The 66,123-nt window shown below is 37.5% G+C and overlaps 3 protein-coding genes across 20 annotated transcripts; 1 reads left to right on the top strand and 2 right to left on the bottom strand.

Annotated features, from left to right (window-relative positions):
• Positions 1 to 5,443: 5,443 nt before the first annotated feature.
• vps26bl (vacuolar protein sorting 26 homolog B, like) lies at positions 5,444 to 12,704 on the bottom strand. The gene is made up of 6 exons (XM_060895776.1): positions 12,266 to 12,704; positions 10,355 to 10,511; positions 10,016 to 10,180; positions 8,330 to 8,505; positions 7,789 to 7,931; positions 5,444 to 7,357 (listed from the first exon to the last, which is right to left on the bottom strand). Exons 1-6 carry the CDS (start codon positions 12,486 to 12,488, stop codon positions 7,220 to 7,222), a joined length of 1,002 nt encoding a protein of 333 aa, XP_060751759.1. The 5' UTR covers positions 12,489 to 12,704; the 3' UTR covers positions 5,444 to 7,219.
• A 3,047-nt stretch (positions 12,705 to 15,751) lies between these two features.
• Positions 15,752 to 19,644, top strand: ccdc83 (coiled-coil domain containing 83). Its single transcript, XM_060896139.1, has 9 exons — positions 15,752 to 15,821; positions 15,966 to 16,134; positions 16,485 to 16,643; positions 16,731 to 16,822; positions 16,902 to 16,970; positions 17,152 to 17,273; positions 17,748 to 17,797; positions 18,719 to 18,849; positions 19,468 to 19,644. Exons 1-9 carry the CDS (start codon positions 15,789 to 15,791, stop codon positions 19,642 to 19,644), a joined length of 1,002 nt encoding a protein of 333 aa, XP_060752122.1. The 5' UTR covers positions 15,752 to 15,788.
• A 1,973-nt stretch (positions 19,645 to 21,617) lies between these two features.
• picalma (phosphatidylinositol binding clathrin assembly protein a) lies at positions 21,618 to 54,777 on the bottom strand. 18 transcript variants are annotated; one of them, XM_060896602.1, is made up of 23 exons: positions 54,091 to 54,777; positions 40,655 to 40,797; positions 40,264 to 40,339; positions 39,486 to 39,588; positions 39,220 to 39,313; positions 39,012 to 39,123; positions 38,191 to 38,297; positions 37,903 to 37,944; positions 36,804 to 36,889; positions 36,097 to 36,220; positions 35,677 to 35,813; positions 33,031 to 33,128; positions 31,951 to 32,100; positions 30,823 to 30,906; positions 30,370 to 30,450; positions 29,767 to 29,874; positions 28,989 to 29,117; positions 28,492 to 28,522; positions 28,297 to 28,396; positions 28,078 to 28,101; positions 26,864 to 26,923; positions 25,079 to 25,183; positions 23,063 to 24,497 (listed from the first exon to the last, which is right to left on the bottom strand). In XM_060896602.1, exons 1-23 carry the CDS (start codon positions 54,218 to 54,220, stop codon positions 24,405 to 24,407), a joined length of 2,217 nt encoding a protein of 738 aa, XP_060752585.1. In that variant the 5' UTR covers positions 54,221 to 54,777; the 3' UTR covers positions 23,063 to 24,404. The 18 variants fall into 18 exon arrangements, with proteins under 18 accessions (XP_060752567.1, XP_060752571.1, XP_060752574.1 ...); XM_060896584.1 differs by lacking the exons at positions 23,063 to 24,497; positions 30,823 to 30,906; positions 31,951 to 32,100 and adding an exon at positions 21,618 to 23,046 and having other exon boundaries at positions 35,677 to 35,867; positions 54,091 to 54,770; XM_060896588.1 differs by lacking the exons at positions 23,063 to 24,497; positions 30,823 to 30,906; positions 31,951 to 32,100 and adding an exon at positions 21,618 to 23,046 and having other exon boundaries at positions 28,989 to 29,084; positions 35,677 to 35,867; positions 54,091 to 54,770.
• Positions 54,778 to 66,123: the final 11,346 nt, after the last annotated feature.

Genomic DNA, 66,123 nt, shown 5'->3' with positions numbered 1-66,123 from the left:
TTGCCAATTTTAATTTAAGCTGGCATAAATCTCATCATTCAAAAAAAGATGCTTATCTTCATTATTTGATCAACACCAATAAATATAATGCATGTGATTTTGTTTCTGACAAATGTTTTCGAAAGTAATAACCTAATAGGTCAAAAAGGTCCATAATTACCTACCAGCAGACAATAAATACAGTCATAAACCTCTGGGTGCATAGTTGAGTATATCAAGCAGAGCAACTAATATAAAGTGACCAGGCATAAAGAGTCTTCACACATTCACACACATCAAAACATCTCCTCTCTTCTGCCACACATCTAACACACACATACAGCATGCATATTTATGGAGCCTCTCTCTCATAGTCTTGACTGGTCTTAATATGAACTCCTTGCTTTAAATTTACAGTCACAGTCACACAGATACACACCTACATGGATAACTGAAACAACAGAATCAGCAAATATTTGCTGTTATCAAATGTCTCAATGTGGATTATCACCAGTGGTTGAAAGAAAAATACACAGAATGGTATGAAGATGGTGAGACCAGGGCTGATTTCTTCCTAAAACAGACTTTAGACTCATGTAAGCCTATCAGACTGAAATGCCACCTCAACCTGATCTCCAAATGGCTTTATGGTTTCTTTAGGTTCTTTGTATTTTTTGTTTCTTTGAATGAAAGGGCTTCATCATATTTGTTATTCAAAGGAGATAACATACATCCTGCCTTCGTTACATACGGAAACAATTGGGAGAAATCAGCCAGCCTCCTCAAGGACAAACTGTGATGACCTGATTTTGCTAAATAGGGACAGACCCCTCACCCCCCCACCCATCACACTCACACACACACTTGCACACGTGCACGCACGCAAACGCACACTACAAAACAGTCAAAACAGTGTCTGAATGTCAGAGAGGCCGCTGTTGCTATAACAACCTGACAGCAACAATGAAGACTGCACTTGAGGTGGTTTCTTTGGTTAGAATTGAAAAGCCAGTCTCCACACACTAACAGCTTTGTATAAAGAGTTAGTGACATCATCATTACACAATTCTTGGCCCAGAAGCTTTTACTTCTAAGTGATACATGTCATGCTTATATAGACTGTGCTAGTATTCTTTTACCCGAAGAATATCTTAACACTCGGTTTATGTCTATTATATAGACATATTTAGTGTACATATTGGGCTCAATTAAAATAAATGATTGCTTTTACACTTAGCATAATCTGACTTTTATACATTTGAAGAAGTTTTAGATGAACAAACTAAACTGCGGTATATAAAACGCACCAATAAACTGAACCTTTCATGCAGCATTACTGGATGTTAAAGTCAGCCTTTCATTCAGCATTATCCAGCTCTCTCTTGGTTATGATCAATACTGAGAGCAGCTGCTCTTCTTGCTTCTTCAGCCTTCAGTCTGAAAAACAGATTCGTCAGCAGCACTCACGTTCTATCAATACTGCTCTCCCTCTGCTGAAATGAAGACATCATATAGCTTCATACCTTTCAAAACATGCTGTTACAGCCATCCAACCTGGAGAGGATATGACATATGGAATATGATTTACACTGTACAGTATTACAGATCAATAGAGAGAAATAACTGCATTCACCCATTCAAAGGTAATGGTGTAAATGTTAGCAATAACAGCAACAAAATGGGAGGAATACACACTTGATGTGATCTCAGTCCATTACACGGCACCATACTGTAATGAATCTGTCTGTGTTTTGGCCTGTTTCTGTCTGCTGTCTTACCCTGCTGCTAATTGTTTGCTCCGCCCACTCGTTTGTTACCATGGACACTCATTGAACTCATTCATTCCCTCTTGTTTGTTGTCATAGTTACTTATTGTCTCTGCTTTGTCATTGGTTCCTGTCTGATATATATTCTCTGTTTGTTCACTTCCCTGTTGCTAGTCGTTGTATGTGTTTCTGTTTCCTGTTAGTCTGGTGTTCTGCCTAGTCTTGCTTGCCTGTCTGTTTTCCTGTTTCTTGTTTTGATTATTAAATGTTTGACTGCATTTGGATCCTCACTCGCCTTTACCTCATCGTGACACATACACACATTTACAGACTCATTCAATTTACACTGAGGACAAGTTGGCTTAAACAACCCACTTACTACCATGTCTTTTGGAGGTGAGCAGAAACTAGATGAAACTTGTGCAGGGTTAATCCTAGAGTAATACTGGAGACCCTGGAGTTGTAAGGTGGGAATGTCACCTGTAGAAAAGTAATAATAACAATACATTTTATGTACAGCTTATCCTACACAAGAACCTGGACCTTCTCACAAGGCACTGGGCAGGGGACACCCTGGATATGGTTGGGATATTAAACCATCATGGGCATGTGCTCACACTCTCTCTCTCTCACACACACATACATACACACACACACACACACACACACACACACACCATAGACAATTTAGAAATACCAATCACCCTACAGGAGAAAAAGCCTCAAGCACAGGGAGAAAGTGTAAACTCTACACTTCGGGCAGAAGTGGTAATTAGTAATGAGGTCCGGACAACTGAGTCACTGGCTATTTTCAAGCAGCGGTTGAAGACCTACTTATTCAGGAAACACTTCAACTAGCACTTCTTTCCTTATCTTTTGCATTTAAAAAAAAAAAAACTGACACTTTTTCATTGTAACTTGAACAAATGTTTTAAACTCATGGTATCTTAAGTATGTAACTTAGTGAGCCAGCATTAATGTATCCAATGTTAGAGATTTAAGCACTTATGTACGTCGCTCTGGATAAGGGCGTCTGCCAAATGATGTAAATGTAAATTAAACACACATATACAGTATTATTATTACATATTATTTATAATGGTTTTACTACTAATACCACCAATAATAATAATAGATAATTGTGGCTATTATATAGTACTATAGAGCAACATATATAATTGTTGTGTATGAAAAACAATTAGTCTAAGCTAATACACTGCAGTAAATGCCTGAGGAAATCGCAGAAGCCACAGACATCCTGTTCCACACAGAATAGTGCTTCTACCCTCTAGTGATTATCATGACAAACTGCAGTATAGTGAACATGTACCCCTGCTTCTGCAAGGCTGAAATCTGCATTTTACAACTTATTTTGAAAATATAAAAAGAATTTCCATGCATTGTTGTAAAATAATAGATTTGATGTATTCAATTTATGTTATGAAAGAAATAGACATAAATATAAAATATATTTGTACTACCACCATCTTGCCCTCACTTTATTTTCAGCTGGTAGAAAATCTATTCCTGAGGCTCTTGAGCTATTGTACAATATTCAGAATGTGTGTATGAAATGCTTGTGGGTCTAATTAAATAAAAGACAAACTGGTGCCCTCATTGGGTGTCCAAAATTCTTTCAATATTTTTGATTGATCATTGCAATTTGTGACTATAAAACAGAGTAATGGCTGACAAGCACTGTATAACATCATTATAATGTATTCATTGATGGAGATTTCAAAGTACATTGCATTGCTCTGGATAAGAGTGTCTGCCAAACACCATAAACGTAAATGTAAACTAGATATGTAAAGTTCGTCACAACAAACTTTAATATTGGCTTGACGAAGCAAGTATTTTGAACAGGCCAGCGCTTTTTGGAGGTGAGTGGACATAAGGGCTGGTGATACTTTTGGAGGCAAGTGGACCATTGGAGTGCCAATACTTTTGAAACTAGTGTATACCCTCAATCCACTTCTCCTCGATGCATCGAATGTTTTGTAATATGTGTATGTGACGTCATCTGAATACCTTTGAGGAAGTTCCCCTCATTGTGCTGAGTATTTTGTTATGCCGCATGTCAATGTTGTGGAAATTTTTTGATTTTTGGCGGAGCTGCACGTCATGTGGTGTCGAGTGACATCACCAGAATACCCGTGCGGGAGCCAATACTTTTGGAGTGGTTTTGGAGCGAGGATTTAAACATTTCGGTTGTTTAAAAGGCCTTTCGGTTTTCCCCATATCGGATAATCGAAAATCCCAAAAGTTCCGAAAGACTTTAATGGCGGAATTTTTAGAGTTCCTCTCAGCTCTTACACACGTCTAAAGGAGACTCTTAATAGATGTAACTATCCACTCCACTCTATCAATCCAAGGATTCTAAAAGTATTGGCACCCGACAATACATTTACAGTACCATACCATACCTCTATCTATCTATCGACATTAAGAATTGTATGTGTTGTACTATGTAGTCTAATATTAAGTATAAACACAAAATGACTGCAGTATCACATGAAATGTCCAAAACCTCGCTAGCCTCTCAGCTCCAAAAGTATTGGCACCCCAATGGGTATTCTGGTCACGTGCAGCCCCGTGACATATCAAATCACACAGCACAATGAGAGGAACTGCCTCACGGGTATTCTGATGACGTCACATGCAGTCATGTGCAGACCCCGTCACAAAGTATGCGGAATCAAAAAATTACCGCAACATAGACATGTGACATATCAAAATGCTCATTATAATGAGGGGAACTGCATCACGCGTATTCTCGTGATGTCACACAAAGCCCTGCCCCCAAACAAAATAAGCAAAATCAAAAAAATTGACATAACATTGACATGTGACATATCAAAACACTCAGGGCAACAAGGGCGTCACTGGGAATTGGGTGATGTCACGTGCACGACAACCCCCGATACAAATGGAATTGCAACTTCCCAAACATACAAGTTTGACATATCAAAATGCTCAATGCATTAAGGAGAAGTGGATTCCGGGTATTCTGTGAATATCCGCGAAAAGTATCACAAAAACGAAGAACTTTTACAAATCTAGTTAAACATCATTCTCTGGTCAAGCTAAGCAAAACATTCATCACATTTGAAAATGACACAAAGAAAAAGACAAAAAAAAGTCCAATATAGGGTTTATACTGTGAATCTGGCAACCTTGCCAGTGTGACTATCTGAAAGTCATGCAGCTCTCTGTGGCTGAGACTGAGTGAGAGACTGAGTGAGAGACTGAGAGAGAGAGAGAGAGAGAGAGAGAGAGAGAGAATATGACCCCAGCCTTCCTTACAGCCCCAAAGGTAGGACAGCACACATAGCTGCTTACGTGAGACACAACGCGAGAGAGAGCAAGAGATGCTAATGTGAAAGAATGGTAAAAACTGTACTCTTTTAAAGAGGAAATTACTTTTTTGTTAGTGGAAGTGTGGGCTTGATTAAGTGTACATATAATATCAGAGGTATTCCTGATGACTAGCCTGCTGTATAATGCAGACTGTTGAATTTACTGTTGGATATACTGCCATATCAAGTCAAGACCTTTATACTAAACAACAGGATATGCTGTATTATGACAGTGCATCTCACACACACACCAGTACTGCAGGTCTCCAGGATTAGAGCTGAGAAACCCTAGATGAAAGAAACCCTAGATGAGAAGAAACATTTCACAAATGAAAACAGTGAAAACTTCAGAGGGCTCTTTTAATCAATGGAAATCTGAGTAAAAACACATTTCATTTACAGAACACGAAATACAAGCAGTGACAGCAGCTTATGTACTGCACAGTAAAAGATCTTTAAAATTCCCTTTGCGCCAATTCTGCGAGTACCTTCAAAGTTTGTCATAAGCGATTTCTAAAGACATAATTTCCAAAACATATATATACTTTTATATCTGTAAATAAGTTTTGTACATACATAAATTTACTATAGAACTGTGAAATGCTGTTTAATTTATCTTAGAATGATAAAGGGTTAGGAAGTTAGAACCACAACTAAGCAAATCAAATCAAGATCTTTTTTGTTTTTCACCTATCATTCTCCAAAAACAATAATAATCATCTGAAGCTGGTAGACAGCTGCCATACCAGATCATAGCTTCCACAAAACCTTAAGCAAGCATTGCTTTCGATGGGATCTGGAAACTTTGGTTGAAACTTTTTTTTGCAAAAAAAATACACTGATGTCACTTCCTTTAAGGCAACACCACTCATACTTTTCAACATGCACACTTGTACACTGCCAATTAATTTTAGAAATGATCTAATACTCAACACGAAGATCCCTTTCCGGCCGTCGCATCCCTGCTGTTTCTAAATGCTTGCAAAGTGTCACAATAAAATAAGGAATGATTAAAAAGGTTGATTTTAACAGTTAAAGTTCTACACTGGAAAGACGTCCAAACTATTTTTAAAACTGTCCTCAAATGCAGATGCTAATCTATTGAGCACACTAACACTTGAATAACTTTTTCGTTTAAAAAAGCTCATTAAGTTATACTTGTTATAGTCAAATATTTCTGTAAGAGTTAGTCAACAGTTACAAGTTTGTTAAGTATAGAGATATCTTATTTCCAGTACTGCAGAAAGTGAAAATCAATATAACATTAAAACAAAACAGAAACATTAGGCACAAAAAAAAATTCAAGAAAGCCTCACAAATTCTGGCATTAAATTTACAGCACGATATGAAAGACTGAATGAAAGATGAGGCATGTCTACAAAACTGGCTCTAACAATGGATCGTCCTCGAAATATTAAGATTAATATTAAGATCGTCCTCGAAATATCATGAGCGTCTCAGGTGAATTTCAACATTGAACTTGCAGCCACAAGATGTCAGCACTCCGTTATAAAAGTCACTATTAAATTCAGTTTGGTCCGTTCATAGCTACCTTAACTCAGAAAGGAGCAAATAACTGACATCTTGTCGACTGTGCGCCATAAAATTCAACTCCGAAATGAAACACAGGACCTTATAGGACAAAAATGGTAAAAGATATTGTGTCTTGGGCAGTTTAAACAGTAGGGGTCAAGATAAAACAAAATGAAAACCAAATGTAAAATAAAAGACACTAAAATTTGGGACCAAATGAAGTGGAATCAAATTGAAATGAATGATGAAAAATGTTGAATCGATAATATATTGGCAAATGAGACTCTATAACTGTGAATAGACATTGAATAGACATCTTTCCCTGTTTACATCGCTTCTTAAAATGGTATTTTCAAGCTTCTTTTTTTTAAATCACAGAATGGAATGGAAAAGACCATCATGCTTTAGCTGCATCCCCACATGTATACATTCAAAACAGGCGTGTTCGAAAACACACACACACACAAAAACACTCATTCACGCACTCTCACACACACACTCTCATTCACGTACTCACTTGCACACACTCACTCACTCACAACCCTACAGTTTTACACTGGTAGATGAGACATGTTTTGCAGGTTATTCGTTTTCGTCCTCCTTGGCCTGGGCGATGGCCTTCTCTGCACTAGCTGAGCCTTCAAAGCGCTGTGAGGCGATGGCAGCTTGATGGGACATGCTCTTCCTCACAATGTCTCCCTTCCTCCATAACGTTATCTCCTTCACAACCAAGACACGATACAAGAAGTTTAAACAACAGTTTCATACATCAGTGGACAGTCAAACCACGTGCAAAAAAGGTAAATGAATAATTAATACTTAACTAGCTTGGAGTAAACTTGTTTCATGTGACCGTTTCATTTACACCACAACTAATGACCAATGAAAGGAATTTTTATCAAACTGCAATTATGTGGCACGTCACATACATAAGATGTAGCACTTTACATTGAGGAGATGGGATAGTTCTTTATATTCAGTATCCAAAAGTTAATAAAGTAAGTCCAAGTCATACTTGGTTTGTAAAACAATACTGTGATACTGTTAAATGCTTTGGCATTTATCAACCTTAATATTGGAAGCCACCTCGATCCAAAACCTCAAGTGCAAAATCTGGACTGGGATTTAATCCCAAACTTAAAAGCACCTACCTGTTGTTTAAAGTAACGTCTCTCCTCTTCGTCAATGAGCACGAGATTGAGGTAATAGCGAACAGAGAACTTTTTGTTGATGTCTCTCATCGTGGGAGTCATTTCATAGCCAGCCAAGAAAAGTCGGATTGGGATAGATTCACCTGAAGATAAAAAAAGGTAAGAGGGAGAGAAACAGATCGCTCTTAGAGCCTGCAGTAGACAAGACGAATAGGACAAACCGAGGACAAGGTTGTAAATTAAGAGAGCGCTGTAGGGCTTTACACACAATATAAACACTTCAGAAATTATGCTATAAAACACAGTAAGCTATAAAATAAGTATACATATACACTGCTACTAAATCTACTGATTCATAAACACAACAAATTATGTACTGTAGATGTAACAAGACAATATACAGCACTTTGTTTTATTTTAATTTGCAATTATTTTCTGTCGGTCATCTCACACCCTGAAATAGTAGATTATAAATATTATAACTGGCAATCTCGAAACACGCTGGAAACTATAACTTTATTAAAGGCAAAATATGATGTACCTCTGACTGGTGCTCCATCCATGATTTCATACTTCGCAATGGTGTCATTTTCATGGTAAACATTGGGCCCAGTTCCTGTTGTCTCCCTCTTAATGATGTCGATCTCCATATGCTTGATTTTAATACGCACCAATAGGAAATAGATTTTTCCAACTATCACATCCTTCAGATGATACCTTAAAGACAAGTGGGGATGTGCTAAATAACTCAGAACATGTGTAATTACTTACAAAATGTTCTTTATTTGTAACATAAATGAGAAGCACCACATTGGAGTGGAGAAATCTGATACCGAGATCTGTGATAACCTGGAATCGAATAATACAGCAGAGCTGCCAACATTGCTCACATAATTCATGAAACTCATTGGTTTTGATATTCAACTGTAATCACCAGAATGTTTTGGGATTTCTAAGCAAACATCTGAGTGTAGAATCTTACATTATACCAGGGCAGGTAAACATACAGCACGATAATTATTCTAATCTGAGTTATCAATAAAATAAATTAGGAATCTGTGTTGTTTATTAAAATTATTTTATCAATTTGAAAAATCACTAGAATCTCTTACTCTCCTAGAGGGCAAGGTATAGCAATAAACCTAGCCTCACAAACTTAATTGTCTCTCTACCCAAAAATATCTCATTTCTGTCTCTCCAGAAGGGTTTTTTTCCTCTGAAGCTTTTTCGGAAAACTTCTTCCATTTGGTAAAATTACAAGCACTGGATGCTCCTTTTAAAGTACTGCCAGTAAAGACAGTGAATATTTTTTTTTTGCTTTGGCTGAATGCGTGCTGTAACAATGTCACACAATATGTATCTACACAAATCTGTGGAAAAACTGCAAGCTCCTCTGTAGATTGTTAAGTTTGCTTTATTTTGCATTAATAACAATTAATATAGATTTTTTTAATATATAAATGATATTGCAAACTGTTTTGATTCATCCCCAGACATTTTTTATTTTTGTATTATGTACCACATGTAAGTAGATTAATAGAATATGACAAATCCATTAAGTGTGTTTCAGTTCCAGATTATAGGACTCAGGGAAAGGAGGGAATACTTATGTAAGGTATTGTTTATATTTGGTTGGGGCTTTTAATAATTAATTCAAGTGTGATTTTGTGTGGTTTTTTTTTTGGTTATGTTTAATCTGGTTCAGAACAATCCTTTCAAATAAATGGCACAGATCTTTAAGAGGATATGTTGGTGTGTTATTGGTCAGTAAAGTGGCTCACTTGTTATTGTTATTGAATGAAGTGGCCCTAAAATAAGTTTAACCAAATGTTTTACAAATGTTACAAACCCTCTGTCCACAGTCTGTTTGTATAGTATAGATATTTACTGTTGGTAAACTGACTTTTTTTTTTGTCTGAGTAGCAGTTTAAAGACAGATTAATTAACACATTAAGTAATTTGTCTATCTGTGTATTTTCCCTTTCTGTAATTTGGCTTTAAACACTTTAGCTAAACTATAGATGTTGGGAAGGTACTGTGGAACATCTAAATGACTGGCAGACTCTAGCTTTAATTAGAGGAATATTCAAGGACATCTATGTGATCCCTAAGCTGTGAGATACATGTTTTGTAGGAGATTATATTGCAGAGACGTTTCCCAGTATTTTATATATATAGTCTACAGCCCCTTTGTCTGATCCGATTATTAACAAATTTAGAAACTAACTTTGATTTGTTGTACTCAAACTCAATGTGTAGGCAATCCTCAATCCCGACTTCCATCTTAATAGAGGAGTTCAGTTCTGGATATGTGCTGAGTGTGTGCACAACAATGTCCATCTCTTTGCTGAGGTCGTTTAGCCTTCTGCTGACAGTCGCTCGTAGAAAATAGCTTGGAAATGAAAAAAGAAATAATAACAACAATAATTCAGCTTAAGTATATGAGACGTTAAAAAGCTAGATTAAAGCAAAACTACAGAAACAAGATTGTAACTTCAACATGACTCATCCTTTATGAAGCTGGTAATTATATATTATAGACAATTTCTGTACTAGTTCAGCATACCGGAGTTTGACGTTCTGGCCCGTGTATGATTCATATGGTTTCTCCACATGTGTGAACTCAAAGTCAAATGTCTGAGACTGGCTCATCTCACCCGGCCGAGCCAGGTCCTTCACCAGGGATACAAATTCATGATGGTTCCCTCTGTCATAGTATAATTCTAAAAACACAAAATAAGGAGTAAGAGAAAAAGAGAAAACGTGTAATTAGTGAATTGTGTATGTGTTGTCATTTTAAAGCTTGTAATAGAGACAAGCTTCTCCTAAGTGATTACTGATTAGTGTATACACCGAGAGCTTTTTATTTATTTATTTATTTTTACAAAGAATACTGGGATAAGACTAAATCTACCTCCTAACAGGTCAATTATGGAAAAATGTTTATCTGTGTTATTAAAATGCAGACATATTTAGTACTGAAAGCCTGTTGTAAGCCTGTGAAAGTACTCAGAACTAACAACCAAGTTACTTTAAAAAAAGTAATAAAGTGTGCATAGGCTACGTGTTATATTTACTTACGAGCTTAAAAAGTTATGGAGTGACCTCTAGTAATTCTGATCTGCCAGAATTCAAACTTTACCCAAATTTACACTACATGAACAACATGAAAATAATACTACAAATATGTATTGCATTAGCCAATAAATGTAAATATTCAATCATTAAATGTGCCGTTGTCTGTAGCAATAGGCTTGATCCAACCCTTGACTTTTCTTTAGGAATTTCCCAGTAAATGTTCCTCTTTTAAACATTTTACTGACACTTTAATACCTATTAGTGGTAAATTAAGATACTCTGTGTACCTTAAATCTTTCCATAGACACAGAAACTCACTGACCATTTTATGAGGATACCTAACTGACACCTTTGACAAATCCAACCCTATTTTTCTCCAACTAGCAATAAAAAAATAATCATAAGACCATGGCTGACTGGATATTATTTGGGTAGAGTGCTATGCTGGTATATAATATAAATGAAATGAAGCAGCTGTGTCAGGATTTTTGCAACACCGTAGACACTTACAGCCACTTTAATGTACAGTGTACCGTTTTAGTAAACAGTTGAACACACTCATCTTTCTCCATATGCAGTGTGTCAGTTTCTGTTTGGAAGAAGTTGCCGGCTGGATATATAAATCTAAACTCGGCAGACATATTGTGGTGTTTTGTAATCTGAGGAACACTGCTGTCTGATCCAATCCTACCAGCATTGAGAAAGCTACCACCCCTCTGTTAGAAGTGATCCTATGGTGTTCCTTTGACACTAATGGATGTTCTACAGTGTGTATCTGAATACATTGTACTTATTTAAAGGTTTAGAGACATAAATGACCAATGAATGTAACTACAGCTCTGTTTACATCATCAAAACATGACTGGTGCAGATCTTTATCAGTCACTACCAGTAACCTGTAGTGTCCTTCAGTAATATATGGAAAAGAAAACGCAGAATAAACAGGATATCTCGAGCCTCCACAGTTTCCGTTTCAGTATTAAACACTTTATAACAGTAAACACTGCACTATGTAACGTTTTCACTTATTAGCCGAAAAGCCGTTACTCTGACGTTGACGCGTCATCACGTGACCCAGGCCAAAGGCCGAGTGATCCTCGCGCGCTCTTTCTTTTCCCCCCGGATGTCACATGTCACGAGACAGCAGCAGGCATCTTAACAACAATTTACATACAATAAATTCAATAAACCTCCATCTTTAATCCACCTGCAAACACATCAGACCCGATATAACTCATGTACCTGGGAAGTGATCCCTGCCTGCGACATCATTAAGCCACATTTAGTGAAACTGGATGGTTTTTCTCACTATAACGTTTTCTCAGCCCTGTTTAAACACCGCATTGCTGTTAGATTAGGACTGGGTTTATAAAGGACAAATGCATGTAGTGTTACTCACCGATCTGCCCGATAAACTCGATTTTAATGCCCTGGTGTTCGAGCCTTTTCCCAGGGTTTTTAAGCGTGATGTTGACTTTGCCAGAAACCGTCTCGCCGTCGTAAAATAAGAAGTATTTATCTTTTTTGCCATCTTCCGTCTTGTGTTCTACCTTTTTCCGCGTCTCGGCGTCATTCAAAACTATGTCGATTTCAGCACTTTGACCAAAACCGAAAAAGCTCATTCCGGCACCGTGTGGATTGAAATTGTTTTATATTTAACACCTGATCTAAATCACCATCTAGACAGCGCGTCCAAATGACTGACCGCCTTCTCGGACTAGTTCAGATCATGAAGATTTCTAACAAACTATTTTTATTTATTTTAATGAACGCAGTTATATGATCATACGACCAGCACTATCATCAACTCCGCACCGGATTTTTCTGCTACAAACACAGTGAATTGAGATACATTAGGAAACAGACAATAAGCTCAACCGGAAGTTGTTATTTTCTGAAGAAAAGTCTTTATTGATTAAGTCTATCGAGGATTCTCGGATTATATAAAATACGCTGCCGCAGATTTATATTACGAATATAATTCAAACTGTTGAAATATCAGGATCGTTATTTAAGTGTGTAAAATATTATGTTGGACTTTTATCGTAGACATACACATTTTTTATTCCTGAACTTTTCACTCGTAGGTTACATATTTATTTAAAAATAACAATTATAATATGTAATTGATGATAGTTACTGTATAATTATTATGATAATAATATTAAAATGAAGAATAACGAACAATAATAACAGTAATAATAATAATAATAATAATAATAATAATAATAATAATAATGATAACAATAATAAATATTATTAGTAATAATAATAATAATAATAATAATAATAATAGTTATAATAATAATAATAATAAACCTTTCATTCTGGCCAGCTTGACATTATTTATAGCCATTATTGATACATTGATGTTTTGACATTGATGTAAACATTGCTGTTGGTATATGACGTTACTTATATTTCATAATTATTAATCATAATTAAATGGATCACAAACTGATTTGTTAGCTGACTGTTGCAAGTCTATACATTCAAAAAGTATTAAACGGGGTTGATATTATCAAGGATATAAATTTGGGGGCTTCTCGTTGCTTAAATGTACATTTCTTTTATATGTTTTTGACAAAGACGTGAGAAAGACATTTCAAGCCTTTTCAGACATTATATTCTTATACATTTCAATATTTATGCTTATAAAAGAAGTTATTTCACAAAATGTATTTTTCTCAACTAAATAGATTAGAATATTCTAATATGATATCCTGTATCTTAATTTCTTGTTAATATCTTATCCACCTGGCAAACCAGACAATGGGCTCTGTACATTATGGGCCTAACTATTTTTACACATAATTTTCAGAGTAAATCTATTATTTAAGGAGGGTTTAGTGTTTTTGCACCTGGTTCTGTGACTCTAGGATACGTAGTACTAGTAGTTTATTTAGTAGTATGTAATGCTTATTTTATATGATCAATAAGTGTTAAAAGTTTAAGCTGCTTGTTCAAGCCATAGACATAGACATAGACATAGACAGGGCTATCAAGTGTCACGCATTGAGAGTGACAATCACGCATTTCGGTTTTTTTCTCACGCTCTCCCGCCACACATCGTATTTCTCTTTTTGACTATTTATCTTATTTTTACTATTTATCATATATTTAATATGCCGCAGCGCCCAAAATGTATCAGTCCGCACCGCTGTCTCTATGGGACCGGGCAGGAATCAAGCGCGTCTCCCCTGGAGTTCTTAGTCGAGCCTGACACTGATCAGCCAATCAAAAAAAGATGCTACACAATAGCCAATCAGAAAATAGCACTATCCGAGTAAGATTTAACGCAACAACCAATGGAAAAAAATTCATATTCATTAGAGAGGGTATTTTCGATGGTCGGTTTTTTCAACACGAAACAGCTTGTCTCTGGACGGGACATTGTCCTCATTCATAACCCTAAAAATGGCTGGGCTTGAACCGAGCTGTTTTAAATGGAAGCCAACATTACAAATGATAAAGGAGTCATAATATCAGTTCCTCTAACAAAAAAGTAATTTCCTCTTTAAAAGAGTACAGTTTTTACCATTCTTTCACATTAGCATCTCTCTCTCTTGCGTTGTGTCTCACGTAAGCAGCTATGTGTGCTGTCCTACTTTGGGGCTGTGAGGAAGGCTGGGGTCATATTCTCTCTCTCTCTCTCTCTCTCTCTCTCTCTCTCTCACACACACACACACACACACACATACACACACACACACACACACAAATTAATAAATGGAAATTAAACTAATAATTTGTATTTGTCTAATTTGCGGTCAGTGATCCTTACCAAACACAACAACTCCCCCGTTATTGTGTTTTTATTATTTATTTGTTTATTTGGGGGCGGGGGGGGGGGGTGTTCTTGGAGATGTCACGCTTGCCCTGCATAGACATTATACCAGACTGCATTTTTTTTAAGTTAATTCAGGCATACATAGTAAATGACACAATCCTATGTTTAATGTGTTCTACTATAGATATTCTTTCTTACAATAGACATATTATTATTATTATTATTATTATTATTATAGGTGAAGTTGGCGTCTTGTAGTCAGAAAACAACTAACTCTATTAATTGGCTTTTCCCGGAGCTAAATAACTCCTGAGCTAAAAGCTCTTTTTACACAAATAACACCTCTTTTTTATCCTACTATTGTAGAGAGGCAGCTACAACCCAATTTTCCTCAAAATCAGCTTTCCTCTCCGTGGTGGACAAAATACACAAGTCTCTGTGCGGACGACTGAGAGACAGATTCCAAGGGACCGTCTGCAAAGTGCAAAAACCCGAAAAGCGAATACTAAAAAAAACAGTCAATAACTTCTCTGTAATACACTGTACTGTCACCAGCTCACACATCACTGATGTCCTGATAGTTATACTACAACACCTATCTGGGAAAAATGTCTTTTTTGTATCATTTTTATGATTTTTCATAATAAAAAAACAGAACAATAACTTGACTATTATGGAAATTATATTCAATAACTTCACTGTAATACAATGTATGTTACATTACCTTTTACGCGCAAGTTCTTTTTGATTCTGGTTCTGATTCTGGAGACTGGCATGGGGATCGATTTGTAGTGGTTTCCATAACAACAAAATAAAGAACATAGATGAGCGTTTAGATGAGCTGTGTAGCTGTTTGTGTAACTGTGATCTTTTGTACTTTAACACAACTGACGTGTAAAACAGCGTCATAGTTAATTAACCAACTCGCAATGGGCAAGAAGACCAAAGAAAAAGCTACAGTGGCAGAATCTATTATCCAATTCCAGTAAGATAACTTCAAAAATAAACATAACTCATATTCATTCATTTTAAAACTTAAAAAAAAAAAAAGTCATAACTAATAACGTGATCTTCACTTAGAAATGAAGCTACAAGTAAAGAGATTGAGGAATTGAAGCAAAAAAAATTGAAAATGGAAGACGAGAACCAAAAACTTGTTGAAATGGTAAGACTCCAGTCTAACATTTAAAACAGCTCTTGTGTATATTCTACCTGTGTTGAACCCATTACATTTACATAGCATCATTAATGTCAGGGTGAGTAAATGAGTGAAAAATCAGTGATGATAGAAATGATGGTATGGTTCCAGCGACATCAGCTGAGAGAGGAGCAACAGGGGCATCTCAGTGTGCTGCACAAGCAAGCAATGGAGCAGGAGAAGAAAATCCTAGAAGACAAAGTAGCCAGTGAAGAACAAACAGAGCAAGTCAACCAGCAGAATCTAGAGCTTGCATGCATCCAGAAGGAAGAGCTGGCAGGTATTCATACACGGTTGTTGGATATCACCAGATTTATTTGAAAATCATTTGCATAAGTATTTTCACAAGAAATGTAATATTCATGAAAATCCTCAGTGTGTGTAAATTTACACATAAGAAGACTAATTCATGCAAACCTTGAATAATCGGCTTTAAATGATGATGAGATTAATACACAGATTATGCTGTCAAAATGTGAATTATCTTGGGTTTAATATCGATGTATGTGTAAATGTCTGCCCATAGTAGACATTTACTGTAATTTACAGTTCCTGACCACAACAGTTTTTTTTAGAAAGTGAACAGCTTATTCAGGTTTTGGATTACAAGTATGTGTTTGTTTTTTTAAGAGTTGCAGAGGAATCTGACGAGTGTAGAAGCCCAGGTTGAGGTGCAGCAACGAACTGCGCAGCTATATAAGAACATGAATATTGTTGAGCTTCAACAGCAGATCCAAAACCTTGAGTCAGAACGTGACTCTCTAAAGCATAAATTTCAGGCAATATCAGGTGAGCCATATTAATTTATAGTTTGATTTATTTTTATGTTTCTTGTCAGGAACTAATCATTTTCACAACTACTAACATTTATCACAGAATATATTGAGTGCGCTCTGAAAGTGGACATTTGTAAGATTGACAAGATTACCTCCCGGCTGATAGAAAAAGAGAGGCATCTTGCTACCGAGGTATAAACATCAACCATCAAAGATCAATATTAAATTAGTGTGTATATTGCCACACCACTTTCACCCTGTACTGTTTTAGATCGCATTTCAACAGGTTGACAAAAACAGATTTCAGATGATCAGAAAGAAAGACTATGTTAAGAAAGAGGTAAGATGTTTATATAATTTACTTCATTGTGTTCACACGATAGTACACTACAATGTCAATGCACAACTGGTACATAGGACAAACTTTCTGCCCACTTTATATCCTTTTATTTTCTGTAGAACAAAAATTGTAATTGTTTTAAACTTTCGTGTGTGTGTGTGTGCATGATGTCCCATATCAGCTTGCTGCCTGTCAGGAGCAAGTCTCAGTACTGGAAACATCTGTGAAGAATTTACAAGAGGAGAACTGGGAGCACTTGAAACAACTGTTTAAGCAGCAGAAAAAGGATTTGCAAATCTATAGGTGCTACTGGCTCTCATCTCAGATGTTTAAGCCATTTGAAGTATTTTTTTAAGCCATTTGAAGTATCATTCAACATTGTCTTTTTTTTTTTCTTTTTTGGAGAATTAGAATTTTATTTGTAAGCAGTCAATCAAAAGAACACATTAGGTTCAAGTCACCATTAGACCTTTTTGAGTTATCAAGGATTGTAATTCTTGTGACTAGTCAAACAAGTTAATAACTATAAGAATGCATTAATAAATCTAGTAGATTTAATAATACTGGATTTTGGCTTCCATTGGAAAAAGAGACAACAGGTGGTAAAACACTGATCTAGGCCACTGATATTTCCACTAGTTTTACTGTGAGCAGTCTATGAAAACCAGGACGTACCACATTGACCATTGACCAATTTGTGTATTAATGTGTGCACAGCATTATGTTCACAGGATTGTGGTCTAAAGTGAATTCTAATCCATCCGAATTTTGTTTCAGAGGCCCTTCCCTGTCCCAGGCTGAAAAACTCAGCCTTCATCAAAAAGCAGGTAATTCCACAATCAACTCACAGCTTTTGACAGTGTTACACTTCACTGACCACAAGAGGGCGCTAAGAGAATAGAAGTCTGACATTTCAGGACAAAAGTCTTTTTGACACTTCCACGGCATGGTCGAAAAAAAAAATTATTTTGTCTTAACTAATGTTATTATTCGAATTTAAAAACAATACACATAACTTACAGAACAAATATGTCTAAAAATCTACTACATGTGTGGCTGCCTGGAAAAACCATTAACATGGTGAAATCTTGACATTTTCAACTAGGTATAGTTCTGGAAACTTGCCAAAGCTTCATTTTCATCTACGAGCATAATGTCTCAGTAGCACGAACAGTGAAAAAGGTTGAAGTTATTATTTTTTATATATATTATATATAAAGATTAATTCAGTAGGTTTAGTTCTGTTATCTATATTCTGTTTTATTGATCGAGCGAGTGGCCCCTTAACTGAGGCGATCACTAGAGATAAACAGCTAAGGCAAGTTTAGAAAATAAACAATACAAATCCATGTTAGTCTGGTTAAATATATTGACGTGGTGAATTACTAAAGACCTTATAGGAATGCGTGTGAAATAGAAACAAGTTGATCGATACATTTGCATCAGAAATATGTTTACCAGCAGCAGTTTAATGGAACTATATTAATTTACAGATGAATGTAGTTAGCTCAGACCAGCTCTTGACCATCTCAGACCAGCTCTTGAGATAAGGACTGAGTGACATCCTTTTAACTCATTTCCACTTAAGATAAAAGACATTATCAGTCAAAACAGTCAGTGAATGCTGACCTTATTAGGCATGTTGTTGCTGGACACTTCCTAGTGCGGATAAGCATCGTTGTGGTATCTTTTACCAACATCTCCTTCAATCAGTGTCAATCCCCCCTTTTCTCTCCCGAACAACACAGCGGATATTGTGAAAGAACAGCACCAGCAGTTTGGAGAGTTGGAGAAAGATGAAATGGATCACAGCTGCAAGCCCTCCTTCCCAACTCACCATCTCAGCACAATGCTGTATGGCAGCCAGAGCAACCTCAGGGTGAGTTCTTTACTTTACTAAATATAAAGAAACATTTAAAACATGAATATTTTGTCATGAGAAACAGACTTTCTTTCTTACCTTCATTTTTTAAAACAGATTTTAACCATTTGCTTTGTGGACAGCAGAAACTTTTCAGGAACAAAGATTGCTGCAATCTTGTTAATACTTTAATAAGGTCTCCATATTTATTAGACATCCTCTACAATTACTCCACATAAAAGAGGGCAATTACTTTATGAAACCTGTAATAAAGGTCCAAGGTTGATGACCAAACAGATGATCAAAAGATTTTTTTGCTTACCTTTGCAATTTCATTAGAGAATCAGGTTTAGAGACCCTAAAAGAACTACTGTCGACATGATCTCAGCAGCATAATGATTACCAGAACTCTGTACGTATATATTCTTTCTGAAATACATGCAAAATCACAAGTGTGCTAATACACTTCATATCCTCATTTCAGCCCAGAGTTTGATGTGTAGGTGATGTGTGGAAACTCTAAATTTTCCCCATTGCCTGGCAGGAATATAGATAGGTCTGGCATTGCTCAGACACACTGACTCGCCTTGTTCCTGTCACCAGAAAGTGAGCGCTTGTGTGTGTGTGTGTGTGTAGGAACCACTGCACCTGGGTCCTTTGGAGCAGGGGCCGCAGAGTGTGTTTGGCCAGGCCATGCCCCTTCATCCTTTGCCATCTGACTCTGAGGATTTGGACACATTAACACACCAAGGCCTGATTGAGGCACAAAACAGGATTCTCACAACAAAGATCATTCGCAAATGGTTCCAATAAACATGCAATTGCACTCTCTCAGCTTTTCATTTTTTTTTTTCTACAAAAGACTGCAGTAAGCTTCCATTTCTGTGACTGGGATAGCTGATGATTAGAATAAAGTGGTTTTATTTTATGAAAGCATAGACCACTGCAGGGGTGACCAAATAGGCTAGTTGTTTTTAGGCCCACATTTTGGTTCTCTCATTCAGTAACCAGAATTTTATGTCGAGTTGGGTAGAGATATGTAAAAACTACTGTAACGAATAGCACCTGCATATTGTTGTGATCCACACTGCCTATTGCACTACAGATGCAGGTACAGATTAGAAACATGTCTATGTGCAGTGGCAGCATGTTTAAGGTCGACATTTTCATAAGCCAGTCAACAAATGTTTATTTGTTTTTATGTTAATAATAATAATAATAATAATAACATCATAGTTAAGGGCAAGGATGCCAGACTGAGCTTAAAACAGTCCTTAGACCACCTTAATGATCACAAATCATCATAATTAAGCTAATACATTTCAAGTGTATACATTCCATGAGGTATAAAACTTTTACTAATGTAAGATATGTTGTAAACCTTACCAATCTGTTCCAGTGTCCAACTATCAGATAATATATGTGAAACACTTGCTCACAAAGGCTAAGGAAAAAAAAAAATCAAATTTCCCAATTATTTCAATGTTTGTTTGTTTTTTTGGAAAATACGCTAAAGCCCATCAGCCCTCGTTAATGATATCAGCGCTACCACACTTGAAAAAAATTATACCATATTCTGTATGGCTGACTGCTGTTTACTCTTAACTACACTCACTAGATAGAAGACCATAGCATTAGTCATGTATAAGATGTTGACCCTGTTTAAGGCTTTGCTGTTATTAATACCATCCAGCCCCTCAAGCTGCTGATGTAAATAAAGAATCCAGGCAGATGATTTTAAAAAGGATTATTTTTTTACACAACCATTTAAAACTAAAGACCTGCCCACAAACAGACTTCTCTTACCTAGGAAAGTACAAGGGTTGGACAACATTTTTTTTATAGGGGTTATTATTATTATTTGTGTAGGCTACTGTAAATAAATACATGTGATTATTTTTTATTTATTTTTCATTGCTATATTTTCATTGGCTGGGTTGCATTTAAAGTAGTTTAAGTCACTGGTGAAATGGGTGACTTGTCAGACCTTCAAAAGGGGACAGATCGTGGGGGTCTGTGTAGCAGGAGCATCTGTAACCTTCACAGCATTTGGTATTTCCATAACAGGACTTCATTAGTGAAGAATAGTGGACAAAAATGTAAATTGGCAAAAGTGCAAGCAGAACTTAATATCCACCTTAAAGACCCTATTCCCACAAAAATCAGTCCACAGAGAACTCCAGAAAGCCAACATCCAAGGAAGAGTTGCAATTGCTTAACCATTAATAACAAACAATGAAAAAATACAAAAAGGTTGGCGTCATGTACATAAAACCTGGAGAGCTGAAGAATGGAAATGAGTGGTATGGTCTGATGAATCATCATTTGCATTATTCCCGACAGCAGGTCGAGTTTATGTATGGAGAACCCCAAGCAAGCATAGAATCTGGTTCCAATGGGCAAATATGGGAGTGGATCTGTGAAGATATGAGTGGCCATATCTTTGTATTCTGCTGGCCCCATGGTTGTGTAACTGTCAGCAAGTGTTTGGAAATTTTAGGTACATCCTATGGTCCAAATGATAACGCACCCATAAACACAACCAAAACAGTTCAGTCTTGGTTTGAGGAGACCCAGTATAAACTTCATCTGATAGGTATCCAGGTAACCATATCATAGGCTTTGGGTGCACAGTAGAGCTCTCACTTGATCTCTAATGGGTTTATGAATGGTCCAATTAATCTTTAACATAGAATAGTAATTGTTTGCAGGTATTGTTTTAAGAATGGCAAATGAATAACACCCATATAACTAAGTAAGGCTGTTGTAAATAAAACTCAAGGCTCTTGTGGAAGCTGCTCTTTTATTTGAAAATCAACCTTCTGCTCACATACATTTTATATAGTTATAAACAAAAATAGAATCTGCAGGGACAATGCAGCATGTATGCTAAATCAATGGAAAGAATCACTTCATATTGGGACCATCTTTCACAAGCTCCCCTATTAGACAGGGTCTGGGTTTATTTACACAAAGCACCGATCAACGGTGCTTCTCTTTCCTATGTTCTACTGCTAATTTACAGACACTAACAAGCCCACCCTGATGATGGCAACCTGTGACATATATACCCATCTCCCTGTGCTCTTAGTTCATTGATGGCCCCCTAATGCCAGTGGAAGAAAGATGGCCCAAGAATGAAGGCTACTTTGCACATTCAAGTTGGAAAGGCAGCTGTATAACTGTCAATGTAAAATAATGACATGCCAAGCATAAAGCAAAACAGCTCCTCCCCTATGTAATGCTGCAGAACCACAAATGTAGTGATACCGGTCTGATAAATGTTCCCTTGGGAAAAACAAGTAGGCACAGAATTACCCATGTGAATTAATAAATTGTGTACTCTCCTCCCATTTCCCTTACAAAATGCAGGGGGTGAGTTTGGGTACTGCAAAAAATTGCACTAGAGAAGGAACGGGGTTCAAAGAATACTTAGTGTTCTGTGATTCAGCTTACATGTGGTTTGATTTTTCCCCATTTTTGTTTATTTTTTTAGTATTATTTCTTTTTAAACAATATTTCATTTAACACACTCAAAATCTCATTCTGCAATCAGACACATGAAAGCATATTCATTCTAACACACCTCCCATTAAGGAAGAGACTGATAAGGTCATTATTTTTCTGTCATGTCTTCAGTGGGTAAATCATAAATAAATACAAAACAATACACAAGGAATGTCTACACAAATATAATAACTTGGAAAAAAAAAGGAATAAAAATAAATCATAAATCAAAATCACCAATCTAAAAGATTGTGGTTAAATTAAGGAAATCATGATGGCTGATTGGGGGAAAAAAAAAATAAAATAATAATACCAGTCCAACCCAGGTCTCTAATAACAGGTAGAAATGTCTAATGTTCCCACTATATCATTACAGCCCTCTTCCCCACCTTGAAATTACCCGTGTGACATTACAGATGCTTACCAGTCAGGAACAGTCTGGTCCAGGGGAAAACACCTGTAGCCGTTACTGTTCGACAAATTACAAAATACTTGTTAGACTGCCTAATGTCTTATCATACACACCACCCCTTTCCCCCCCAAAAAAACCTCCCACCCACCCTGCTTCCTGACCGGCTCAGTACTGGGGCCACGCTCTTAGCACAGAGTCAAACAGTGAACTGGAGACATATTAAAGGTTTGAGATTGGAGACTTCATGATTCGTCCTTAGGTAGTCGACACTTGCTGAGACTTCACATGAACTGCATCTGGAACAGGATATAGACCCATGTTAATTTACTTCCAGCTCACGGCTGGCCAAATCTGAGAGGAGCGCCACATTCACAATGCCTTGTTCAAGTACCCACCCTCACACATGTTTTAGTAATCAATCCTGGATATGAAATGGACTTAACTGTGATTACACAAAGTCATGAATCTACACAAAACTGACAAAAGACTACAATTTAACTTTTTGGCCTTGGTTCACAACATTATGATTGGTAGAAACCTAACACCACTGTTCATCAGCCTGAGAACACCACCCAAACACAGAAGCATGACCTTGGTATCATAAGGAATTTGAGGGCAATCGTAGCTGAAATCTGTTCCAGTATGCAAAATTAATGAGATTGGAAGATCACAATGTTTGTGTGTTGGAGAGGCATAAAATTTAGAACTGAATAACTTGAAAATTGCTGTTTGTCAATTGTTTCCAATTCAGTGTTACAGAGCTTGAGCAGTGTGCATCAGCCAAAAAGCTGCAGGGTCCCAGGTTTGATCCAGTCAGTTACCTGACTTGAGCTATCTGTTGCTGTCTATACTATCTGGTTGCCTCAGCTTCCAAAAAGCAGGCAATATATAAAGGGATGGATAAGATAAACTGTATCTAAGTGTCAATGTGTGTTGTGACTGTGAGAATGTACAGTATGTATGCAATGCACTATTGTCTTTAAAAGTGACCCTGACCAAAAACAAAGTGTTTTTTTTAATTGAGTGAGTCACAATAAAAAACACCTTAAAATTTTAGACAAAGTGGGAAACAAAAAATAAATAAATTCATTTTCATTCCAGCTTGTAACACTACAAAATGGGGTGAATACTTGCACATGGCATTGTATAGAACACACTGAAAAACTGGAAAATTGTATACAAGAAGGTTCATCTGTATTGTCAAGTCATAATGATGGTGTAAACTTATGCTAATAATAATAAAAAAAAAAATAATAATATTAAAATAAATAATGGCAATAAGATTAGTACATAATCTTACTGACCACCAAACACCATTGTCATGAGCTGAACTGAAAACAAAAATAAAAAAAAAAAGTGTTTGCATCAATGTAGGCAATACCGTAGCTACTGTAATGAAATCACGTGGTGTAACGAAGCACAACACAATGAAATTAGCAGTAACAAAACATCAAAAAGTCTGAGATATTCAGAAATGAATGTTTTAAAACTCAGAGCGTAATGAAGCTTACAATATTTCTATGAAAATTAATTGTAAAGTATACAGGGTGTGGACATGATTGAAAGGTGATTGTTTTTAGAAGCAGACCCAGTGCTATTAACATGCAGCTCTACATACACACATGGCCCAAGCGTGCTGTACCTAAAAGTGTCTCTAAAGGAATTCCTTGAGAGAAAGCTGTGCAAAGGGGTCCTGTCCTGGAGGTCTGAGAGGACTCTGACTTGAGGGACTAGAGGCAGCCGGGGGCTAGTTCAGAAAGAATGAGAAAGTGTAAAGGAGGCCACACACAGACACACAAAAGGGAGAAAAACCACAGAGCCAGAGTGGCTAGAAACTGAAGTAATAAGACCAGAGAAAGGTCTGCTTCTTTAAGTATGCATGCTAGCATACTACAGAGATGAGAAATTAGTGGAAAAGCAGCAGGATAAGCATTGTTTTGTATTTACAGATTGGAATGAAATGCATCTGTAAATCTGTAGCCATATCTCAATGCATCCGTCCTAGCTTTGTTCAGAAGAGCTCAGTAATGGAACATGGAGATGCATGAGACTTATTCAAGTGCTTTCTGAACAGAGCATTGTATGTTCCAGTGCTGCTTTTGCTCAAGGAAAAGAATTCCATTAATCAGACAGCAGCATCTCTTTAGGGAGATCCAGGAAAAAGCACAGTGTTTTTCCCAATGAAGACTGGAGAAATGTGTGTAAATAATTGGATTTCTATTGTCTCTCTCTAGGGAACCATTTTGGGAGTTTGCCATAACATTTGTGTCATCATGCAATGGATAAAAACCTGGCAGTTGAGGTCCAAAAATTGTCATGTGTTCCTACCTGTGCTCCTGACATTGAGCCAAAAGGGTTAGCTGGCCTCATCACAGGCTGCGTGTACATCATGGTAGGCTGCGTCATCATGGCCACTGGAGCCATCTGTGCTGGCTAGACCAACAAACAGGAAGTAAATAAATAGGTTTATCTGACACTAGTCAAATAAAAAAAAAATTACGTTTGTTATACACATTTGATAGAATAATACACAGATTTACATTATTATTCTAGCACTTGAGTTCTTGTGTTCTGTTATTGGGCCTCCTTGTTGAATTATAATAAATTATATTATACATTTATGATTACGACACCCCTACCCTGGCTCAAACCTCACACCTGGGGTCAAAAATAAAAATGGCTTACTGCACTCAACATCTGCCACACACCTATACTACACTGTTTTGTGTGGGTTCAGGTACTAAAAAAAAAAAAAGTGTTTTACAGAGTTGTAGCAGAGTTCAATGTTCAGTTCTGCTTTCATCTGCTCCCCACTTCTTGCTTTTTGACAGAGGCAGCCAGTGAGCTATTCATTTATGATGGCAACAAGGTTCTCTGGGCATTTGGTTGAAAAACAACTCTATAGCATCACAGATTCTCCACAATACTTTAGTCAGAATGAGTAACCATCCTTCTTTTTATACCATTCTACACACTCAAGAAATAAATGTTAGACTTAGGTTCTTCACTTTTGACCGCTGTTGAAAATCCCTTACATTTTCAGTGTAGCACCCTTAAAAAGAAGGTTTGCCTTTAGAAGTGGTTAGTAGAAAGTACAACTATTTACATACTGAGAACTTCTATCCATCCCAAAAGTCTGTGGAGGAAACAACAACAAACAACAGATTTCCACTAAGAACCGGAACAATGATCCGGGCTGCCACAGACAGAAATGTCCATTAAAGAATGTGTGTACATGTGTAAAATAGAGACATGAATCACACAGCTGAGGTTATATAAGTGAAGAAGCAGAGCCACAAATCAGCATGCTGCCAGTGTTATTCTCTGTTAAACATTAGCTTTGACATGTGGCTCATGCTGGAAAACTCAGAACTTTAATCTTTTCGATCATTAATCTTTACTCAGAAACACTGTACAATTACACAAGAATGGGAAAATTGCATCATGTCACCTTGCTAAATGCAAGGCTCTTGACTTCAAATTGAACTCCCACAAACACCCACATAGCTACATGAATTCAATTCATTCTAGAAACCAGTGCAAACTAGCGAGTTGCAAGAAAGGTGTGAACCTTTTATCATTTAATGAATCCAAGAACAAAAGCTTAAAGAGTAGGTCGAGTGTCAGCATGAAGAGGTGCTTTAGTTTCTGAGCATTTTCTGCACCTTTCATGCCCCACACTGCCATAGCTTGGACCGAGGGCGGAACAGCTGCTAATCAATATGCAAGCAGAAGAGCAATGCAATCATCTAGTAATCCTTTTAATTAATTAATCATTTATCTTTAGATACTCATTTCACATTGTACTAGGCTGCTGCCCTGTTACACAATACCAGCAGTCATTAAAGGAGAGTGATCACAAGTTTATTACAGTGCCTAGTACATGATATTTGCAAGTATTCTCATTCATAAGAGATCCTTTTGCCAAAACATTACACTAGGCAGCAGCATTAGCAGCATTTAGACTACTAAACTAACAACTTTTAGTTTTGTAACCAATACATCATCCTTTGTAGTCACCATGAGTTAACAAGAAGAAACTAAGGTTGAGCAGTACTGAAAATCAAAATCATGTGAATTCTGTTCGTGTCCAAGATGTCTGCTGCTACTCACCATTGTGTATCCCATAATGCCTGTGGGTGTCGTGGCAGGGAAAGACATGACGGACGGAGCCTGGGAGGGACACAGTCAAGAATTAGAAATGGTCTCTGTACAGAATGCCCTACTCAGAAAACTGACAGAGTGCCATTCAGCTCAACACCTCCAGCATCAGAAATTCCACTCAAAGGAGCATGCCAAGACCACAACAAGTCTTTCACCTCCCACCTTTACACACACACACACTTCAGATCATAATAAAATCTTTATGCAGATGTATAAACAGATTGCAGATTTCTTTAAACTCTGGTAGACATTTGATCTAAAGTCATTGCAAATGTTGTCCAGTGTAGCTGAATGGCAGTATAACTGGAGAGAGACAGATAGTCTGTGTGTGTGTTTGTGCACGGGCAAATGTGCCCTCAATGATAGTGTTGCTAGTAGCAGGTGCAGAGCTTGATTCAAAGAGAAGTTCTTTGTGAGAAAGCCGTGAGATTCTCAAAGAGACTGAGCCCATGACAGAAACACCTTTGTTTTCACTTATGCACCATTCAGATGTGTGAATAGGCCTTCTCAGCTAATCGTTATCAGCCTATCCATTTTACTCAGAGGATGTGGTTCAGATGATAAATATATAGAAAAGAATACATTACAAATAGCTGCTCATCACCATTCAGGGTTTAACAGTTAAACTCTTTCATCTTTCCTTTATGAAGTAATAGTATACATTAAATGAACAACAATAACTAATTCAGAATGGTGTTCAGCACATTATACAGCACAGCAGTGAGGATCCACAAAAAATTGACAGTCTTAAAACATTAACAGGTACATGTGATACTTCCTAATGCTCAATCCATAACAAGCCTAAATTATTTGTATCTATTAAACCACACATCATATTCAAATATTTCAGTGGAATCAAACCAATTCACCTGATCGTGGCAAAGTAAAAAAGAAAGAAGGGAAATTGTAGAAGATAATATAGGGTTCAGTCATGCTGTAGAAGCTCTTGGTTAGTTCAGCTGGTCGCAATGAGTACAGAGGCTTTAGTGTGACTGGTCAGTGTGTGTGCATTGGTATGCAAACACCCACTCTTAAAAAGTACACTCAGACACGCGCGCACACACACACACTCGAGTCCACACACACAGTACTGTGACCACAGTAGAAGCTGTGAGGTTAATAATATACTCATGCGTCTCATACAGTTCAATCATTGGACTTACGTATTGTGGGAAATGCATGCCATTCTGTTTATTCCCCCAGACGAAAAATTTCACAACGCAACAGACAGTTAGAGGACACAAAGTTACAATTGACTGTAGCTCAAACAGTAGGAATATTGCAAGCGCTTACTATATGATTTTTTTTTTGCTCAGAGATGTACCTTAATGTGTCTTATTGTATATGGACTGACTGTAACATCTGAAAACCTCTCTTCTTACCATACTGGCAGGGTTCCATGTTGTGGTTGGAGCATTCTTTGGTTGCCAGTTAGTTCCACCAGTTAGCTTCTTCTCACCAGGCTGACTCCAGTGGATCTCACTTAATCAAAACAAACAAGCAAAATAATTAGCATGGATCTAATGTCAATACAAACTTCCAAGCTGCTTGGTGTATGCACTTATGTCTGGACTTACTTTTTTGTTGTGCCATTTCCAATACCCAGATCTGCAAAGAAAATAATATGCAAATTAAATTCAATGCTTTCGAATTAAAATCACAATATTCAGTTTATGGAAGTTGCATGGTCAAAGGCATACAGACACCTGGTCATCACTCTGATTATTAGCCCATTTTACTATTACAGAAAAATTTCTGCAGCATTGAAAGTGAGAAGGCCCGGTTCAGTCAGAGAGCCAGTTCATACCAAAGGTGTTCAGTGAGGTTGATATAATAACTCTGTTCAGGCCTCTTAGGTTTGTCCACACCTGCCTTAGCAAAGTATGTTTTCATGGACCTCACATGAAAACATCTTCAAGCCAATCAGTTCCAGTGAAGGGAAATAATGCTGCAGTATACATAATATATAACTGTGCTCAACTTTGTGGCAAAAGTTTGGGGAAAATCCATTCATAGCTGTGATGGGCAGACATCCACATACATACACAGATATATACAAACAGCAGACACATACTGCCCACAAGATTAGCCAGAGAGGAGTCCAGGTCATCAGACACCAGTTTTCCAGATTGTAGTACACTGGGTGGCATGCCCTGGCTTGGAGAAGCTACTGTGGGTTTCAGGATATCACCTAAAACATCATCTTTGCAAGAATGCAAAGATAAAGGAAGTGAGAAAAATGAGAGCAAAAGAAGGAGACAGAAAAAAGCAGAAGATACAAGACAAACCACATTTATTGTAGATGGAGTGAAACCTTATTAAAATGTAAATAATCTGGAAAAGTGCAATTTCTTCCTTCTTAAACAGTTAGCATCCACTCACCGAAGTCATGCATACCATGCAAAGCCAAGGCCCAGAGTTTACCCACAGAGCACAAGAAACAGAAAAAGGATATAGCATTAATATAATATTCCAACACACTCGACAATTGATTAAATTAGCATGGATGAAGTATACCACAAATGGACTTTAAATTAACTCCTCAGATATACTATGGGTGGGAAAATGTTATATCTATGCAGAAAAGTGCACACAGTACCTCACTTACTCATGCTTTGTCTAGAGAGGTACTCAAATCAAATGCAAACAGTATAAACATTCATGCTGAATATCCCTATTTTTCACTTATTCAGAGATGTGTATGGGACATCAGGTACAGCACTGCAACTCCCTGCCCTCATTTTTCAGCTGTGAGTGGAGAAGCAAGAAAGGCTTGCTCTCCTAGCAACCATCACAACAGGCATAAGGGAGGAGAAAGACAAGTGTGGTGAAAGAGAAATAAACATTCTTACCAGCAGAGTCTGTGCTGTTAGCAGTGGATTTATTGCCAAACACTGAGTCAAAGTCAACGTTAAGGCCGGAAGAGTTGGCTGGCTGAGGGATGGGAGACGCTGAAAACCCTGAAGAGAACAAATGAAAAAGTGACCTGGTTGCATGCTAAGGCCAGAGGGCAAATCTGCCATCAAATCATGATCCACCATTGTGTGCATTGTGTATCATGTTCAAGATAAATGGATCAGTTCACTTTCGTTCCTCTCACTTCCTGGGAAACACAGGTGTTAAAGCCAGTGCGAATAGGGGCATTTTGGATAACACTTAATTCTAGGAACTCCTGGGATGTTGACCACACTCTTACCACACTTACAGTAAAGCACAAGTCACCATTGAATTGTAATTTGTGAAGATTCATTTAGCCCAGCCATTTGTAGTGCACCTAAACCTATGGTTAAATGTACACCATTTCATCTATAACTGTTTTTAAACAAGGACAGAGGGTAAAAATAAAGACCAGATCTGAAAGAAAAAGAAGAAGAAGAAGAAAAATAACACACACAAGGAAACCAAAAGAGTTAGAAAAGAAAGTTGAGGAAAAGGAAGCAGGAATTATCACCTACCTCCAAATAGTCCAGCTACAGCGGAAGGTTCGGCGTGGAACAGTGATGTGTTAGAGTAGGGGGCAGATGAACAGAACGAGTCTGCCACAGCAAATGAAGTGCAGAGAAGGGAAGCCAGAGGTGCAATATTAGTAAAGTAACACAGACTAAAAGCAAAAAAAAAATAAAAAAAAAGACCTGGCTTCCTGAGACACAGTTATCTTGTTTTTGAGAAAGAACGTCTGATTCAAAATCTGTATTCAGAAAACCACCTTGTAAAGACAAGAAGTGAAAAAGCCTTAGTTACTTATCTAAGCTATTTTACAACAAACAGCAAGCCAAGGAACCAAATGAATCCAAGAAAAAGGAGGGTTGCTACAGAAGCTCAAAGCCTTCAAAAAAATAAATCACAGAGCTCTGTGGTGTGGAGCCATGTTTTCTGACCTCAGAAAACAATCACACATGCATCTGTACCTGAGAGAAAGCCCTCTAAGCGAGCACAGGGCTCAAGAGTGGAGGCAACAGAAGAGCTTGAATCAAGAAAGGGATTGTAATGATCTGTAGAACCAAAACATACAGATGTTCATTCTGTAAAACTTAAGAATTAAAACAGGGGTATGAAGGCTAAGCGAAATGGTAGCAAATGACTTCAGCATATACTATTATTATAGCTTACAATATAACATTAAAGTGTTTAATATTTAGGATATGAAAAAAACATTTTTAAGCATATACACAAACTAATTAATAAACATTGAAGCGACTGTGCCTGAGAGGAAGAGCACAATATGTACAGTATAAAAATCATGTGTTTAATGATAAAAGTATAGCTATGCATAGGAGTGTTGAAATCAAAGCCATTGTATTTAATGCATCATACAACACTAAGTAGGAGTTGCCAACCACACCCTCCAAATTGGCACAACTGTGTTATATTAGCTGCACTGCATTTTGGAACTTTGCGTTCTTATTAATATGACGTTGAACATTGCAGAAAAATGCCTTGCTCTGTCTCTTCTAAGGAGCTGGAAATTGGAAACCTGATCCCAGGTCTGAGACTGCATATGTATTTCTACTATATTCATACATCATTACATAACATTTGTTTAATGGTGGACTTTTCGTTGAAGGTTAGGCTTGGAGTGATTTCTCTGTAAAATTTGATTTATCTACTCAAATATACATCTTAATCTAAGTTGCAGAAATAGGTGGCCAGAAAACCAACAGTGGTGGAAGCTAAATAAACAGCAGCCTGTTCCAGCCCCCGTTAGATGCAAATAGGGCAGGCTGGTTAATGAGAACCAGGATAATAATCAAAACATAGCATAGTGCTGTCACTACATTACAGCTGCAAACACCCGTTTGTTACTGTTCAGCAAATACTTATACTGTTCCACTTGATCAACAATAATACTACAATATCAGACCCCCCACCACACAGATCAATCGTATCTATCTAATTTGTTCTCAGCAGCAAATGGTTGAGGATGATGGGTAATGAAATTCACATTAAGAATGCAATGCAAACAAAAGCACAAAAGAGCAGCAGACAAAAAGCAAACAAAATGTGATGCTGAGAAGGGCAAAAGAAAATCCGTTTACCACTAAACATTTCATGACTGGGAGTCCTAGAAGGAAAACTAACAGCATCTGAAGACAGAGGAGGTGGAGGAACAGCATCGATAGATTTGGATAGGAAAGGATTTAAGTTTGGAATGGAGTCATCGACACTCTCTGAAGAGGTGAAAGGATCTGGACAGCCGTCGGAAAACATAAAATAAGACATCAAAAAGAAATGTTAGAGATACAATGAGAAACAGCATGCCGACTGAAGTGCACAAGAAATGAGGAAACCATAAAAGCTGGTCCAAAAATTACGTCAAGTCTCAGATTTCCCATGTAAGTCTAGTCGACTCGGTAACCAGTAGATTCAATAGCTGCCACTTTGAGGAGAAAATGAATTGCTCTCGTTCACTTCCATGTATTTATTTAAAAAAAAAAAAAAAGTGAGACAGACAGTAATAAGATGCTGGCAGATGGAGAAGAAAACAGCTATAAATGTTCTTTGTTAGTCAGAAAATGTTTTAGACAAGATGAAGCTAATTTTACAGTCTGCTGGAAAACTCCCACCAACTCCTGAAAAACATTTCTCTTGTTTTTTTTTTAATCCTAGCTAAATAGAACTGAAAGAGACTGTCTATGTACTGTTGTGTAGTGAATTCCACTGTGACCCGTGGTGTGTGAAAGAGAGCTTTTGGAGTTATAGGATTTCATATCTGCATATCCCTCTGTGCTACATTCTAAAAATTAATTTTAGCTCAACTGCAAGTCTACAGGAGTGCAGTTTATGACTTAAACTGAACTTGAACTTGTGTAACTTGATGTTACAGATGAATTATTTTTCCACATTTAGTGCACATTACGTTTCTGATGAACTCTGTAGCCTAAAAAAAACATGGATACTGATTACATTTGTAGTCTGTGATGTAATGTGCACTTTACTACTCAGTCATCAAATAGCGATATTTTGTTTTTGCTTAAGAAACAAGTGCTGTAACATTAGCATAATAATCATTTTATCTGTAACAAAAGTTTTTATTCATGCTTGGATATGTCTAAACCATGAGCAGGTGATAATGAAATGTATTTGTTGTAAGAGATGCTCGTATGGCCAGCACTCACCTCCCCATGTGTTAGCTACAGGCAGAGCAGTGGGGAGAGACAGAGATGATTGGAATGCTTGCTGGAGATCCAGGAGATCATTTGGCACCTTTGAAGCACTGGAGAAAAGAAAACAAACAAAATTAACAACTCTGAAGGTCAAGTATCTCTCACTCACTCACTCATTTTCTACCACTTATCAGAACTACCTCGGGTCACGGGGAGCCTGTGCTCAGGCGTCATCAGGCATCAAGGCAGGATACACCCTGGACGGAGTGTCAACCCATCGCAGGGCACACACACACACACTCATTCACTCACGCAATCACACACTACGGACAATTTTCCAGAGATGCCGATCAACCTACCATGCATGTCTTTGGACCGGGGGAGGAAACCGGAGTACCCGGAGGAAACCCCCGAGGCACGGGGAGAACATGCAAACTCCAAACACACAAGGTGGAGGCGGGAATCGAACCCCCAACCCTGGAGGTGTGAGGCGAACGTGCTAACCACTAACTAAGCCACCGTGCCTCAAGTATCTCGCTCACATGCAAATCTAAACACTGCAGGTTGATTCAAGATGCTCAGGCTTCAGACCAAACAAGGTGGTAGAGTCACATGCACTTATTGCTGAAAGCATGCAGGGCGAGAGCCCTCTTTTAGGAGGACGGTACAACAATACCACAGTCAGTTTTGTTTTCAAAGTTGAAAGAATACGAGTGAGCCTTTCCTGTGCTCTGTAGTTTTATTTGGCCTCTCAACACAACCATCTAAAATAGTATAATTACTGCCTAAATGCCTTCATTATCAAGTGCAGTGAATGTTGCTCAATGGGCTGTGGGCAGAAGTAAATGGAAATGAAAACATAATGGAAGATCAGATGATGGGATGCTACACAAAAGGGCAGACTTAGGTGGATTTGGTGAACATGTCATTTCTACACAAGCAGCATGTAAATTTCTGAGCAGAGCTGTGGAGAAAGAGAACATACAGTTGAGGCCAAAATTATTAGCCCCCTTATGAAATTAGACAAAACTCTTGATTTCTCCATGGAAATGACCATTAACAACAAGTGTTTTATAGTGTGTTTGTTTCCAAAATAACAAAGACAAAATCTCCACTAAGTTTGATTAGGATATTTAATTGAAATAGTGAGTTGAAACAAGAAAGGGCAAAAATGAAACGTCCAAAATTATTAGCCCCCGGTCATTAATAGTCAATAGTGAACCCTTTCTGAGCCACAACTGACAACAACCTCTTAGAGTAGTTCTTTACTAGGTTGGCACAGGTTTCCTGAGGGATTTTAGCCCATTCTTCCATTGCAAATTGCTCCAGCTGGTCCAAATTACGTGGTTTCCGAGCATGGACATTCACTTTGAGCACTCGCCACAGATTCTCAATAGGATTGAGGTCTGGGCTCTGTGCGGGCCACTCCAGGACCTTTGTTTTGGTATCCTTCAGGAACTGTTGGACCAATTTCGATGTATGCTTTGGGTCATTGTCTTGTTGGAAGACCCAGCGACGACCTAAGGCTAGACTACGAGCAGATTTCTGCATATTATCCCTCAAAATGTCAACATAATTTTCTTTTTTCATGATGCCATGCACCCGAACAAGGCTCCCTGTGCCTGAAGCTGCAAAACAGCCCCACAGCATGATGCTCCCACCACCATGTTTAACTGTGGGAACTGTGTTCTTAGGGTTGAAGGCCTCACCCTTTCTTCGCCAAACATAAGCAACATCCATGTGCCCAAACAGTTCCAGTTTAGTCTCATCAGACCAAAGCACAGACTCCCAAAACTCATCTTTACCTTTCAAATGTTCACGGGCAAACCTCAGTCTAGCTGTGATGTGCCGCTGTTTGAGTAAAGGGGTTCTTCTGGGACGATGGCCCTGAAACCCACCACGATGAAGAGCCCTCACAACTGTGTTCCTTGAAACATCAACTCCAGAAGAGGCCAGGTCAGCAACAATCATCTTGGCAGATGTCCGGGGCATCTTGCTGATATCTCTGACTATTTTCCTCTCCAGGGTTCTTGAAATCTTGCGCTTACGACCACGCCCAGGTTTGTTTCTTACAGAATTTGTCTCCTTGTACTTGGCAATGATGCAACGTACGGCGGTTCTAGACACTGTGAAAAGCTTGGAAATGGCAGTATAGCCTTCCCCCTTATCATGAGCCTCCACTATCTTCTTTCTGAGCTCAAGACTGATTTCCTTTGTCTTTGGCATGGTGAGTAAAAGTAGTCTCTCCCAATAATGTGTTCAAGTGCCCTGTTCCTTGGAGTCCTTTAATGCTGATTGAATGCCCAGGTGTTGTTAGGAAGCCAATTGACTGCACAGGTGTGGTTTGAAAGCTGATTGATTAATTAGGTGTGTTTTGAAAGCTGATTGATTAATTGGGTGTGTTTTGAAAGCAAATATTCACAAGGGGCTAATATTTTTGACCACCCCATTTTCACTATATTTGATTATAAAGCAAGCCTAAAAATGTATTTTATATTCCAAAATGTACCAAAAGCTACTAAATAGCACTGGCGAATGTTTGATTATATCAAGTTTTATCAATGCTGCAAACATTGGAAAGATCTTTAGGAAAATGTTCCAAAATTCCTGGGGGCTAATAATTTTGGCCTCAACTGTACCTCCCAACATTTCACTCACCTGTTGGTGGAGCTGGGTGTGGAGAACAGGTCGATTGCTGGAGCGGTGCTGATGCTTCCAGATGCTGTGGATACTGGAGAGGCAGCTGTTGTTGAGGATGTGGAAGGCCTTTTGGAGAGTTCCTTTAGACGCTGCTCCTGCCGGGAGAATACAGTTGGTTTCGAGTGAGGATTTTGGAACCCGTCCAAAAACTGAATCATAAACCAAAAACAAATGTGTTTTATGATGCTAAAAATATTTCTAAAACCTTAACATGAAGTTCCACTCTCAGTATGCACAACTAATCCTGGGCCTGAATAAACAAAGTGTAGATTTCAACAGTTTACCACTAGGGTATAAGGGCACTAGGATTATTTCTTTGTGAGGATAATTGAATTGTTTTGTGCTCTTGTGACCAGTTTTTACAATAACCCAACGCACCTTAAGGCTTTTTAAACGAGCTTGTTCCTCCTCTAGGGCTGCCTGTTTTTCCCTCTCATCGACTTTGGTGAAAGATATGCCTGTGTTTGCCAGAGAGGACACTGCATTGGACAGTGTGCTGGCCCTATAAAAGAGATAGAAAAAGGGGAAAAACAAAAACAAAATGAGAAAGCATCCTTGTAATGATGCCATTATCAGATGCTGTATTGATTTAAATGGTCTGCATTGGCTCACAAGCAGATAAGGTTCGAAAGTTTCCCCACAATGAACTTTGACCTAAGGTTTCCTTCAAAATGTCAGTGCTAGCAAAGATTTAGTTTAGAAACTAGACAATTTATTCCGTTGCACAAAATGCGACTCATCACATTCCACTTTTTTGAGGACGTCATTTGCAGAGGAAAAGGTCACAAATCTATCCATTTTTCAATGACCTAGTTCAGTACAAAACAAACTGCTGTGTGAGAATGCAAAAACACTGAGGGCTATCAGTTGCCCCAAAACACACCAGGGACATCTGCTCTCTATATGTGAACTCATTCAACAGTTCAATAAAACTTGGCTCTGTGCCGTGGCTCAAAGCTCTTCTAGCCACCCTAACACCACATACATATCAATCCGGAAAATCTCACACACATATGCTAAATTTGGTACATGTGCACAACAGCCTGGTGGGGGACTGAAAGAGTTGCGCATGTAGGTCACTGTACCTGCTGGCTGCCGTTGAGTCCTTCACCTTTTTTCCCTCTAGTGATGCCAGGTGCTGCTCCAGTGCATCCAGGAGACTACTGGGGGCCTGGAAACAGAAAGATTAATTATTTTAGTGAGATTCTCTCTCAAATGTGTACATACCGTCACTCATACTGACATACACACCTCGGTGAGCATGCATAATACTTAAGCTCCACAAAGGGAACAAGATAGCATCAATCACAGACGCAAAAAGAGGGAGGTGCAGATACTTACGCAGACCGTAAACTGAAAACGGAAAGATAAGGAAAGATACAGAATATAAAGGTGGTAGTTTGAGAAAATTTAAGTGCATTTCAAAGAACAAGACTGCAGCTACATACATTGAAATGATTTGAACCAAACAAAACACAGTTAATTAGAACAATATAAACTTAAATATGGCTTTAAATGAATTTAGCTTTAATCACCCAAAACAAACTGCAAAAGGGGCTCTACTCATGTTCACTGGGCTCATTCATTTCTCTGTCTGCATAAAGACTACAACAGCACCTGTGTTATTGAACTAGAGTCGTTTATCTATGGGAATATCACATTTTCAAAACAGAAAGCTTTTAGAGAAAACAATGTGGCAGCTAAGCTGTGGAAAATATATACTGCCTTTACAACAACAAAACACCTATTTGGCTGTATGTGTTTAGTCTGGGGGAAAAAAGGAGCAAGAGAGCAAACAGTGCGAGGCCTTTTGCCAACAGCAACATGCAGAAGGCACTGCATGCACTGGGTGGAGGCTGGGCCATGCTGGGGTAAGGAGGTGTGCACTTTTTTTAAGGTTGTCCTTGATAACCAGGGCAATTCTGGTAATTTCAAATCTTTGCATTTTAATTTGAGTAATCTGTAGAATCGGACTAGAATAGTACTATGGATGATAGTACTGATCAATTTTTGGCTAACAAGCATGAGTGAGGAGAGTAGGGTTTGTTACTCATGTGCGCTTGGTTTAGACACAGCATAGTGAAGGTAGAAAGCTCATCATGATCACATAATGCAATCAAGGCCAAAGGCAGTACAAACAGGTCAGTATCATTATGTTTGGAGTGGATAGGGTTGGAGAATTACCTGAGACAGGTCTGGTATATCACCTCGGTCAATGCCCACTTGCTGTGTTTTGAGATCAGAGGAAGAAAGGCATGTGTCATGGTCAGCATTTGGAACGGTAAAACCAAGCAGAGATCATGTGTTCTGAATTTCTGAATGAACCAGAGATGGAACAAGTACAAAACCTCTCTGTAGCAAAACTACACACAAGGTTTTAATAAAAAATAAATAAATAAAAATGGAGAATAATGAAGTAGCCCAAAACTGCCATGATAGATAATGGTCTAATTAAATAAACTATACATTTACCTCAGCAACTTTGAGGAACTCTGAGATTCTTGTCATACGGGTGAGGAATTTCTTGTAGATGTCAAGTCCTTCTTTACACTGGGCTTTCTTCATATCAAAGTACTTCTCTGAATAATATAGCAAAATAAATAAAGGTTATTTATGGTTTGAAATCCATACAGGTGAAATACACTATTAAAGAAGAATGAAGCTCTACGTCAATGGTTTTCACACAACCCAGGCATTTTGTGATATTTGTCATCAGCCCATGAACCAAAGCATGTCTCACCCGTTTGCCATTCTCCACAAACTACCAACTTATTCACTACTGTTTATGGCAAACACTCTGCAATCCACTGTGACTGCATACCCAGCCAACATAAACATGTTCTTACATCAACAAAAATGACAAAAGATGTTGACACTACCAAATTCTCAAGATTCTTCTCTAGAAGTCCTTTCTTAATGCATTAAATCCTATATGTGCTTCAACCAAAATTAATACCTAATCAAAAACTCCATAAAGTAATGTAATTGCAGATTATATAAATAAGTCAGGGTTATAACTGTTATTATGTGAATGACTATCGAGAGAGCAGTAATTATGGGTGGCTGCCATAAAGTGGAGCTTTTCTCAGGCCTTTGCCTCAGGCGCCAAAGTAGTATGATGACTCAAAGTGCACTGCTCGACTGAACTGGTGGCGACGCACCAGAGCAGGTCAATTAAAGGATCAAAGATTTCTTTGCCAGGAAACGATGGAGCAGGCAAATAGGGCAAAGTAAATACGACTCAGAGGCCCAGCACAATATACACAAGTTCCTCTAAGACAGAAACAGCTCACCGAGCAGGTTGATGATCCCTTCGTTGTAAGCAGCAAATAGCCGGATGGCATCTTTAAACAAGAGCATGAAGGCGGCATTAATGACTCCATTTGTGAGTTCATTCGCATTTACCTGTTGAGGGACATATAATTTGGATTTACAACTTTAGTAAACCAAATTCTGATGTTTTAACAATTAAAAACAAAACAAAGAACACAACCAACTCACGTTAAAGTCGAGAAGTGAGTCCATCTGATTCTGGACAATTGGGAGGGTCTTCAGCAGCTTCTCTGTGTTCATGGTTCTCATAATACCATCTGCCCTAGAAGTGAAATTACATGATATTCCATATCATAAGGACATACCTGAAGCATCCACACATCACCCAAATTGTATGCAGGGATCCTGAATATATTATAGGAGCTACCGTAAAACAATAACACAATGTAAAATTTATTGCCTAGATGTAGGTGTAAAGGGAAAAATTCACTTACCCCCTCTTTACTTTAGTAAAGTCAAAAGCAACCTGTCTGTAAGACACAGCCTTTTCGTTAAGGTAACGGCTATACCGCCGGATAAATGTAGACATATCATAGCCTAAAAATAAAGAAATTAAACAATGACGCTTAATGGTCATCCCTCTAAGCACAAGGGTAATAACCTTTAGTATAAGCATAGGCAAAAAAAAAACTAACAAATTTTTATATCAGGCATTTTAATGACGTTTAAAGCCTTTAAGAAAGACATTTAATCTAAGTGCCAGAATTGCTCGAGAGCTTTCACCCTGAATGAGTCCTGACTGCCAGCAATCCCTGTTAACATGGGAAAAGCCTTCAGTAAATAAACTCATGAGTGCTTTATTTAAGCTTAACTTCAGCCATGCTGCTCCACATGCCACACAAGAGAGTGAGAAAGTAGAAAAAGAAAGTGACAGAGTGAGAATAGTGACAGATACCACCACTGCTCATGGAGTCTTTGCCTTACTGATTTGCATTCGTGGGCATATTTACATCCATTTCTTTCGTGCGAACGTCGACAGGTGAAAAAGAAATCAATGTTTTGTACAAAAAAGTAGTCACTGTGTTTCAGTCACTGTGCATTTCCAATACAGTGTTTGTGTTTCTGTCTTTAAAACTCCAATCAAGCTGTACTTTTGTTCTTTTAATCTGAATTTCTAGTGTTTAGATGTTAGAGGTTAGAATATGTACAAATAGCAAAATCTGCATAAAAAATATTATGTAAAGTCCAAATATTGAGCTTGAAAGCACATACCTTGTAAGCCACTTTTGTCCAAAAAATTACTGAGGTTGAATAATGTGTTCCTGGAAGCCAGGTACTGAATAAATCTCTGTGTAAATAAAAGCTAAAGAAATTAGTTATTTATCCATTTAAGAGGGTCATATACATTGTAAAACTGGCAACTGTACTGAAAATAAACTATGAGAAGCTAGTGCGAAGCTAGCTAGTTCCTATTGATAATATCCTGGAGTATTTAAGGGCATGTGTGTGTATATATATATATATATATATATATATATATATATATATATATATATATTATATTATATACAAACATACACACACACATACATATATATATATATATATATATATATATATATATATATATATATATACACACACACACACAAAAATAACAGACCTCATTGCCGTAGACCATAATTTGGTGTGTGGTGATGAGAGATTTGAACACGACCACCCAGCTGGTGCTGGTGGTCCGTTCGAACAGCGTGTCCGCCAGTTGAGGGATGTTCACATTCATCTCGTTTGTGCACTGAATCAGATCTGAGGAGACAGAGATTAAGAAGTGTTACCAAGGCAAAATGTGGATGTGCTTATGTACAAGTTGAGATTCATATGCCCACAATAACAACTGCAAAACTTCAAGATTGTTTCACAATCATGAGGGCTGCCAGGTATACTGTGGGGGTTCCATATATATTTTGTCCTACAATTATTAAAAAGTTGCTCTGGTAGTTTGTAACTTGCAAATGTCTGATTAACTGTATTGCGCTTGATCGTACCCATTCACTATAAATGTAATGTGGCACATCCATGTGATGAATCAAGTGATTATTTGTTAAAAGTAACAGTTTTTTTTAGCGTATACATTCAGAAGGATGTTCTGTGCCAAGCTTGTGAGAGACACAGCAATGTGTTGTGCTTTAAGAACTATTTGGCTTAGCTCCATAGCAAAGTTAAAGTGTGGAAGTGTGAACCAGGATATCCCTTATGACCTTAAATGAATCATGGGAGCTCATTAGCATACGGTCTCCTTCCTAAAGCATTTCAGAATAAAAGAGCCCAAGAGCTAATATTAAAATAAGTGTTTCCTATAGAACTCTGTTCATTAATTCTTACAAGGTGCAAGAAACTGACCTACAGCAGCATGCATGATTTATCCAGACCATTTTATTTATTAATACAAGAATTTAAAGAGCAATTCAGCAAATGCGATTTGGCACCTGGCTTTTCCCATAACTACTGTTGTAATTTGTAGATTGATGTGTGCTGGCTTGGATTTGGTGCGTCATTGTATCGAGACTAAAGAGTGACATGAAGCAGCGTTCACCCAACATGGCAATTCACATCCTGCTAGCTTTCTTAATAGTCAACCATGATGGGTCCTTCATTCACTTGTACTACATGCAAAAATGCTTTCCCGCAACACAACACCTATTCTAGGAAAACAAGAGTATCTGAAAGAATAATTACTATAGCATCATGATGGCTTAGCGATAATGCTTTGATCGATATCTTCAAGCAAAAGGTAAATTTGTTATTATTTGGGATGGGAGGCTTCAAAAGCCACATTAACTATTTAAAGCTGCACAAAGCAGTTAACTATATGAAAACAAAAGGCTTTTGAGAGCCAAAAAGACCCTGCTGCATAGCATTCATGATGTAATGCATGGCTAGAAGGAGAGCTATCAATCAAAAAATTAGATAATACTTCTTTGGATAAGTACTAAAAAGTACATACAACTTACTAAAGAACAAGTAATAGAAATGAAACTAAACCCTAACACTAGATTCGGTGTTCATTAGCTAATAAAACTTCCTGGAATGTTAGCACTCTTATCTGATGTGCACATATATTATGCCTGATCACAATGTACAACTGTGAGGTCAATAAAATCTAGTCGCCACACAGTCTGTGCTAGCTCATGTGATCATCACATGACTGAGTTTGCCTCTGAGTCAGGTGACCAGCTCCCCTACTTGGCAGAGCAGAGAGACATGACTTCATTGATCGACTTCTCAGCAAGTCCAAATCATCCATTAGTGCGTTAGACAGACATCATCATATTTCTGTTATTTATTCTTTTACTTCCCATTACAGAAATGCTAGACTACACCTCAACATCAACAGTTACAACTTTAAGGAGCTTAAGCTCATTGCAGAGATGGTCTAAAGTCTAGCATCTAAGACCCGGATTGGATGGACCAATGGATAAAAACACAGCTAGCCATAAAACTGTCAAATTCTTAAGTTCATGAAAATGAATGTGTAAGTAGCGTCTCTGGATGACAAACAGGAAGGAAGCAATTGGAAATAAAACTACTCACCTATTAGCAATTCTATACTAATATTTAGTGGGATGTTGAAAACATTCTTTTAAGGCTCAGTGAATCTACTGTTCTAACAGGTCACAAAGGTGATCTACTGGATTCAGATCTGGTGACTGGGAAGGCTCTCTGCAGTTATTATATAACCTATAACACGTTAACATTGTCTTTTAAACCCAATTTCAAATGATCAACCAAATTGAACATAGCGCAGGTTTAAAATCCATATTTAAATCTTAAGACATGACTCGGCTTCCATTTATCGCTTGCACAAGGCAAGGAAATGGCAGCTGAGGAACTATCGGAGATTATAAATTCAGCATTATTTCAAAAAAATATTTCTTACTTAGATTTTCTAATTCTAGTGTGTGGTAGTGTGTATGTATGTGTCTGATATATCTGACTACATGCACTGAGGTAGAACAGGACAGTGCTCTTCATTAGACATGGTTTACTAGTCTGTTCCTGCTGTGCCCCTGACTTTGATCTCACAAATAAAGGTGATACACGCAGGTGAGGCTGAACTGATTACGAGACTGTTTGGCAGGGGATCAGAATATAACATAAGCTTTTTGTTACTATTATGGTTTGTCTCTTACAAGGAAAGGCCGGAACAACAGCAGGATCAAAGGTCTGTCTAAGCTGCTTATAAGGAAATGGAATGACATGGCCCTGTTGTTAAAGGTAGGGAATAAAAACTGCATCAATTTGTGGATGCTTTGAGCTTCTTACAGCTCATAACAGGAAACGAGATTAGTCTATAAAAACTGAAATTAATCCATAAAAATTAAACAGAAACAAAGAACAGTTGGACGAATCAATAAGACATTATAGCTGATATGTATATAGTCTACAGTACAGGTTATACATGTTAGTATTACTTTGGTTCCGAATGTAAACCAATATTGTGCATGATTTGTGACCGTCTGCACACACAATTTCTCCATCAAAATGGTTTGCTTGTTAACCTTTTAATGCCTCCTCTACCCCAGAAAGCACTCGCAAACGAACGAGCCGAAAGAATTTTTATTTAAAAAAAAACAAAAAAAAAAAAAAACAAAACACAATGACCACGACTGTTTGCTATTCTCCTAAACAAACAAATAAGAAAGGAAAAAAAGAGAAGGAGGGTGTTTTAAAAAAAATAATAAAGTCAGGGTACAGATATTTTCCACTAATCCACATCCAGTGCGGTATGTCAAGTTAAATAATATAATATAATAATATATTAGATTATAATAATATTAGATTATAATAATATATATAATCTAATATACACACACAAGCCTTTGTTTTTTATCAGCTTGCTTTTTATCCTCTCTCATTACCCTGTAAATACAAAGTTTAGTGTTCTTGTTTGAGGAAGTTCAACACATCCAAAAAAATCCAACAATTTGTTCTAGGTACTAAAATTGTACTCAGTGTTTAGGTTTTACATGGGAAACAGTTATCAGTCACAAGCAAAAGGAAGTAGGATTTATTCAGATGAATTATGCTCATGGATTAAAGTGTCAAAAAGACCGTTTCCGACATTTCAGAGTTGAGAACATTCCAATCACAGCCAAGTGGGCAGAGTGTTGGAGTGCAAAGTGAGATGTCCATGAGGAACTATTATGCTGAGAGATTTTGTACTATGCAGACATGGAAAGACGGTCAGTGCCAGGCATCAGCAGCACATTTCTGCACATTCACTCCTCGAAATATGGGCAGGCTTTTTATCAAGGGTAAATAAGAGAAAAGTATTAGAAGGGTAACAGTCCTAATGTGTCCCCGATCATGGAGGCTGAATGAGAATAATGAGGAAGGCTCTCTACCTCAATAACCAACATTCAGGAGAACATTAACAGGTCAACAACAAGAGAATATTCAAGCAAACAGTGACGTATGTGTTTGTTTTAATACTAGACGCAAGTCAGGATATTCCCATCTGAGTACTATTGTTCCCATCAATATCTAAACCTCAGTGGCTCACTGTAGGGTAATATGTGACTGTTTGGCTCAATGACGTAAAGAGGAATAGCTATAAATATACAAGCTTTAATGAGAAGATGGGGGCAAAGTGCAATTTATACTACCATAAAAGGCCACAGGAAGAGTGCAGATTTGAGTTGAGGATGCAGAATGAAATTGGAGCTATACAAAGAAACAATGAGTACAAACTATTAACTGATTATAAGCCGAGTTTATTGCTCAGCTATATGTCTGGTCTCCTAGTGGTGCACACAAAATAAATAATCAAAAATACTAAAGCTATGGTTCCTGAAACCATACAATGCATGATTTTGTAGTACTCAAACATGACAACCAAAAAAATAAAGCTGTGATCATGCAATGAGCGTCGACATGCTGCCTTTTAATATACAAACACCAGCAGGATAACAGCATGTTGGTGCAGTTGTCGCCTTTTTATTTGCCCATGGAAACTCAGTAAACATTACAGCACAATATTATTTTAAAACACAATGAATTTTATTACAAATAAGATGAGAAAAGCCTAACCTTACAGTACTTTCGACCAAAATATACATCAGAGAGCTTTCAGACTTTTAGCTGGCTATTAAACATGGGAATGTAAAAATGCATGATATGTTAAAATTGCATGTACCCAGTTTTGCTGTGCCTTTTAAATTATTAAAAGTGATTTGAGAAACTCGTCTAAAGCATTCATTTCAAATGTTACGATTTTCCACATAAGCCTCAGTATGACGTATAGCGATATACGGCACAAGGGGCAACATCTGCTTGTAAATTCACAGACGTCCCCCAGATGAGTGCGGATAAAACTGTCAGACCACCCTTGAGTAACTACTTAAATTTTCTCACTGACATAAAGTGGTGATTGGTGATCCTGACAGAAGTCACATCATAGTAACAGCTGTGTGTGACTAAATGAATCTAATGAGTAATTAAGAAATGGCAGTTTAAACATCCACATCAATGACAGGCCACAATATAAGACCTAGCCTGGTCGACATTTCCTTCTTAGGTCATTTCTTTCCTAGTTTCCTCAGTTTCCTGCGAAAACTGTGTCGTATAATACAGCTTGCATTTTGAAAGGCAGACGGCAGATTTTTTCCGGCTTTAGACTGATCTTAATGGCACTGCATCCTATAATCACTGCTATCTCATGTTTAATCATGTCCTGACAATTTTTTAGTAATAACTTCCTTTTAGTTGTTTACATTTAGAATAGCTGACAACATAAAAGAATGCAGGAAGCCCTTTTTGTTCAGGCTCACTGAGTTCATCCCAGACTCCAATTTTCTGTTCTTTACTTCATAGCAGAAGTTCTAAGAATGCTAAACTAATAAGGAGTAGCCACTCCTCATCCTAATAAGCAGGAGTTCAGGATAAAGTAAACAGACAGGAGGTGCTCACTAACTTTCAGTTGTTCTCGGACATGTTTTTAAAAATGTGACCTTAAACCCCTGTTCTACATAGTAATTATAAGTCAGTTTCAGCTGGAAGTTCACACTCTAATGTTTTTTCTCCACATAATGAGTGCCATGTGCTTAAGATCTCCGCTTTCTTCCTCTCCGTCTGTTCTCAAAGCAGATCTCACAGAAGTATGGAGCAACTCTGAATGAGTCGCTAGCTTCACATTTATGGCCTATTTCTCTGTGTTACCACTGGGCAGAGGCAGTAAAGTAGGACAGCATAACCTTATCTCTTTGCAGGCTTTCGAGTTTGTGTGATCGGCACAGCTGTCTAGGGATCACTGTGAAAGCTAGAAAGCAAGACATAAATCTCACCAACAGCTGTGCTGTGTAACACGGCACCATCGCGAGCTCAAGCCTGCTGAGAATCACAATGCAGTATGATCATGAGAGCCAGAGCAAGTAACCGAGCTCGAAGAAGCACAAACAGTGGAACTATACTGCTTTACAGGTGGCAAAATCTACCGACATTTGCAGAGCTAAAAAATATCACTTCTCCAAAGCAATACTGTTTTGAATGATACAGCAGTGGAGCAACAGGCTAAGCGTACACTACGTTACAGGGAACACCTGCACTGATCTGATCAGCCAATCATGTTGGAGCAGCAGCACAATACATAATCATAAAGATAAACAACAGAATCTTAAACAGTTAATATTCACATCAAACATCTGAATGAAGCAATAATAAAATCTCCATGGCATTGTTGTCAACGTACTCGTTTGAGTTTTATAGAAAATTGATCAGCTTTTGAATTTTTACACAGAAACCTTTTGAGTTTACCCAGGCATTATTTGATTGAATATAACATTCTTTCTCAAATAAATACACTAAATATTACTGTCCTCATTTAAATAACACTAAAGCTGTAGTAAAGGAGTCATTGAAGTTTGAGAACCTCAAAGATATGAAACTTGTTAGATACTGAACTGAGACTCAGACAACAATGTGTTAGGGTTGAGCACCACAATTAGAACAGACATGGCTTGGGACAAGACAAGTGTTCCTTTGTGTAATAAAAATAAAATTTCTATTCTTAAAATATTTTGCTTCTTCTGTTTGCTAATAAATGTTATTTTATGGTAGTAAAACTGCAGTTTTTAAACTGCTAGCACCAGTGTAACCATGTAACAAAGTAAACACGCAGCCAGGAATGACGACTCCCTCTCTCCTGGTTTGAATTATTTAAATCTGTGGTTTACAGAAGCTGCCGCTCACTGCAATGCACAAACAAGTGAAGAGGGAAGGAGGAAGAAAGAAAAAAAAAAAAAAAAAAAAGAAAAATCAACCTTCCTGGTACTATCAGGAAGAATATGCAAATGAATGCTAATTAAAGCATGCACAATGACCTAATGTGAAGCACAAAGAGTTGACTCTCATAATTCATAGTCAGTCAGTGATGGCTGCCAGAGATGTTAAAAGGGAGACTAAAACTGTGAGGATAAAACTATTATATTATGAGATATCATCTATATAATCTTGGGGCAAGGATTCACACCCACACATCACATTTACATCATGATTCCTCAGAATAAAACAGTCAACTACAATGTTGAAGCTCTTTCTTTCTAACCAAAAAAACTAATTTTCAGTTCCATCACTTGTCCTTTTGTGTTATTTTGACAGTTATGACTGTCAAGGTGTTCATATGCGGCCACCTTTTAATTTCCTCTCCAAACTCATTGTAGGTGGCAAAAGGGTGACGGAGTAAATAATCCAGCTCACCGGTGTTCATTACCCCACCAGCTAAGTGTGTAACAGGACTACTGATGAGGTGTTACGGCTGCGTCTTTGAAGCCGACTGAAAGATCTAGGAGAAACGGCATTCAATGTCTTCACCGGACACTGACAGGCTGCATAAATCTGCGAACTGGGAAAATTTATCTCCCAGTGTCCTTTCATACCATTCTCTGGATCTGTCTTATGACCACTGGTGGTGCTGCTGCACTGGGCTCCACAAAAGTCCAAGATAATCCACTTTAATACATTTCTGATAGATTTAATAAGACACAGGTCCATTTTAAATACTGTGGGTATGGAGAAACAAACTAAACTGCCCATTATCCCTTAACTGACCCAAGTTAACACAGGAGATCGAACGGATCAGAGAATAAATAGAAACATGTCTATCAAAATTACACAAAACACACAACACAACAATTGTGTGGCAAAATTTTTAAACTAAATATAACTCATGAAAAACCACCTGCTATACATTAGGCAGGCATCAGGAGTTCTTCAAATTTCATACTTTTATTTGTGTTGTAATATGATTTTATCTTTTGCTGTGATTATGCTAGAGATGTTTGTCATGTCAATAGTAACCTGTTAGATAAGGACTATTGAACGCGATAAACAGAAAAGACGTTTGCTTAGTGTGTAAAACGTGCGAGTGTTTCACAAACAAGCAGTAAACCATCACCTGCATAATTTTACATTGTTAGAGACAAGGTGCTCTTACATATTGAACTAATTTAGTTTTGTCCTTGCATGACAAAGATGAGGGACATTTAGATTTGAAATTGCATTGAAGGAAAAAAAAAAAGTAATTTTCTAGGAAGGTATGAAAGCAGAAATTTTAATACAACCATGCCTAGAGAATACAGCCTGCTCTCCCTTGATGAACCAAGAAGGCTTTCCAGACAATTTCATTAATAATTATATATAAAGCAAATAAAAAAAACAAAAAAAACAAAACGATGCCACCTGTCTGAATAGAGAGTGGAACAATTGACAAAGAACTGCAGTGTAGAAACATTTGGGTGTTGCTGCGAACTGGGATAAAGTCGAACACTGCACTTCTGGTGTTTCAGCCCACTCTGACGCTCATATGGACTTTATTTCTTACTGAAAACGTCAGCAACCTTATAAAGTCCCCAGGCACGGCCATATTACAGGCTTCAGCAAAGATTTGCAGGTGAATTGAATATGAGGCCAACCACCTTCTGGATTATAAAAGCAAACTGCAGGTACATGACATTTAACTGCACCAGTGATTAGATAACCCAATAAATAAATAAATAAATAACTCATTCAACGTGAGCAACGCCAAATGTATGGTGCACCTTGGACAATCTGAGGGACGTCATCTTTGAGGGAAAATCAGCTGATCAGGTCAGAAGTCTGTATTGCTTCAGCTGACTCACCAAGATCATTAACAAAATGTTAAGAAAACCATTACAGGAAATAATTAACAAATGTTAAAAAAAAAATAAATAAAAAATTGCTGCTCATGTCAAAAAATGGTTTATGGTGTAATATGAGTGATTGCAGACAATTGCTGCGCATTTTTTGTGCAGTCATTTCTGGAATAAGGGCAAGTTGAAAGGAATGTTCTCTCTACCCCGGAAACCCAGCCCAAATCAAAAGGGCGAAGGGAGGGAGACGCAGCCATATCTAAAGTACAAATCAACCAGGGAAGGAGTGAGACACATTGCTATTTCTGTCCCAAAGGAAACTCCAGCACAGAACAAGTCTCCTGAAATACCTACGCACCACGTCACCTTCCTGCAACACCAGTAGTCAATCAGGGGAAAGTAGGGCTGTCTGTTCAGATCATCTCCATCATGAGCAGGCAGCAGCACGACAGAATTATTTCTGAAATTTTGATTTTTAGAAGGTTGGTGCTGCATATTACAAGTAACCAAAGCCGCTTTGTCTGTTTGGACTGTAGTCAGGTTTACTTGCATATCCACATCGGTTGTCATAGTGACGCAGGCGTACGTCTGAGTAGCGTGGCTCAGACACTGTTTAGAAAGTTCTCTGATTAAAGAACGATGGATTCAAGTGCACTGAATTTGTTCATATTTGATTTTCAGCATGTATACAGGAAGGAATTTCTACAGTCAAAACATTAAAGCACATCTGTTTGCAGTCCAAAATCTGCTTTAGATCACATGTGGTGTAACAACAACATATCTAATATGTTAGATATTCAAGCAAAAAAATAAATAAAATAAAATGAAGTAAACAAATAAAAGCAATTTGTCTAAAAAGTAAGAAACCGGGTTTGCCCCTCTGGGTCAGGAGGTCATAGAGTTCAGACAGGAACCAGAACTTTAACTGAGATAGTAAAGATTTGTTCAGTCCTACAGGGCCGTCTGGTATGCAGTAGACTTACTTTATCAGCCAAAAGGTACATAAGACTTGTTGACGCTCGTTAAATCATACATATCTTACTGCGGGGCAAAGACTACAAATAATCTCCCCATCGCCGGGTGCCTCGGAAACAAGAGGCTGGATTTAAATAACCCGCATTTCCATGCAAGGGCCTGAGATCGGGAGAGTTTGGCAAGTTCCCTGTCTAAATTTGACTAGAAGGTAATTGTCAGGTTTAACAGAAACTAGAACTGGAACTTTTTTAAGGCCGTGGATTATACTTAGGGTTATTTTGTAATCAAAAATATGTTTTAGATCATATTGATCCGGGAGACACAAATAAGCCAGCAAATATTTATTTAAATTTTATACTTCAGCATTTTGACAACCCATTAAACCCTTAAGAAATGATAGAGTACTTTTTTTGCATCACTGTAAACAAACTGTAAGGACAAGCATTAGGAGATACGGATACCTGTTAAGGTGTCTGTTTCTCTATTATTTTCTTTATATATTCTATTATTACAAGCTCAGCCTGGAGGTAAATGACCCGCAGCCCAGTACTGATCTGGGGAAAGATGGTTGGAAACCTCTAGGATACTGAACATAAAGTGGCAACAAGTAAACTGACAGTGAGAAATGTGACAAAGTTCAAACAAATAAAGATCGTACAGCAGACATATGTGGCTATACAAAAAGAAGCCATGTCGAGGTGTTGTGATCTGGGAAGACCCGGCGCGAACACCCAGAAGCGGTTTATTTCATTTAAATCATTTTACTGAAAAATCAGAAGAATTAACTCTTCTGTTTTGAAAAGCACTGCGGCTCTTACAAAGCAAAAATGCTAGAGACTCTCAAACTTTAAAAAACAAAAATGAAAAAATGTTGACCTCGTAAACACAGTATCAAATCTGTGGAGCACACACTGTACAGGTCCCTGTAAACAAGCAGTTTCCTATAGAAACAATAACACATGCGATGTTATAAAACTTTCTTTCATGTTCCAGTAGGAACTACCGTTTAATCCAGGTAGTTATACACCGATAAATCACACCTACTGACCAATCAGATTTGAGATTTTAACCACAATCTGGTTTAACCAAATTCTCTTTTAACTTCTGTTTGCTCATCCGGTGGTGAGTTTGTTTCAATTTGCTAGGTTTACAATATTTCATACATTATTAGTGAAAATGATTTGATGCCTTCCTGCTTCAATAGGAAGTGCATCACCATATGTAAGCAAATCACCGCCCACAAGCAATGACGCTGGTACTATAACTATAGGGGAAAAACAAACTCAAACATTCCATATGTGACATAAGATCAACATGCATTCACAAATTCCTTCAGGCAAGTACAAAAAAAAAAAAAAAAAAAAAAAAAAAAAAAAAAAAAAAAAAAAAAAGATTTTATTTAAATATATATATATATATATATATATATATATATATATATATATATATATATATATATATATATATATATATATATATATACACACACACATATATATATGTATATATATATATATATATATATAAATATTACAACCTGCATATCCTCAGCAGCTCATCTGTAACTTTTTATACTGATATTAGGGAAACAATCATTATCAGTAATTAATCACTCAGCTGACCATACAGGAGTAAGAACAACCTAACATCAATGTGTGTTTAACACGGGGACTGCACGAACTTGACCCTTACATTTTCTCCCACGGCAGTTCATGCAACTCCAGAGCACGTGGGAGCCTCGCTAAAGACAGCATGTACGACATCCCTACAGGAGACAATGCAAAACCAATGCTTTAAAGAGAACATAAAGGTGAACACAGCATCTCTGACATCAGATAGTAGTCAAATAGGTGGAGGCGTTTATTCCTGGCAGCTGAAACACAACTATAACACAGATGTAAAGCACTCTATTGATGTGCCTTTCACGGCTCAGACTACATAAAGCACTAGGAACACTCAGCGAGTGCTGATTTTACATTCTGCCTTTTTCTACAAGTTTATAAAAGCACATCACTGAGATGATACAATCGGAGAGAAGAACTTTGAGATGATCCAAAAGTTGCTCAGAGAATGCACAAGGAAATAGATAAAATATAATAAGTCTGACAGATATAGAGACAAAGAGTAGTACAGAATGTTTAAGCACAGTGCTGTTAAAGTCTCATAAGTCTGAAAGTGTTCATTAATTTCCTATTCATTTCCAGAGCATGTGACAGTATTTCTGTCTGCAGCTTTATTAGTGTGCTTGCTCTAATGTTATGGTTTCTAAACAGATTGTGCATGGCAGACAATCAAAATACAAACATGTAATCATTGATATGGTGAGAGTTTCTGTGAAAAGATTTTTATTTTGTAACTCCAGAGACGCACTAATTGGTCGCCCTATAATCTAGAGAGAACCGCGCTAATGCCACAGCCATCTGTGGCCAGAAGTAAAAGAGACCAAACCTGTCTGTGCTCTCAGTAAGCGATGGCATTTTCCTTCTCACCTATCAATCACAGAGAAACTAGCCAGTCACTGATCATCTGAGAGCTTGTGAATGTGGAAGTGGGTAGATAGTGTGATACACTGCCCCCTGACGAAAAGAAATTTGGACGGTTGACTTCACGTGCCTCCTCCAAGGTGGTGGGAATTGTCCATGATAAAAATAGGAAGAAAATCAAGGAGTAAAATAAAAGAATCCAAACTTTTGTTCTGCAGCATAAGCACTTTGTAACTGTCAGAAATAAAGCTGCAAGCAAGGCAATGTTTACAGAATGGAGGGCGTTGCAGTTTGGGTTTTTTTTTCCAACAGAAAACATATCCACACATCCTAAATACAAAGGCTCACACACTACACCGTCTTTCACCTGAAGAGATCCAGGCTCGCCTTTTCCCTGAACCCAGCTTTCTAATGAAAATAAACATGAGCAGCGAACTACTGTGTGTGGAGAGTTGGAAACAAACTAATAAAAAGAATGAGGAGAAAACATTGGACTCGTTGGAAAGAAGCATACAAACAGAATCAGAGATGCAATGCAAAAAGCGGTAATGAGGATATGCTGGAAGGAAACGTCTCATGCACAATTTTAGTTTTGCTGCTCATGCTGTTCTTATAGAAGCATTATTGTGCTTACATTTTGCCCTTATAGTCCAACACAAATAAAGACATGTCGGAACTGGATTCAGTGATCTGCTAAAGACAGCAGGAGAATTTCCTCACTGCTGTACTTGTGGGGTCATAGAGGGGTTTCCATAATGCGATTCGTCACCGAGTACATCAGACATGCTTTAAAATATCCGAGACCACCCTCAAACTCAGGGGTGTCAGCATTCAGGAGCCCCATGATTGATTCTTTTCCTGTTTCTGCATGTCCTATCATGTTTTATTCCTTATGTCTGAAGTTCTAAAGTCATTCTGATTTCATGATCATCATCTTTACTGTTAAAGATCTCTGTGATCATGACAGACCACCTATGAAACCTAATAAAATAAGTTAACAGACTTTCTTCATCTTCTGCCACAAGTCCTGCAGGTAGATCACAGACCATGTAAACTCCTTGCCATCTGTACTAGAATTATTGATGCCTGTTAGCTAGAAAAAAACACATCCTATGCAGGTCTTACGGAGCAGTGGATCGAGACAAGAAAAGAACAGGTAGATCTTGTTGAAGGTGGTTAATTATTTATCGATGAGTACAGTACGGTTACAGGAGTCTGAGCTAATCGTGCTAGTTAACGGTGATCACGTGTCATCGCTTATCGTAAAACTCCGAGCAAAGAAGATGGACCTTAAACACGGATTAGATTGGAGCTAGAAATTTGAGAAAGTTAGACTAGCTTGTTGGATATTATTGTAACATTAGTTAGCTAAATGGATATTAGGCCTCGGTGCCGAAACCCCAACTGTATAATAGTTACACTGATACACACCGGTGTTACTGAGAGACTGTGTGCTGTTTGAGGTTAATACTTACAGTCCAAATGTTTCTTTTTGGGCCCCATGATTTCATGTGTGGTCGCTTTGCACACCGTTTTGGACACTGCTGAGCCGGTGACACTGTGCTGAGCTGCGGTTATCCTGTCCGTTATGCTTTGGCCAGACATTTTAGCAGATGTACAAAAAAAAAAAAAAGAAAAAACACCCCAAACGCAGACTTTTTTTTTTTTTTTTTTTTTTAGTGTTTTATCCAACCGTGATGTTCGTGTCCCTCGATGTGTTCACTCTTCCTTTAACTCACTAATAAAAGAACGAGTGGAGGAAAGTAGAATAGAATGACGGTTGAGGAAAGAATTGTAGCGAGCTAACTGGCTAAAGCTGCTTTTTGGTAGCTGTTTCTAGCTTTAACCGCTTTAAATGTACAGTTCTGTACGTCCACTGCAAGTTAAAAGAGATTAACTACATACAAAAGGTTTCCTCTTCTATTACAAAACCGACCTCTATACAACCACTGCTCATGCACCGTCTGTCTGTCTCCTTATAACTTCCCCCTTTTCCTCTCCTCCTCTTCTCTCCTCCTCGCCTCCCCTCGTTGGCTTTTAAAAGGACTGGAGGCTCGCAGGAAAATGGCGGGCCTATTTCCTCTTTTCACTAGATCATCCCAAGGCTTTTGTGGTCGATGTAACCATAGATATAAATACCTAGATGCCGCATTCCCTATTTAGCCCTATTTTAGAGTCAATATCTGAATGGATCCGCCATCTTGTGGCGGTTTTCGGCGCTGAAAAAAAAAACACCAGGCACTTCAGTTAACTTAACTTAAGAATTAAACAATACACTAGATAGGAGACATATCGTGACATATCGTGACAAAGTATTTTAAATAGCAATACGTTTTATTTGCACTGACAACAAAGCATTCAAATGCCATAGCAACGCAACAGGAGTGATATTTTTGTGAGACTCTAAAATTGACAGTCTGCTATTGCCTTCGTTTTATTCATTTTAATTGTAATGTGAAACTGGATCGCTTTATCGGTTTGATGCATTTTTCCTGTTTCTGTTTGAAAGATTGAGATCGATATTATTTTACCATCTATTTCTTGCATTCAACTAAAACTCAAAAAATAAACAAAACAGTTTATATTCAGTCAGAAACACCACCTACTATTTAGCATAAATTAGAATAAATTAACCATTCGGATTAGTTATTGGTTTGGGCGAGTGGGTGGGGCTAAATCGCTGATTGCGCCTCATTGGTTAACTCATAGGCGCGCTTGTATTTCTGTAGCCCCACTAGTCAAAATAAGAGTCTGCTACTTTTAAAACTCAAGGACTGCTTTTAATCTGAAAAATTAATTTTAAGATTTAAATTTGATCAAATTGTGACATCAGTTGCCCGCCAGATTGCAGTCGAAGACCACAAAGGCTAAACTAGGATCTAGACTCCTTCTAGTGCAACAAAGCAAATCAACAGAACCCATTTTGATGGCAACACATTAATATTTTGAACATAATACATTAAAATAAATACATTAAGAAATCAAAATGGGTTCTGTTGATTTGCTTTTTTACACTAGATATAAGAGAGATATATAAGATACATAAGTCAATGTGTAATATTTTTAACAGCCAGAAGTGTTGAATTACTTAACTGGTGAAACTGAGTTAAAATTTACCTTCATTTTAACAACATTTTTTTATATTAGTACTGACAGAACATGTTTTAAGCTTAGAGGAAATAAGAATATGTAAGACATAGTACATAGTTGTTTATATTTGGACATCTAAATTTGGCAGCATTTGTATTCTGGCCTGGTGAAAGTCAATACTCACATAGCCTAACTGTGCTCTTTCATTGGGAGTATCTGATACAAATAACATGCACTTCATTCATGTGATAACATTAATTAGGAGTGTTATCAGCATCAAACTGCAAGCTGATCCCCAAAAAGTTTAGAAATCAAATTCGAAAAATTTAATTCTAAATTTGCTATGAATAATTTACTCTACGTATTTATTGTGCAGACATACATAGATGTGCTACTGCAAGAAATGTTAGTTCAAATCATCTACAGTTATTAGAATCATCAGTATCAAAATACAGTAAGAGGAGAGAGGCTTGCAGAGAAGAACAACAACACCATAAAAGGTGTTTTGCTGAAGCATCTTAAATAGCAGAATGGGACATATAGAGCATTACTTAGGTTTATTACTAAGTATATACACTGTTAACTAGTGTAATGTTTTATTTTAGTGATGACACTGAGACTGATGTTGGTGCTGAATAGAATCAGAATCAGTCAAATCAGGTTTATTGGCCAAGTGTGTTGACACACACAAGGAATTTGGTTCCAGCTGTTGGTGACTCTTAAAAGTACAGACATAAACTAGAACGTATATTTCCTGAAGAAAATGTGAATGGTGCTTGCACGTGGCAAATCCCGGAGGCTAGTCGAGACGAGCATGTGACATAATCTGAATACTCTTGAGGAAGTTTTCCTCATTGTGCTGAGTGTTTTGATGTCACATGTCCATGTTGTGCTAATTTTTTATTTTTTTTATGTGACATCACGTGACATCACGTGATGTCATCAAAATACACGTGAGGAAGTTCCCCTCATTGTTGTGAGTGTTTTGATATGTCACATGTCCATGTTGTAAAAAGTTTTTTGATTTTGCATATATTGGGGCAGGGCTGCGGCACAACCGGAAGGCCAGTCGGTACACCAATTTAAAAGTTTGTTCAGAGTATCACCCTAAAGGAGCTGGCCGAGTTTGGTGTAGACAGTTCGAAAGCTTGCCGAGTTATAAACCTCCAAAATTTATAATGGGAGTCTATGGGAAAAGAGGCCACTTTGAGACCCGGTACCGGAAGTACTGGTACTCGGATCGCTTATAAAAGTCATAGCACACCTCCTCAATGAGCCAGTCGATTTGACATGTCATTCATGGGTCTAGGACAAAAGCTGCAGGACAAGTTACGCGCCGAAGTTTTGTCCGGAAGAGTATGCAGGATAGTAAGAATGTTGCTTTGCAAGCACCATTAATAACACTATACATTTTAGCTTGCACTATACAAGACAAAAACAGACAAGACAAGACAAAAACAGATGTGAGACAATACAGACAATGTGAGACAATATAGACAGTACAAGTATTAAATAGGAATACAGAGAATATGACAGGCAGTGCAAAAAACAGTATTATGTGTCAGGTACTATTTGTCATTTTAAAAATGTTCTCTCACGTCCAAGGTTTTTTTTTTTTAAAACGTAACATTCTTTTAGATTTGGCCAAACAGAATTAATAATAAAAAAAAATGAACTAAAAAACAAACATTTTAAGAATTTTTATTTTAACTATTTTTTTATGCGACTCTTTGGCGCCCCCTTTCGGTGGTCAATCTTAGCACCGCTGCACTGGAGTAATAACATGAAGTAAATTTAAGAGGCTCACAAAAATGCTGCCCTCCTGGATATATACAGTTACAGTTTCTCAATAACAGGTGTGTGTCTGCTGAACTGACTTACAAAATGGACTTTGATAAAAAGAAAAGCTACAATACAAGGGAACAAACAAACATGACTCAGCCTAATACAAAAAACCTTAATATTTATTTTCATAACCCTTATTTAGTGACAAAGAATGGCAAAGATTGACATATGCTGTTATACATAAACACTGTACAAGTAGCTATAACTGTAATTTGTACAAAAATTATGAAACTTTAATTTTCTTGTTTGAGGTATGTTATGTTTACAGTTGGTGCAACTTGAATTCATTATTTGTTTACTGGTGACAGACCTATAACTTATTTTTACAGATAACTATTTTATCTGTAAAATGTATTTGTTGTTTTATGCTGTAATATTTATTTGTTTGTTTTTACAGAGGATGTAAATTATGTACACCACTGTTAAAATGGCTTTAAAGGCTTTAAATAATGAAATAATGTCAGTGCAAATTTTACAATTATTTTCTATACTTATTCATTCATTCATTCATCTTCTACCGTTTATCCGATCTACCTCGGGTCACGGGGAGCCTGTGCCTATCTCAGGTGTCATCGGGCATGAAGGCAGGATACACCCTGGACGGAGTGCCAACCCATCGCAGGGCACACACACACACTCTCATTCACTCACGCACTCACACACTAGGGACAATTTTCCAGAGATGCCAATCAACCTACCATGCATGTCTTTGGACCGGGGGAGGAAACCGGAGTACCCGGAGGAAACCCCCGAGGCACGGGGAGAACATGCAAACTCCACACACACAAGGCGGAGGGGGGAATCGAACCCCGACCCTGGAGGTGAGAGGCGAACATGCTAACCACTAAGCCACCGTGCCCCCCTTCTATACTTATTATTATTATTATTATTATTATTATTATTACTACTACTACCTATACACAGTCTGCTTTCATTTGTATTGTGCTTTTAACCATGGATATTTGGATCTCATTTTAAAGTTAGAGAGTCCATCCTCACCTGGGAAACACAAAAAGTGCAACTGAGTAAATCAGGTTTTAGGCCTGGGCTCTGGCTATTAATTAATACATTTCTTTGTTGATTTGGATGTATGCTGTGGCCGGGAAGTGCAAAACAAATTAACAAATCAGAAAACACATTAACAAATCCCAAAACAAATTAACAAATCCCAAAACACATTATCAAATCCCAAAACAAATTAACAAATCCGAAAACACATTAACAAATCCCAAAACAAATTAACAAATCAGAAAACACATTAACAAATCCCAAAACACAACGACAAGTCAGACAACCCAGAAACGGTAGTGTATCGTTTTTGAATGGAAACTTACCGATCATTGGACAAGACACCTGTCACTCAAGATATACAGGTATGGAATCTTATGTGTAATGTGTAAAGTTCTCCGTTTAAATATAAGAAAATAACAGAATTATTCCACAGTAATCCATTCCATCCATCCATTCCAACTTTTCCCTGCGACAGACTGTTGAACTTCATGTATACCTTGAGTGACAGGTGTCTTGTCCAATCACAAACTATACCAACCGCTTCCGGGTTGTCTGAAATGTCGTTGTGTTTTCTGATTTGTTAATGTGTTTTCTGATTTGTTAATGTGTTTCGTGCACCGATTCAGACAACCCGGAAGCGGTAGGTATAGTTTGTGAATGGAAACTTACTGATCATTGGACAAGACGACTGTCATTAAAGATATACAGGTGAATGAAAGGTGTCTCGTCCGATGATCGGTAAGTTTCCATTCACAAACTATACCAACCGCTTCCGGGTTGTCTGACTTGTTAATGTGTTTTCAGATTTGTTAATTTGTTTTGGGATTTGTTAATTTGTTTTCGGATTTGTTAATGTGTTTTGGGATTTGTTAATTTGTTAATTTGTTTTCGGATTTGTTAATGTGTTTTCGGATTTGTTAATTTGTTTTACACTCCCCGGCCACCGTACATTGGCCACGTGATTCATCGTGTGTATGGTGTTCTTTTGGAGATGTGATTTTTTTATGCTAAACATCAAACCATAACATATTTAGCCACATTGGGTTGTGTGATTTAGTCAGGCTTGGATGTTTTTTTATGAGAAAACATAATGTAGCCATGTAGCCATGTCCCACTCCTTAGGCCAGACATGGGAGAATATGAGAGATTGTTTTCACATGCAAAGAGAAATAAGTACTTGTCAGTTGTATATTTTGGACTGACGTACTCCAGTTATTGATGATGGCCTTTACTGTGTTCTTTGGTGTTCATTCAGAGCACATCAACAACCCTAATTATAAAATAGTGTGTTATTGTAACTCTTTTTTTTTTTTTTTTTTAAATCTATTTTTCCCTAAAATAGTCCTTAATTTTCATAGAAAAAATTCTGACATAATTTATCTTGGGTTAATTTTTTTAATCAGGAAAAACTTTAAAAAAGCTGTAATTTCCTAGAACCCAAGCTGACAGAAAGCACAGAAAATGGCACATTGTTTTATAAATGAGAATGACAGGAAGTAAAAACTAGTGCCTACATTTAAAAGATAGGAGCCTAAAGCACAATGCAGAGTGATTACTTCCAGAAAAGCACATTAAGAGTAAATGGGTCATAGACTAGATCACTTATCAAAGCACAGAGGCTGTCAGAGTCTCAATAAATATCTCCACTAGGGGGCAATATGCTGCTATCGTAGCTAAAGCTTTAAGCACAGCTGGCATTCTGGACGACCATTCATTTATATAAATACCAACATGAGACAAGTCAAGCTGACTGATGGCATTGCTGTATCTCTATAATTAGAGTCCTTGGTATTTTGAGAAATTTTCCAATCCAAAAGTGCTATTTAAAATGTACAATAAAGATTAAGTAAAAATAAAGATACGAACAATAATAAAAAAGAGCAAAATAGCAGAAAAGAAACTTATGACAAACTCAAAATCTATTATTATTATTATTATTATTATTATTATTATTATTATTATTATTATTATTATTATTGTGTTGTTGTTAATACTGTTCTTATTAATATTAATAATAGCAAAAAGAAGAAGAAAAAAGAAGAATCAAAATGTATTTTTAGTTGCATGTATTAAAATAGTAATTTGTTAATAAATATATTTTAAAACAATAGATAGATAAATAGATAGATAGATAGATAGATTGAAGATAGATAGATAGATAGATAGATAGATAGATAGATAGATAGATAGATAGATAGATAGATAGATAGATAGATAGATAGATTTTTTTTGTTTGTTTGTTTTTTTTCTACGTATTTTAAACACAGTTCCATTGCAGCACTTCACATTGCATTTTGATTCATAAGAAAGGCTCCATTACTGAAGAAAAAGCTGCTGCCTTGCCTTGGTGTATTGTGTTTTCCTAGTGTGGATTTTTTATAAGAGGTTTATATATAAATGGGAATTTCGACTCATGTAGTGAGTCAGACGGTTAAAGATGTTGACTCTTCTTGGCCAAGTTGCTTAGTAGTCTAGGGAAAGCGAAGGTAAATATTACTCATATCAGATAAAAGCCAGGTCTCGAGGTCCACCGAATCCTAATAAATTGAATCTCTGTCCATATTTAATTTTCATACACTGAAGTTCATGAATAAAAATGAAAAGCATGAATACGTATTTAATATATGTCACTCAAATTCTCTCTCCTAACTTTATAATGCTCTGCACTGCATACAAAACTTGCTGCAAGCATATCTGTGTATTATAGAGATCACTGGGTATTGTGTGTGTGTGTGTGTGTGTGTGTGTGTGAGCGAGAGAGAGAGAGAGAGAGAGAGAGAGAGAGAGAGAGAGAGAGAGAGTAGGTCTATTCCTGTGGTCTGAATACATGTGGTTTGTGTTTCATATATAAACAATAAGGCATCCTGTTGATTTCAGCCACTTGGGAGTTGAGTGCAGCTTTACTGTCATCTCAGACTCAGAACTTTCTTTCACACACAGACAACAGCACTCTCCTCAGAACAACTGAGTCATTCAACAAACCCTATCTGTATTCAAAGGCTCTCTCACAATGTATTTGAGTCTCATTAATCATAACAACATTGCTAATAACATTTAAACATATAATGTAATATAATAAATTACATGAAAACCCAGTGTGTTGCCTTTGATTAAGCTAATTACCATTAATAAAGTCTAAAAAACTCAACATTGGTTTTTGCCTCACATCCACATTTTCTTGAAATAATAAATTAATGCTGAAACATTTTTTTGTTTAACTTGTTCTAGTGTGAACAAGCTTTTGTCCCTAATATTATTAAAATACTACTTTTCGAGGCTGGGCATTGAAGACATTTCAATCAATAAATGGGAAGGAGAAAATTCTATTTTGTAAATGCCATCTACTGTGGTTCTTAGGCAAATTGTGTTTTAACCTGTTTATCCTTACATATCCATACATATTCTAATATTAAATGAATAAACCTACCAATTTACTCAAAATAAAACGTGATGAGTCCCGCCAACTCTCTCTTTCTCGCCCTCTCCCACTCTCATTCTGCCTCTCTCTTTCTCGCCCTCTCCCTCTCTCTCTCTCTCTCTCTCTCTCTCTCTCTCTCTCTTTCCCGCCCTCTCCCCCCCTCCTTAATAGGATATTACTCCCCTATAATTTAATATCGACAGCATACTTCATATATGCTCATAGGACAACCGACTGGAAGAAATGTAGAAGCATCCACTAACTCTGTGTAGACAAATAGGTAAATAATCATTATAATTTCACCCCACATGTCCGTCCTGTTCTGTTTTTAGCCATAGTAACCATGCAAACTTCTCGAAGCAGACATGTTTGTACTTGGAGCTTTATATTGAGACTGATTTTATCTTGGATACGTGATAGCAACTGGCTGACAAATAGTGTGTGACTACGTTTTTGTGGCCTGGGATTATTATAAAATGAGAATCAATGAAAGTCTTACACTGTTGTTATTACTGTACCCTATTCACTCCTATTGTGGTTTCTTGGCATGATGTTGTAACAACCCATAATAACCTCAATGGATCACTTTCCTTATTGAGTTTTTAGATTTTTTTTTTTTTTACCTTTGGAATATAAAGAAAAGAAAAAAAAATAGCAGCAGTGAAATAGCAAAGCACAATCTGACTTTTTAACATCACAGTGTCAAGCACATAGACAAAAAGATGTATGTATATATAATTCTGTTATTCACCAGTGTAGTAAACTGAATTTAGAATAAAGTCTTCATGTACCTATTATGAGATGGGGAAAATGTCCCGACTACCCATATCAGTGATGTGGCATTTAAAAAGCTCTATTCAGTATCTATACTCTTTATCAGCCTCTTTTCAACATTCAACATTCAACATCTCAAACTTTATCTAACATATTAATCATATCCTCACTAACATTTACTTCTTTTATTCTCAGCAAAACCTGGCAACAGTGAATTATGTCAGTATAGTAACCAAACAAAATCTAGATTTGTTGACAAAAAAAAAAACATATTGAATAAAATATCATGATTTTGTCTTTCTATTTTTTTTTTTTTACCTCCCTCAAGTTCTAATAATATACTGTATTCATGTATTATAACTGTTTCCCATGGAGTTAGCAGAAAGGTCTGATTTGTGAATGGAGGGTGGCGCCAGGAAAAGTGAGTGGAAAGATCAACACCTGTGTGGAATTGCTTAATTCAACATCTATTCTGTGTCTCAGCGAGTGCCAACAAAGAACATGTGAGGAAAGCCGAGTGCCGTGAGAGGGACAGTTGAGCATCTCAGAGCCGTGTGTTTGTGCTTGTGTGAAAAGGTGAAGGAAAAGGTAGTAAAAAACAAAAACAAAAATCTGTCTGAGGAGAAGCCTGCCTCTTGTCTCCTCATTCCTGACACATCCCAGGAAATTGCCACACCAGTGTTGAAGCTTGGGATGTTCAGGAAGATTTGCCATCATGGAATTCTCGCCATTTGTTGAGATTTTCAAAGCCCAGGCCTGCATTTACAAGATGCATATCCAAGCCTTCAGTTTGTTTACAAAGCCGGACCTTCTCCAGGCATTTTGACTGATGACTGAGAGGCATTTGCTGAGATATTTGCGCATGCTAGAAAAACATGGGGCTGGTCAGCGTCACAGTAGGTGGTCTATCTGCTGCCACTACTGTCAGAGAAATCCCAGCATGTGGCTTAACAATTTCTAATCATGTCACCTCTGTACAATACAGACAGTGCTTCTGCTTGCTGATGCTTAATGATGCTCAGTGACATCTGCCCAAATACTCACAGATACCCGTTGATTGTGAGTGCTGGCAGAGGAGTGAGGCACCAAAGGATGGAGTCAACCTAGTGGTGCTGGTGCAGTTCATTGCCCAACTACTGCACGGTACAGGAGACTGAATACAGGGTTGCTACACAAGTTGATGCTGGCAATGTGAAAATCCTGAGATTTGCAGTATTAATGACATGTGATGGAGATGGGGGTCTTGGCCCTGATCCCTTATGTGCAGCAGGCAACATTATACTGATGCAGGACACTTAAATTCAAGAGAAAATGACTCAACTACTGGCCCTGTAGTGCTGTTGGGAAATGTTATTCCAAGTGTCTTATCTTAATCCTATGGTGGCACTTAGGGCAGAATAAGACCCCGAATTGTCACACGGACCATTGGTTGGGCATTTGCTGCAATGTTTGCAGCTTGTCTGTGGCATGTTGGAAATGTCCACTGGTGAATCTGCCGGTCACCCTTTCCATTAATCAAGTTCCCCTTCCAAAAAATTTGTATGGACCATGCTAAGCCATTATAGAACATTCTGAATGAGGGTATTGCTTTGTGTTAGTTTAGTGGACAACGAAATGTAATACCAAGCAGCAATGCCTTTCAACAGTCTCTCAAATCCAGATCCTGACAAAGATCATGATTGACTAGAGAATGCCCTTTTTGTCACATACCCATCATGAACAGACAAATCATTGGTAGCAAATTGATTTGCTCCAGCATTTACCCTCCATAGACATTTTTAAACGAATGATTAAAAATATAATCATAATGCCAAAGGCCCAGCAGTGATGAACTACACAATTGGTTAATCCCTCAATTTTACTAGATGCTGGATGTGATGAAGGGATAATAGGAGCTCCACTTGACCCCTATGTCCCCTGGCAAAATGTCAGATTCCACTCCGTTTGGTTACAATTTGTAAACCTTCCTTTTGGTTTATTTCAAGCCCCAGCTCAGCTATGTTCCCACGATTCATGGATAGAATGCTCCACCCACATGCTGCTTATGCGACTGCGTATCTAGTTGACATCATTATTTAAACTAATGATTGTCAGCTGCAAATGCAGCAAATGAATCATCAGGGTCATTCAGATGAGAATCTCACAGCAAACCCTAAGAATAATACAATTAAGTGGGTGGATGAAACGTATCTGGGATTTACCTACAGGATTGGGCCTTCACCCTCTGTTCGGACCATGTCCTGCTCAACTGGCTCCATCGTAACCCTGGTCTCTGGCAATTAAACTATTTAATTTGAGGTGGTCCAAAGACTGGAGGCACAAATGGCTGTGGCAGATTTCCTCTCAGCAAGTGTGGGAGTCCTTGACAGACTATGGCTTCCCAGCCTGAGTTGGGCAGTGGGGGGTATATGGAAGCTGGGGCGTGGTCGAACGCAAGTTTGTGAATGGAGGCTGGAGTCAGGAAAAGTAAGAGGTAAGGATCTACAGCTGTATAGGATTCCAATAAAGTGTTTTCTGTGTTTCAGCAGCAAGGATAAAGTGAGCATAGACAAGTGCCACTAGAGGGATGCTTAAAGTCAAGGAGATGGAAAGGAAAAGTCATAAATCAGATGTCATAAAATAGACTTCCAAAAATTTCTATTTTCTTTTTTAAAAGCTACTGAAGATTTCTGCATAGAACTGTACCTGTTCCTTTTTTGGTTCTGTCCAACTTGTTACCTTAGAGAGAGAAGTGGTATAAGCCTCATGCCTATAGGGGGCTTATGTTTTTCAAATAGATATGCAAAAAGCACATTGTTTGGTAATGTTAGTTAGGGGCCTCTCTGAGGTGTAAAAGAAAAGAAATTGCAATTTACCCCCAAAAAAATGTATAAATTACTTGTATAAATGTCAAAAGAACACAAATAAAAGTCAAAAGAACACAAATAAATAAATCCAAGCTAGCAGGTTTGGTACAACACTAAAAGAAAACTTCAAAATACAAAATACAAAACATGGCAAGAAATTCATCATATTTAACTGGGCTTATTCAGTTTGATCATTTTCTTGATTCCACGTGTTGATGTATTTAAAATGAAAAGCATTACTGTACTGTACTGAATAGCTAGTATCTAGAGTTAGAAGTGTTAGACACACACATGATAAGTTGCACGTTAATGTTTACTAGCTATGCCAACATTAGCCTGTTAACTAAAATCACTGCTCTGGTGGTTGAAACATCAGTCACTTTTCAGATTATCTTTGTACCTTTGTGAAACATCAATCACCTTATCAGAACAATTACAAGAAACTCAGACAATCAAGAACAATTAAAAACTGAATTTAAAGGTACCTAATCTCCCAGGTCATGTTTAAACTCGCTCATGTTGAC

The sequence above is a fragment of the Tachysurus vachellii genome, chromosome 20 (genome assembly GCF_030014155.1).
Source record: "Tachysurus vachellii isolate PV-2020 chromosome 20, HZAU_Pvac_v1, whole genome shotgun sequence".
NCBI classification, from domain to species: Eukaryota; Metazoa; Chordata; class Actinopteri; order Siluriformes; family Bagridae; genus Tachysurus; species Tachysurus vachellii.
The sequence above is the reverse complement of the archived record's forward strand: the minus strand, read 5'-3'. Positions and strand labels throughout refer to the sequence as shown.

Bases quoted from the DNA above. Each gene is read 5' to 3' on its own strand.
- ccdc83 (XM_060896139.1), top strand. From the start codon at position 15,789: ATGGAAGACGAGAACCAAAAACTTGTTGAAATG. The intron at 16,644-16,730 runs GTGAGCCATATT...CATTTATCACAG, and splicing joins TAAATTTCAGGCAATATCAG to AATATATTGAGTGCGCTCTG. The intron at 16,823-16,901 runs GTATAAACATCA...GTACTGTTTTAG, and splicing joins AGAGGCATCTTGCTACCGAG to ATCGCATTTCAACAGGTTGA.
- vps26bl (XM_060895776.1), bottom strand. From the start codon at position 12,488: ATGAGCTTTTTCGGTTTTGGTCAAAGTGCTGAAATCGACATAGTTTTG. The intron at 7,932-8,329 runs GTACATCATATT...TTTTATCTTCAG, and splicing joins GGATGGAGCACCAGTCAGAG to GTGAATCTATCCCAATCCGA. The intron at 7,358-7,788 runs GTAGGTGCTTTT...TTGGTTGTGAAG, and splicing joins GACGTTACTTTAAACAACAG to GAGATAACGTTATGGAGGAA.
- picalma (XM_060896602.1), bottom strand. From the start codon at position 54,220: ATGTCTGGCCAAAGCATAACGGACAGGATAACCGCAGCTCAGCACAGT. The intron at 39,589-40,263 runs GTATGTGCTTTC...CTTTATTTTTAG, and splicing joins GGACAAAAGTGGCTTACAAG to GCTATGATATGTCTACATTT. The intron at 28,523-28,988 runs GTATGTGTCTGC...TTTTCTTTGCAG, and splicing joins TCTGGCTAATCTTGTGGGCA to ATCTGGGTATTGGAAATGGC.